General features: G+C 40.6%; 1 protein-coding gene and 1 long non-coding RNA gene across 5 annotated transcripts; one reads left to right on the top strand and one right to left on the bottom strand.

The window, feature by feature from the left end:
- Window positions 1–14,936: 14,936 nt before the first annotated feature.
- On the bottom strand, window positions 14,937–29,636 carry LOC121693396. The gene is made up of 3 exons (XR_006025488.1): window positions 29,576–29,636; window positions 20,970–21,132; window positions 14,937–15,329 (listed from the first exon to the last, which is right to left on the bottom strand). It is a non-coding gene; the product is annotated as an uncharacterized LOC121693396 (long non-coding RNA).
- A 6,597-nt stretch (window positions 29,637–36,233) lies between these two features.
- On the top strand, window positions 36,234–43,952 carry nkx2.2a (NK2 homeobox 2a). 4 transcript variants are annotated; one of them, XM_042072525.1, is made up of 3 exons: window positions 36,234–36,499; window positions 41,934–42,192; window positions 42,789–43,952. In XM_042072525.1, the coding sequence occupies exons 2-3, from the start codon at window positions 41,937–41,939 to the stop codon at window positions 43,391–43,393; spliced, it is 861 nt and encodes a 286-aa protein (XP_041928459.1). In that variant the 5' UTR covers window positions 36,234–36,499; window positions 41,934–41,936; the 3' UTR covers window positions 43,394–43,952. The 4 variants fall into 4 exon arrangements, with proteins under 4 accessions (XP_041928459.1, XP_041928458.1, XP_041928460.1 ...); XM_042072524.1 differs by having other exon boundaries at window positions 41,887–42,192; XM_042072526.1 differs by lacking the exon at window positions 36,234–36,499 and having other exon boundaries at window positions 41,608–42,192; window positions 42,840–43,952.
- Window positions 43,953–72,089: the final 28,137 nt, after the last annotated feature.

Raw genomic sequence — 72,089 nt, 5'->3', positions numbered from 1 at the left:
CTTTTTCACTGATCTACTGAGTTTCCTGACCTGGCTGTGCTCAATGTATGACGTACCTGCACACATTGCAACCATTGCAATGTTGGCTGTCCTTGAAATTTATAAATGTTTTGCCAAATACTGGCGACTTATCTGGTTTTCATTATCTGGGGAAGGATATTTAGGAACATTTTCAGCTCTCTACAAAGAGCAGCCATTTCTCCTTTGAGTGCTATGATCCAAGAATATGTCATCGTAAGATACTGACATCGTTCACTATTAGTCTTTTCAGCTTGGTCTTTGTCTATTAAGACTCAGTATGTTTCCCCACTGAGACCATATGTACTTGATCTACTGTTATCCTCCGCTTCCCATCTATAAAGACTGAAACCATTTGCCCTGCATGGTGATGAATTCAAGTTGGGTGTTGGATGACAGTGGTTATCAAATATAAACAAACACTGCAATAACCAGAAATCAAGGTCATATTTCTGTCCACTACTGCACACAGTGCTCACTGTGTGAACTGGACAATTCTCACACCTTGTACCACCTGCTGGGTAACAGATAGTACCTCTCTATACAATAGATCTAGTTCCTCTTCAGTTGGATCAGGTCATTATTATTAAGGAAGAATGCAACACAGTATATATGTGAATATACAGTACAACACAGGCAGCATTCTCCTACTTTCTGTAACGTGTGGAAGTTGTATCATCCAATCAATCAAAAGCACAACAATCTGTTGGGGAAGCATCAAATTGCAGAATTGGGTTTTGGCAGCCCATATAGGGAGGAGAGAGAAACATGCCTAATTCTGAACTAAGGGCTTTGGGACAGACATGTGCATCAGACTTAAGAGATGCTGTCAACACCAACAAGAACATTACAATGGTGAAAGATCGAGAATCACCGCACACTGATCACTATTAACTTAATATTTATTTTTTGAACGAACAACGCGTTTCGCCTAGCGCTTCATCAGGTTCGCTTTGTACCAATAGTGATCAGTGTGCGGTGATTCTTGATCTTTCACTCTTGGATTATACTTACCTGCCTCACCTGCACCTGTTCAGCTGAAGGTTTGTGCACAGGGACACCTATGGACTAAGAACATTACAATATCAAGATTTTTTACCTGGGTAGATTTAGCCTGGGAGAACCCAGATGAACCTTCGGCAAATTTGAATGCTCTGCAAGTCCTTCTGGCAAAGAGGCCATTCACTCCCATTTCCAATGTTCCTAAAAGCCGGACACCAATCACAACTCTTGAGGCGGGTATACCATGATGACATGGAAGCAGTTTTTGAAAAATGCTCATTTGTTGAGGTGTTTTTTTCCGTTGCTCTGCATATGTCATCTCCTTCATTGCTCTGATTAGTTTTAGGTCTATCCAATTCCGTCCAGAGGCATTTTGATCGGTGTCTGTTGGTGACGCCCCTTGAAAATGGGAGGTGAATGAACCTTGTCCAGACCCAATCTTAATTGAAATTGAGATAAGGTCTGGTGCTAACCAGACTAGTTCAGATTGTTTATATGGAGCTGAAAGTAGGCCTCAAGAATTGTCTGTGTCTGTATGTCTGTGTCTGTATGTGTGTCTGTATGTGTGTGTGTGTGTGTGTGTGTCTGTGTGTGAGTCTGTGCAGTGTTTCCCCAAAATGATTGCGGTCACTGATTCAGAGTTAAGGCAGGCGCACAATATTGTCCTGGTGGCATGGTAAGTGTCCTCCGCTGACTGGCGTTCACATCATCGCAGTTTAACAATAAACAGCAATACTAATCAGATGTTATTAGGACATGTCCAGTTTTAGTCCATAAACATATTGTTTTCTGAGACGTTAGTGGCATGCGCTATCAGAGCTTCCATTTACTGCACCATAGGCTACTGCGGTGCGGTAGGCTACGTCTGTCAACCATATCACAAAAAGCGGTAAGTTTTTCACAAAACTTGGTGGAAAGTTGTAGCACAGACTAAGGGAAACCCATTTATTTTTGGAGCAGATCCAACTCAAAGCGCACCTCAAAGGATTTTCCATATAGTAGCCGATTTGGCTACTTTTGACCCTAATGCTACCCCCCCCCCCCCCCCCCCCCATACACTGTAATTAGTCCTTTTTTGTGTGATCCAAGTGAATGCACCATTATGCCCATGTTGGTCCTCTTGCCTTTGCTGTTGTGGCCACAGTGCCTCTTGAGGTACAAAGCGGTATGAGAGAAGACGCGCTGGGGCTGGCAGGCTAGCTGGCTAGCAAAATCAGGCAACATTATACAGTAGGTGTTTATGTTAAACGTGTTGTTTCTAAATTCTTCATTTTTGAGTTATTTAAACTAAGATTGTTGTTAGAGCAAGATATAGCATCTTTAATTGTCCTTCAACATTAAAGTGTACACATATATGTTGCCACACACTATGTATGAAACATCAAAGAATCAAGACATTTCTCCATCAAATCATCTTCAGAGCAGAGTATATCTATTTCTTAAATGAGGATCCTATACTTCATGATGTTTTAGGTCAGCTGAACTGAAATAGGCTTTTAAATTCCTCCTAGCAGTATGGGACTACTGTTTTGTAAAGTTAGACTCCCCAGCTGCTTTGGATTAATTCAAGGAGCCTTAATTATGTCGGGAATTTGCCCAGTCTTTGAATTGCAACCATGTCTGCTGGCTTCTGGTCACTTTTCATCTCACTCCTAGTAGACTGGACAAACAATCAGATGCCTTTATGATTCACACTACATCTTTAATGCAGTTTAAAAACAGGCAAATGCTAAATACAAAGTTGTGGCTAAATATATAAAAAGGAAAATTTAGATATGTCTAAACTGATACTTGAGTGAAAAATGAGTGATGCATGTGTTCTATAAACAGTCGTCATATAACATCTTCATAAGCTCTGTATAACACAGTTATAAACAGTACATAAGAGCATGCATGAGTACATGAGATGGTGTATATGGAGTTAATCATGGGGAATTTGTGTCCATAGTAAAGTTGTCTAGAATCTTACTACAGTACAGCTGTATTTAAACTGCCATTGTTTTAAATTGTGTATTGAAACAGGACAAAGTATTGGCCAAATATTTCCTATAAAAGTTCTGCTTGTTATTAAGGCCAATATGACAGGTGACAGACCTTGTTCATTTTCATTTGTATCTTCCAAAGTGCATAGAGATGTTGTCCTTGGACTCTCAGAGTGGCGCGGACTAGCTGTGAGAACACTGCTCTGGGAAATCCCAAGGCCTGCTATCGAGAGGCAGTGTGATCTTGTTTTCCGCTAAACCAAAAATCAAGGCCTTGGACATGCCTTTTCTATGTCAGGAATAGGGGCAGTGTATGTTTTTGACAGTTGCTCCTTTCAAGATTAATGGGTTTATGAAAACCTTGTGTCTTCCGCCAAGATCCAGACCCTATATCCGTCAGTGTTACCAGCATAGAAGCACAATGCAGACATTGGAATCCAAAAGACAGAGTGAGTATTGATGTCACAACAGCAGACAGTTTGTGTCTTTCACTCCCTCCCGCTCCCCCCTTTTGTCCTCGCTGTGTGTGTGTGTGTGTGTGTGTGTGTGTGGCAGCCATCTTGGAATCGTTTAGACATTAGTGGTTGTGGAAAATGTGGCCACAGCTTTTTCCAAAATTTGACCCTTCTCTGACAAAGCCTGAACTTACAATATTGATGATTAGAAGAAAAATGCTAGTTCTCTTAAAGGGGTTTCATCTCCAAATGCACACCACGGAGAGATGACATGAGTGAAACTGTGGAGCATCACTTGCTTGGTCAATAGAATTGAAAAAGTACTGTTGTTGCCACAATAACTTGCAAAATAAAAAAATACTCTGATTCTCAGGATGATTTATTGTTGAAACATGGCAAATAATGTGACAAAATGACATAGCCAAAGTTCAATGACAGTATGTTGAATATTTAACATTGCAAAGGTATTTTGCAGAGCATATGATTTGATGGAACATGTGCTGTTTAATTTTCAATTGCCCAAAGTGGCAAAAAAACATAGCTAAAACAATAAGCAAAGTTTGAAGCACAAATGTCCATGTAAAAAAATTAACACCAAACGGCATATAAAAATCTGGAAGAACTCAGGAGTGTTTGAAGGCGAAATGTGGCCTGATCAGGACGTAATGTAGGTACAACCTTCTTCTCCAGCTTTCAACCTTCTGCCAGGCATCCATAAATACGATCCCTTATTTCTGCCCTTGTGTGGATGCCAGTAGTGCTAAGAAGTGGGTTTGTGTTGGGTGTTCTCCGCGTATTTCAGCAAGAGCTTCAGGTTCACCTGGTACATAAGAGGGCCACTGACTTCCTGAAACACACACGAGCTCTTGCTGTTAGTCGTCTGTCATTTCAACGATTTGTTGAAAGCTGCATAAGTTAAGCCGCGTGTTCACATAATGGGAGCTTGTTTGTGGAGTCACACATGGATTCATCAAACTTTGCCCCCATCAACGGCCATATCGACGAAATGCAAAATCATATTTTGGGAAAATATTAAATTGGCCAAAGAAAGTACCCATTTTATAACACAATATTTCTGTTTTCCTTTTGCACAAGCTCTTATTTAATTTCATTTACAATTTACAGAAAGGCTACCGCTAGATGGATGGGTGAAAACTGTGTCTAGTTCACAAATATTTCAAACAACTTACAAATACAAAAACTTAATGTCCAAATACATTTTAATTTACTGAAAAGGCCCTTCAGGCCTGGGGGAGATCATTTTGGTTTATGGAGCTTTATCATATGATTAAAAGATTAACTGAAATGTGTTTTTCTAGGAGGGTAATGTTTGTTTACAGAAGTGCTGCATTCCAAAATAGACTTAATTTTTATTTACGCATGAATGAAACAGATAATTTAATTTGCATCATAGTTCGGATTATTTCATTTGCAGCATTCATTCACATCTGTTGTGAGATGTAACTCATAGGATGCCTGCTAGTTGTTTTTTCTTTCGGCTACCGTTTCATTTTAAACAAATGACCGTGTCTTTACCTCAGAATTAAGTGAAAGAGCTGCTGCCTGCTGGTAGCAGAACTTGAGAATGTCCGACCCGAGTCCAGTCTGACATGGCAACGCGCCAGGCTGGACTCGCTGGCTTGGGTTTAAATTTAACATGTGCCGAATACACAGTATGGGTGGTCAGGAAGAGACGGCACGCAAAGCACACTGCAGGACCAGTGCAATGGGACGAGCGAGTGAGTGAGTGAGCGAGCGAGGCAGCCTGAGTGGGCGAGCGAACCTCCACTACTCTATAGATGTGTCAGTGCATAAACCATGATCATTATGCTCCATTACATGGCCTGGCAGATTTTTAGATTTTTTTTTTTTTTCTGTAGAGACATCAAGCACATTGTGAGAAATCTGAAAATGACCTAAGTGGTAGGCAGTAAAAATTAGAACTTTGCTTCAACCAGCTAAAGGTTATATTAATAACTTTGAAAATGCATGGTTGAATGTTTGAGAAATTAATCAAGCTGCTACCATTTTGGCCAGACATTTTGCTCTCTCAACACTTGATATTAGGTAAAACAATAATGTCTTTCATTGTCTCACTACACACACAAACACACATACACACACACACACACACACACACATCTGACAGACAGACTCTCACCCTCACTTTCCCTGAACGGGACCCCCATCATATTCCCCTTTCAAACAATGAGGTGGCTGATGTCAGGCAGTGTTGACAGTGCTCGTGGTTACTCCGCTAGGAATGAAAGGCAACTATGCATCACTGTGTGGCCCTCCTCTCAGTGGCCGAGGGAATGGAACGTGCAGTGATGGGTGGAGAGGTGGGGGAGGGCTGCAGTGAGGTGAGGTGAGGTCAGGCCTGGTTGTACGTGGCAGCCTGTGTGGGGGTCTCGGGGATCACACACCTGTTTTCCCCTCGGGCTGCGGCTCCAGGACGTTCCTCTCGGACCCCCCTGCACACCTTTGCTCCGCTGCTCCTCTGTGCTCCCGGTCAGAGCGTCGAGCCGCCTGAATTTGTGAGTCTCTTCTGATTTCCGTCCGAGGCAGTTACTAGTGGTGTAACGGCGCAGACATTCAAAATATGACCGATTCTGTGTTCTTAGCATTCAAATGTGTTCCATTCTTGAAGTGTAGCTGCTTCATATGGGTTAGTTAAATTGGTTTAGTTTTTTTTTTTTCAAGTTTTTGGCCAGAATATGTGAGACCTTGAATAAGAGGGGACTTCTTCAGGTGTTTTGATAGTGCCTGTTACGAATGGATTTTGCTATTAGCTAGACAGTTGGGTATGAGGTATCATGGTACTACACTGCGAAATGAGTTGAAGTAAACTGGTCTATTGGAATATCTCTGTCATTGGATTTTACTTGTTGTAGTGGTGCTGACAGCACTGCCAAGAATCCTGTCAAAAACAAAAAGGATCAGGGGTCAACAGCAAGTGCATTTGCTCTCTGGTTGGTTGTGATGGAGCCATAATCTTGAAAAAACTGACAATTTTTAATGAAATGCGCACGTTTCTTGTCAGTTGTGGTGTAATTTTACTTTATTGTGTTTGGGCCATTAGAACATTGCAAACTTGGCCTAGCAGTGCTTCAGACAGCCAGAAGCATTCCAACCACTTCTGTGGAAAAAAGAAAAGAAAACACAAGGTAGCTTCGCTTGCCAAAGACCAAGAAGGAATTGTTTTTTTTCTTATGACATCAGCTTCATAATGAAAGGGTTGATGGGAAGGCTCTTTACAGAAAAGTGTTACTCAAGTCATGATGTTCCGAAAGGATTACCTGAGAGAAATTATCTTAATCCAAAATAATGAGGGAAGGTTTACATCTCTGTCAAGTATTAACATATGAGACATGCACTATATGTCTTATGTTTTGTTATTGGAAGTTTTGGTCACTGTTTCACTGAGAGGACCAGACATACAAGATGAGATGAAACCCCTTTTCTACATTTAATCACATAAAACAGTGGAAGAAATGGTCAATGGAATTCAGCTGCAGCTGTTTATAAAGTCCACTTGCAAAAGTTGTGTGCCCTGTTCTGAGGATGTTAGGCCATGCAACCAGCAATTGCTTTGACCTTTTTTTACTAAGCTAGCAAGTGTTGATTCATCAGACATACACATAATCTAAGATAAATCACAGAGACAGCCTTTAGGAAATCCATTCTGCATTGAAAGGTTTGGGGAGCAAAATGTCTGAAACACATCCTGACAACTTCACAAGATACTAAAACATCTTTTCAAAGATGTATCAGGAAATGGTGAAAAAGAAGGCACTAGTTTGAAGCTGACTTTGGAAAGGGTACAAGGATATGCCATGTCTCTCTAAAAGGTGAAGTAGAATTGCTGTGCCAGACCTGAGTAACCACAGACTCCCTATGGAGACAAGCTTCTCCTCAGAACACAGCCTGCCAGGCCTTTCTCCTCAGTCTCTCTCTTTCTCTCTTCTCTCTCTATTTATCTTTCTTACACACACACACACACACACACACACACACACACACACACACATATATATATATATATATATATATATATATATATATATATATATACACACACACACACACACACACAGAGGGTGGGAGAAAGGAGAGTACCAAATCAGATTTGTTTTATAATCCAAATTCAACTCAGTCTGTGAGGTTTCTGTGTTGACCTAGATCCCAAATCTTCGAATTTTTACATTTCAGATATATTGATATGATCTGTTGAGACAATGTATGGCTGATTTGATTAAAAGGTTGTGATTAACATAATTGTTATACTTTGCAATAACTATTCATGTTCTACTCTGAAATGTTTGTCACTGTACTATTTTTACTTTTTGTGCATGCTTGATAATTTAGCACTTCTCTTCTATGTCTGAGCTGGCTCTGGCTCTGAAATCTCCATTTTAATGCTCGATTGCCATTTGACGGTCATCTGTGTCGATGACAGATAGGAGATGGCACATGAGAATCACAGTGCTACTAGTGCCAAGGCTTCCCGCTACCAACACATGACCCAGAAATGGGCCAGTAAACCAAAGCTGACCTATCTAGCTAACGTACGATTAGCAAGAGAGGTCAGTTCTGTTATCACAGTATCCTGAGAAACACCATGTTCGTGAAATGCAACTGAAAAATAAAACAAATTATGGCTTGACGGTAGTCCTAGGTAGTCTTTAATTCAGGTTATGATTCATGGAGACATTTGATGACAAAGGTGAAGGTCAGTTCATTCATTTAAACTGATATTCTATACAGCGTGTCAACTCAAAGTATCTTCTCATTCTAATTTAAACTGGCTAATAACCTTGTAGTTACTTTTTAACACAATTTAATCTTTGTGGCATATGTTTCATTTATTGTGATTTGTTAAATTTCAGGCATATTGTATCCTCTTAAAAATTAAACATTTTCATTCAAATGTTCATTATTTTGATAACTGCAAGAGTCTTTTCTTGTTTTGGTTTCATGTTGGGTTTGTGGTTCTGAAAATGGTACATGAAAGTTACTTTCCTCTAACTTTAAACTTTGTAGCTGAACAAAAGCAAGCAAATCGATATGTTGATTGGGAAGATTTATGTCATAGTGACACAACAGAACATAAATAGGAATCATAGTTACAACGATTGTATGAAATCAACACACATGTGAATGGAGACACAGCAGAGAGCTGATGTTTTTAAACCTCAGTGCTAAAATGATACAAAGAGTAATACCCAGGGAACATTCATAACAGCTGTAGCACAGAGTTCTATTGTTCCCCACACTGGTGTATTACCATCACATAGTACAGGGTCGCAGCGATAATTGCACCTTTACTAGGAGGACACATCACAAGTGAAGACGAAGACATGCAATCAAATGAGGCCAGGTTTCTTCCACTTCAGCAGGGACTTTCTATTCAACTATTTATATCTCTCTTTGGCATCCACAATGTTACTGCTATAAAAACACAGGCACTGCCAAAGTGCAGAAGCAAAGTTAATGCAAAAGTGCTTCTGTCAGTGGTTCTCAAACAGACGCTCTAAAATTGTGAACAGTGTCAGTGTGTGCAGGTCATCTCCCCTCTCTCAGGCATGTTTACCTTTTGAAAGAGAGTTTGTAATCTTCCATTAGGGGAATGTCATGTGGTGTTGGACCGCTGCTAGCCATCATAATAGCATGGAAATTTGTCTTTCTGCTTGCTTTAGTTCGATGTTCTTATTTGACAACTTGTAACGACTGTGATTTTTGGCTTATGCCCGTAAGCCTGTCGTGTTTTAGAGAACAGAAGCTGGTCTAACCAGTAGTCAGTGGCTGCTATCTGTACGTAGATAAAGGCTGCGTTTCCAGATATACAGTATATTTTTCCTTTTGTCCCATAACAAATTCATTATATTCTTTAATGAATCATTTAAATCATTTACTGTGTGCGTTGGTTCACCAGTGTTTGTCTAGTTTGTCTTTGAGAATCAGAGCAAACGTCTGGATGCTTATACAAACTGGCAGAGCCGGTTGTAAGTGATACATACTGTCTCTGGAGGCCCCTACGACTAAATCAACCGTGACATTATTAGCATTCTAACGCTAAGATGTTTGAGGTGAAGCTAGAAACGGATTTGTCACTGTCTCCTTGGCTGGGGGATGATTCATTCAATCAGTGGGATTTTTTTTTTGCCCCCCCATCTTTTGTGTTGAAACCTAGCCAGAGCAAGCGCTGACAGGCCCTGGAGGTGAGCATCAGATTGGTTCAATTTAATTGTTTTTTCCCCCTCCTATTTATCGGAGTTCTCACTCCGGATAAGCACAAAAAAGTTACACTTTATTGTATGTCCCTGTGTAAATGATTATAAATAATGTACTAGAAAAGGCCTAAATCATCCTGGTAGTTTTTCATAATCCTGTTGACAGGCAGAGAGACAAACAAACAGCAAAACAAACTACCCACTAAAAACGTGGTGGAGATAATGTGAGCATCATATCTCAAGTATTTTGTGGAAACACAATGCTAGAGCTTGGAATTCCAAGTAGTGAGGCTTCATTTGGCTTGTTCTTACACATCAAGGACGGGCTTTTAACAGGCAGTGTGTGCTACAGGTTTAAGGAGTGGAGACACCATTAAAATCCCAGCGGTTCCTTTCTTTTTATGGGGCTGGGCACAGCTAAGGTTAGGTGCTCTGCGTGGACCTGCCGGGGCCTTTGAACTGGGCCTCCCGCTCTCAGGTGGCGCACAACAAAAAACGCACGGCCTCCCTCGGACTCCCCTCTCCCTTTCACGCACCTCCTCCTTCCTCCTCCTCCTCCTCTTCCTCCCTCTCACTCTCTCGTCTCAGCGCCTCCCTCCCTCCCAGCTCTTTAGGTCATATCGAGTTCTCGGGAGGGGAATCTAGATTGCCGAGATGCCGTTGATAAGGGCGTGCGAAGTGATGACACGATTGCAGAATCAGCTCGCAGCAGCGTTCCGCGAGGGCACGGGTGAGTGAGCACACGTCTTTCACCAAAGGTCACCTGGCGTCTCCCTCCCTCCGTGCACCAGGCGCAGAGCTGTGGGCCGGCTTGTTCATACCTGATGGAGGGTTGTGTTGATGATTTTTTTAATATTTCAGCGCCCGTCCTTCTTGACCTGCCAGTGACAGGCTTGTGGCTTCCTGCCATGTTTTCTTTTTTTTTTTTTCTTTGGGGTTGTTTTTTTGGCACTGCCCTCATAATTGATAAAGACCAGCCTGGCAAGATAAATGATATCAGGTACAAGCACGCTATTTATTTAAGCAACCTACAGTGACTGTCCAAGTTGATCTGGCAACACCCACCAAATCATGATGAAGCAGATTATTCTCTTCATTCTGTCAACTGGGAAATGACTAATTGCTGCACAAGATGCATTCTTAGTCAACTGCAAGTGCTTATACCCAGTAGGTTGCTGTTAGCTATCAGTCAATGGTGAAATAGTTTCTTCTGCACTGGCATGCATTACTGACATTTTAAAACAAGCTACAGTGTATAATCTTTGTGTTGAAGGACATGAAGTTAAAACTAAATAGCTAAATAAATTTGACTTTACAGTTTTAAAACTACTATGTGTGTGATTTCTTTCAAAATACTTTTTACTGTAGATTTAAATGGATCTACAGACCAGTTCATTGACTTCAACTTCCCATGCAAAGAACTGTGATATATTGTTCAGCATCAGCTTGGTGCCATCATAAAAACCTTTTGCTGTGAACGATCATTGTGGATTATGATATCAGTTTGACAGAATGTGTTTTCCTGGACCCCACACACTCACATAGAGATAAAGCTGTGCTTTGTGATCAAGTATCTTTTAATCGACTGTTTGCAATGGGCTGGTTGAATTGGCATGTGTGGGAAACGTTTCACCAGATCAGACTTTTAACACAGAACCAAATGTCTATATTAAACCTCCAGTTCACTGAGAATTCAGAGAATTGTGCTTTGAAGTTCTGTTGTCATTTGCCGGAGCATTCCATCTATTGCTTCACTGCACCATGTTCTCTCATCAATCTACCAACACTCACCTTCTCTCCTTACCACTCAACACACACACACACACAAGCACACACACACACGAACATGTACAAACACAGAATATATACATACACAGAGGGAGACAGATACACACCTCAATGTTTACCTGTAAACACTTTAAACATGCAGGTGGAAATACGGGCCCGTAGAGGAAAATAAATAAACCTTTGTCAATTCAATAACAGTGGAATTTTCAGGACACATTTGGACTTGACCAGTGCCTCCAGGCAAGGTGCAAAAAGTTACTGGTAAAAAATAAATGCATATTAAAAGGATCAAGATGAGAAGACAGGCTTGACTGTTGGAATAAACTTTTTTTTCTTTGTTCTGAGTGAACAGAATTATCTCCATCTTCTCATACTTACTAATCGCCTTCATATCAGAGACTTTTTCTTTCTTTGTCAGTGACCCATGTAATTAATTGATACGGGAATGTTCCAAACTGTTCAGATTGAAGTGCAGATGTTCACTCTACAGCAATGGTAGTGCCACATAATCTGTACCCATTGTGCCACCCTCTGGACAAAAGTGGAACTTCTTTGCAAAAAAATAAATAAATCAAGGATCAACACTTAATGGATCCATTACCTGCATGAGTTGCTGTTTGATAATGCTAAGACTGAACAGTATCTCCAAAAGATGAATAAAGGTTAATACAATGCAATTACTGGCTCAGACACAAACGAGGCTACCTGTTTACTCATGCTTTTCTTCACTCATTACTCATATATTGATAATAATTCACAAACATTGATTCATATTTTTATTCTCATGGGTTAAGAGAATAAATATGTTTCATTTGTCTATGGGGCAGTTTCTTAATAGAGTATGTGCACAAAATGCTCTCTGTGCGCTGGTTTGTTTCCGGTAGAGCCAGGTGTGTTTGAACCTTCAGCTATTTTTTATGTAATTAGTGTCCGGTTGGGTTTTTCACCTGGGAATCAGCATGTTATAATAAAGAAGGATTTACCGGTATGTTAAGATATTCAGGGTCGGAGTGAAGATAACAGAAGATGTCTATACAACACAGTTAACGCTCCACCGGAAATACATGAGCGTACAGGAAAAGCCTTTCATGCACGTAGTCTATTAATCTGAAATCTTTGCCTGTTGTTGGTGTGCCCTATGACGGTGAAAGTACAATAGAACAGTGTTCGTCACAACCACACCATACAAGTGTCTTGGGCACCATGTATCCCTGATGTTTTTTATTAGTAACAGAGGATTAGACTGTTAAGTAACAAACTGTCTCAGATATTCTCTGATTCCATTTAGAAGGGAATCATTCTGTGTAAAACAGTGTTTTGAGTTATGTTTTGGTCTAGGAAAAAATAAATAAACTAGTTATATTCTTGAATGATTAATGTTGAGCAGATCCTGATAAATAATAGTGACTCCAGACCCTCTCTGAGAACTTTCTCATTATGGCCATGTAGGTAAATGAGCCAGTAGATGGCAGCATTGGCTAAAGAGACTCATGACATTCTAGAGGTGGTGCATTCAGCCCAACACCCCTTCTCCTTTCAGGGCAAACAATGTAATACATAATATCTTAACAAATTCAGTTTAGCTAAATACAGGACGTTCATTTTCAACAGCGTAAGAATATAATTTATGTATTTATGTGTAATGCCCTAAATAATGTGGCATCTATTGTAGTATGCATGAAAACATTGCACATTACTCTACATTGTAGTGCATTGTCAAAACGTCATTTATTTCACTCAAATATTTCCTCAATCCAATAAATGGTAATTATACTTCCTTTCTCATGAGAAGTCACAGAACTCGGTTCAGCCTCTGGTCTGGGACCTGTCATACACAGGACGAGCTATTCTATGTGCTGTCTCTGTCTGAACTGTGAGCGAACAGTGAGATGGTAGCCTTGCTCGTTCTATAGATCTAGTACTAAAACCTAAACACATTTATTCTGTACCCGAGGCAGAGTGAGGGAACAATACAATATAGATGAGAGGAAGTATTCAGGTTAGCAAGGTCACACTTCAAGGTCATAGAGTCCTTTATCTTTTATCGAATGCTATACAGTGGTAAGAATGCCATAAGCACCTGCACAATGTCAATATAAGCCTGGCAGCTCAAAAGGTCGTCGGCTGCCCTCTCCCCACACTGGAAGAACTACACAGTTCCCGTTATCTCACAAAAGGGGGGCAGTCTTTGCCCAGACTCCTCCGAGGAGCTTGCACTGATGTGAAATGTTGCTCCCCTCCTCACTATGGTCAGTCTATAAGACCATCAACAACTGATCCTCTTTCTATGTTTTCTTAAGGTCTTTTTAAAAAAAAAAAAAAGTAATAGTATTGACAAATGCAGTAGTAATTCCTAGCTAAGGTCTCCTCTGCACTGTAGCTTGAATGTTCTATTCTTATGTAAGTCGCTTTGGATAAAAGTGTCTGCTAAATGAATAAATGTAAATGTTTTTCCAAATTACTCCTTGGATGACAACATTGGATTGCCTTTAAAGCATCACAGCATGTGCAATTCATTGATCATTTAGAATGCAGTGTGTAATTTGTTAAATAACACTGAGTACCTACATTTAAGATCGTATTTACCTTAATAATAAATGACCAATCTAACAAGCTGTCAGTGATGTACCCATCAAATCAACTGGTTGGGCCTATGCTACAATAATGTCCGAGATTCAAAGTAAAAAAAATGTTGAAAAGATGATATGGACATATCTTATAAAGTAGCTTGCTGTGTATATAAATCTAAACCACTTTAACAGTCTGATACATTTCCTAACAGATGCATAAACCTAAAGTTAAAATTCAGCCACAGTACTTTATGTCTCATAAGCTATAGGTCCCTAGAAAAATACAGAGGCCTACCACATCTGAACTCATATTTTCCCTTTCTGGAAGGCGCTAGCAATCTAAACACTGGCTATCTGGCAGATGTCAGCTGTCAAGTGAATGGAGGTCCCTGAATCAGGAAATGCTACAAAAAAACATTTAGTTGAAAATCGAATTGAGTTCGTCGGTGTCAGGTTGTGTGTCTCAGTTGTAAACGTGCGCTTGGAAATCTGTGTCTGAGAGTTGAAAAGGAATCCTCTGATTGATGTGACTCAGAGGATGGAGAGGGAAAGAAAAAAAAAAAAAGCAAACAGGCGCCCAAAGGTGAGCTCATTCATGAGAGGCTTCACAGTACTTTTCACAGCGACGCCATCTCCGCTCAACCCGCTCCCCTTCACTTTGAAAGTCGGAACAAATCTCCTGACATTGATCCCGCCGCCTCCGCTGGACTCGTTTCATTTCATCGGTGCGCAAGCGGGGGAGAGAAAGAAAGCGGGAGATGGAGGTAGAGCGAGAGAAAGTGAGAGAGAGATAGAGAGAGGGATAGAGAGACCTCTATCTCTGCCCATCTTGACAGACAATTGTATTTACTATTTTCTTTTCACAAGCCAATAAAGGGAGAGCCATTATTGCATCAGATTAAATGAAAAACTGTTTAATGATTCCAATTTATAACTCTACAATGAATAATGCTACATTTAAGAGCTGACAGGCGATGATAAATGGGGGCTCATATAAAACGTATTCAGACTGAAGAATGGCTGGAGATGAATTTCACACTGATACAAACCACAGATAAAACACAGTGAGAGCCACTAGAAGGCTTAATAATGTGCTATTCATTCTGAAGTGATTATTTCTGGTTAATATAAGAGCACAAATTAAAATATATATATAAATTCTGGGAGATTGACATCGGGGATATTAAGGATCAGACGGTGAGACATGCAAGCCCTGGCACCTGCTCTGCGGGTGGGGGGTTCTGTGTTGTTGATGCATCCTCTGGAGGGGTGTTCTTGTCCCTGTTGGAAACACATTTGAGCACATATGTGTTTTCTCAAGAGTCTTTGGTGTCTCCTCATGTTTTACTGCTGCTATGTGCAGCACTGGTCATGTTTTAAGCATTAAGTTTGGTGAGCTGTGTGTATGTGGATGTGTTTGCTGTTTTGTAGCTAAGGATCAGTGTAATTGAATATCAGCATCACCTTAATTGAGGGAAGTGAACTCTTTTGGCCATGAAGCATGCAATGTTGTCCTCCCTCCCCTAAAAGGAGACGGTGTTCTGCAACGGTCAATGCGCAGTGGTATCCCTCAGAGGAGCCTTTCTAAATGAATCACATGCTCTCAAGACGCCAAATTCTTCACCTTTTTTTTTTTTTTCTTCGCTGGCGAGCAGACTCTACCACCTCTTATCTTAGGTGACCCCACAATCACAATTGTTCATTTCTCCCCAGCAATCTTCGTTGATTAGGTACAAAACCATTCTGCATTCCTGATCTAGCGAAAGTCGTCGAAGGCATTCAGTGGCTGGAAGGGAAGATGCACAAGGGTTCTGTAGTGGGCTTGGTGAATTGTGGCGATCCACCTCATCATTCCATTCCATGGCCTCGGAGAGATGGGTGCGCGCCCCATCTTCATCATGCCAGCTCCCTCCACTTTGTTGTCGGTGGCAACCTGAGCGCACAAGAGGACGACTGATAGCGCCCTCCCTCCCCCAGATTTGAATGATAAAAGTGCCGTGCTAATGAGAAAATGCTAATAAGACTCTCTTTCATGAAGAAGCAAGGGCCGGGGGGTTGGTTGGGGTGAGGTGGAGGCTAAGGGGACCCATGTCTGAGCGTGACACCTGGGCCTTCAGATGAGCAGGGGCAGGCATTGTGTGCAGATCCCGTGCTGCACATCCCGAGAGGTGGTTGGAGGAAACCCCATGAGGGCAAATGGCCGTGACCTCCACCTCCCCACCCACCCCCTGATTGACATAAACATTTGGTGGCCCTTGCAGAAGACCAGGATCAAATAAATTTGGCCAGAGATTGACTAGCTACAGTTTCTCTGCAATCACAAGGGACTGTTTGGTTTCACCTCTGCAGCCAAATGGCTTAGGAAAAAGCACGGCTAAACAGCCTGGACTGACTATGCTCTTCTCCCTGCGTACCTGGCTGTGATTAGACTGACATCAGGGCTGCGTTCAATCAGTGCCGGAGACAGAGGCTTGAATATGTAAGACTGTGCTGTGCTGCAAAAGGGAAAAAAACACGCAGAACAAGAGCTGACTTTTGATATCCAGAAAGGGGACAGAGAGCAGGTTTTGGGTGAAACAGGAAACGTGTTCGGTACACTCTCCATGACCGTTAAAAGTGTGACAGTAATAGAGCAAATCAGGAAGCAAATTGTTAAAAGAAGGAAAACAAATGTGTGCATGTGTGAAAAGCTAACATTACCTATGCATTCCTGAACATGCCATGATATAACAATAATGTAAAATGTAATAAAACAAACTTAGATGAAAACCTAATTACCACAGGTAATCCTGTCATGTTTTTTGGACCTTAAACTGTATTCAACAAGCACTGATTCAAAACATAAATGTACACATGTGCATGAAGAGTTCGAATGTGAGTGTTAGTGTAATGGTGACCACTGAACTAAAAGAAGATCCTATTTAGATCCTGTGCCTGTATACACATGGATCTGCCGTACCAAGGAGTAAAACAGAGCATGTGTATATGCCTTCAAATGTGTGAATCTGCCTCAAACTGGACCAAGGAGTAAAACAGAGCATGTGTATATGCCTTCAAATGTGTAAATCTGCCTCAAACTGGACCAAGGAGTAAAACAGAGCATGTGTATATGCCTTCAAATGTGTAAATCTGCCACAAACTGGACCAAGGAGTAAAACAGAGCATGTGTATATGCCTTCAAATGTGTGAATCTGCCTCAAACTGGACCAAGGAGTAAAACAGAGCATGTGTATATGCCTTCAAATGTGTGAATCTGCCTCTGATCACCACTACTCAAGCAGTCCTCAAGATGCCATTGCCCGTAATTACCTGACACCTTGATTGTGCCACACAATGACAGTTCAGCTCTCTTGAGCCTCTTAGAAACATCCTAGCAACACCCAGCGGCCTGCCTGTCTTCGTGGTCATCCACTCCCACCCCCGCCGTTGGGGCAGGGTCTTTGGCCCTCTGATAAGGAGCTGGGGGGCCAGTCCTTAAGAGCCACCGTGCTAAATGAGGCCCTGCCCCGGCTTTTGTTCGAGCCCCATGGCAGCAGCTCTTTATGTACACAGCTTTTACTCTGTGTGTTTTCTGGCCCTTAATTGCATCAGCCCTCGACGGCCTTCCAGTCAATCTATAGATCCCGGCGATGACATCACTCCGGGGCCCTTTTCTGAAGGGTCGGGCCCAGGTGATGGGAGGGGTCAGTGTGGGAGAGGACGTGATGGTGGGAAAGACTTTAGTGTGCAAACGACTGATGATCCCCAAGTGAACACTTTGTACCCCCCCTCCTATTATCGCACACCTCTTGAGTGGACGTGCTTATGCTCACATGGACAAACACGCACACAAATGCACAAAGAGACAGACACACACACACACACACACACACATACACAATAGCAGAGAGTGAGAGAGAAGCATGCATACAAACGATATGCCAAACTTAGACACAGAATAAGGAATTAAAAAGCATGCTACCATTCAGTGCAGAGATACTTTTATGTGGATATTGGGAGACCTGTAGAGTTCCCATGGTACACTATACATGAGTTCTAAAACTTGGTCATTACTTTAAGTTGGTCAATAAGTTACTATTTTGCAGACCACAATTAAAAGAGTCCATACCATTAAACTCAAAAATTCAGATGAGGAAAGTGTCAGGTGTATATAGAGCCTGCTATGCTTCATTGTATAATAGTATTTTATGTATGAGTGTAATGTTTGAAAATATGAAGCATTTTAAGAAGAAGAAGTAGCACAAGAATAATATTTCTTCAGGACCCCTTCTGTTTATATTGCAGCAAACCACTGTTTCCTGAGAGAGACAGAGATTCAGAGATGGATAAATAGACAGACAGAGAAATTAGAGGGAGGCATCCTTGTGTGTTTTGTGATTCAATGTGTGCTGTTAAAGGTATAATTATGCTAGCATAGTGGTTATATAGGGATATAACCTATATAAGATTGTCACCCGGGAACTTGGTGGCATGTAGCCCTACTAGACTTTTACGGAAAAATTTCATTTGGTCCCCGGGGGCCACTCCCGCCCCACAAAATTGTTTTGGTATGTTTGTCCCAAGGGCCCACATTAACCTAGCCCATAACCACTCATTTGTGATTTGCACCCCCCACCCCCCCGGTAAAAACATTAGTGTGCAATATCATACTGCTTTAATCTTCAGTTGCAATTTTCTGAACTGCACCAAATTTCATGTGTATGATTAACCTGAGATCCTCTAGGGGTATGCCAAGTTTCGTGGAATTTTAGCTTACAGTTTCAGAGCTTTGTGGCTTGTGTATTCATGGTAGGATGATTTTCACATGATATGAAATTCCCATTTCTTCTTGAAGCCGAAATAAACCTGAGAATGTTTATCGGACATGCTTGGTTTTTACTTCAGGAAAGTTCATCTTACACCAGCTTATTATTATTATTATTATTATTATATATTATTATATAAGTAAAATAACTTTAACCTTAGCATTGGTTGAGTGATGGAGGCTAGTTTGATCGTTGGTGTATTTGTGAAACATAAACACGGTTATACCAAGCAAATTGATAACAGCACTGTAATTGCCTCTTTTGACTGTCATCCCATTCTTTTCTGACCATATTGACAGGAGCTAAGTTAGTTAGCCAGAACGCTAACGTTCGCTATTGCGATGGTTTGCTGATGGAAGATATACAGCACAGGGCTGGGACACTTCTGCTGGGAGCTCTGCAGAGAGACCTGCAAGCAAATTGCTATTGCTAAAACTGCATAGTTTCTCTTTAAAAAAAAATGATTTACTGTATGAGCCTTTCAATAGCAAACTAGATAGTTGGGCTATTCAAATACATAATGCCCCACCACCTTGATTAGAACCATGTTATGGGAGAGCATTTTTGCATTGTGTTTGTTAAAAATGACTCGGCCAATTTATCAGTTTTTGAAAAACTGAAATATCTAAATTGGTATTGGCCTTCAAAATCTCATATCAGTCAGGCTTTATAGGAGATGAGGACAAGTTGACATACACACATGCACAAACACACATCCACACACACAGACACACTCACACGCGTTCACGTACGCACGCACGCACGCACCCACCCACAGGGACACACACACGCACACAGGCACACACACACAAGCATACACAAAAGTTGCAAGAGTAAGGGATGGAGCAGGAGACAAATTGACGAGCACAATTTATTTTCGGCGAAAGGATGTACAGGACTGAGCGTAGGGTCATATTTTGTACTGCTATGCGGTACATCTAGTTGTTGGCATGACCGAACATTTTACATTTACATTTAGTTATTTAGCTGATGCTTTCATCCAAAGCAACGTCAACAATCAAGGTACAGTGGGACAAGGACATGTTAGGGCAGCAATAAGTACTACTACTTCTCGCATAGAATAGAATGACAGTTTGAACATGTGCTCAGCAGCCCCCGTGTTTTCGTTAGAGTGTGTGTGTATAGTGTGCACTGCAGGGTCGGCTGGTGTAAGTCTCTCACATGTTCAGCGGAGCAATCGGCTCCATCCAAACAATTTTGTCGACCTTGACCTGGCCCTCAGCTCACCTCCAGAAGAGAGTGAGTGAGGGCTGAGCGCGGTCAGGGTGCGTGCAGTTGTGATGATGAGGGCCAATCACATTGAAGGGCCTCACATCCAGTTCTACAATGATTCCCCAGGCTGTTCCAACACCAATGTTTGGACTGCGAAACAGTGTAATTATCTTTTTGTTTACTTTAATAAGGACACACCCGAGTGCTGGGCCGACATCACGCATCCACATACACACACGGCAGAACGGTAGGGGGGGGGGACCCTTCCAAAGTACGATATTACCCTCTTCATATGATGCAATTAAAACATTAGTAATTAATTGGTCCCAACTAAGCTAACTGCTATGCAAATTCCGTGTTTTTGGAGCATTAAAGAACACAAAGATCCTCTCACCCGACGCCGAGCGGAGGGGTATTTAGAGTTCACCTTTGGAAATGTTATTTTGAACGTGTTGTGATGGCTCTGTTTAATTTCAAGAGGTACTTATCTCAAAGTCAACATCTTACTCCTGTTTTCCTGCTGCTGCGCTTCGCTACCTTTATTAGTTGGTAACCTGGCAACCACAAGAGCAACGCTTTAGTAAATGGATATATTTGGGATGTAATAAACCCAATGCGCTCCTCCAACTCTGACCCTGACGGTGATTTGGGATTTTTTTTTTGTCCCCCCCTCTTCCTGCCCAGGAAGGTGTCAGTTATAAACGTTACCTTGTCTCGGCAGGTGTGCCAAAATGGAGAGGCCCATCGCTTTGAGGGGGTCACCAACCCGATGCTGTTACCCCCCATTTATTTAAATAATGGCCCCCCATTAGCACTATGGAGGGGATACCCAGTGGGAAATGTCGCTCACTGTTTTTGGTCACAGGATAAAAGAAATAATTACCTGAGAAGAGAGAGCTGGTGGTGCATACTGGAGTTTTGCTGAACTCCTAAGTCAGCTGGAGGAGCAGCCTGGAGCCACTAGGGGGCGACAGAGGGGATGACAGCTGCAAGCTCAGTCCTCTCCTGGCACAGCACAGGCACAGCTCTCATCCTGTCAGGATGGACTCCAAAAAGATAAAAAACAATTAATAAAAAAGACAATGTTTACTATTATTGTGGCTAGAGCAATTAGTAAACTAGGTCCAGGTCAACAACTAGGTCCAAACTAGGTCCAGGTCAACAACTTTTACCAGCCTGTGCTGGTGGACATTTAGATCTCACATACTGATATTGAGACAAGAGGAAGAGCATGTTGTGACATATGGCATGGGAAGGAAATCCAAACTAAGACTATTTTGTTCTTACTTTAAGTTCATCAACAAGTTTTTGTTGTTGTTGTTGTTGTTAGTCTAGGAGGATGCAATTCTGAAAAGTGATTGTCCTTACCAAAGATCACCTGTCTGACCGGATATACCATTCCATTAGTACACTTTCAACATTTTCACTAATATTGACATACATTGAAATAAATCATATATTTGGTAAATGACAATGAAACACAATACAAAAGTACTGGTATTGTCTACATAACTATGTATAACTAAGTTGAAAATTAATCTTTGATTAAGGACATCACCAGCTCTTAAGGTCTATTAAAGATACAGCCTTTTGAGACAAAAAGAACAATGTAGTCACATTGTCACATAAATGTGTTTATCTGGCACCCATAAAGAGAGTGCGTAAGCAAGCACTGCCCAACAGTGCTTGCTTACGCACTCACTCTTGTTGTCACACTCTGATATTTGTACATGTGAATAGGATAAAGGTGCTCTTTATGTAAAGTACTCATCAATGCAGAGACCAAATTTCACTCACGGGATCAAAAGAGTGTGTATATATACTTACATACATTGTCACTTTCTCTGCCTAATGCAACCCAAAGACACCCTAGTAATACAGTGAATGAGGAATATGAGTAGTCTTCTCTGTTTTCACTGTTTGTATGGGTTTATATGATGCCAAACAGATGCTCAATAAGGCTTTCATGAAGTTCCTTGAGTTCCTGGAGCAAAAAGCAGTCTTTCAGTTTCCAAAGAATAGGACGCAAATTTGATTCTCCCTAAATTGGATTTCATTTTTTTTTTCTCCAAATTGTCATCTTGACTGCCTTTGAGAAAAGTTTTCACTTTCCCACGGAACATGCTAATTGCCCTTATGGGCCTGGCTTAAAGAGTTTAATTATCCTCATCTGCAGAAGCCACATTGAATTTTTTAAATTGTGTTCACCAACCCTTTTCTGCTTTTATTTTCAACGTTTTTTTTTATTTTTTTTTAATTAAAAGGCCCCATAGATGCACAGATGGGTAATACTTGTCTTGACAGGGTGCAGTTGAGTTCAAGGTAAGTCCTCTTTCAACTCCCATTGTATGCCCATTCTACCTGAAGCATATCAGGGCCTTCTCCCCACTCCAGAAATAAAAAAAAACAAACACCGTGCCTGCTGCACAGCCGGCACACGTACACATGCACACAAACACACACACAGCTAGAAGGGCACTCAGAGATCTCAGGCCTTCACCAAGGCCAAATGCCTGTTCTCGCAACATTACAGTAAGTGTTAAAGGGAAAAAAGCCTGGAGCCACCCCTCGGTTCAGATCAGTGCCAACGTGTTCATTCTAAGCCCCTGCTACACCCTTCCCACACGTTTCATTTAAAATTAGCCTTGTTGCGTTTCTGTAATTGTGTTGACAGACACACAAACGCAGTCCTGGAAACATTACCTCCTTGGTTGAGGGAATGATACAACGCACCTTAACACAGAAGGGCTAATAGACAGTGGTTGAATGGCAGTGGCATTGCTTGGGCTTCCTCTAAGCTACAGGAACATTCTGGTAGGATTGTGAATGGCCCCAATACATTAAATCACAATTATCTTAAAGGAAAATGTTTAAAATCATGTAGCACTTGCTGCCTGGCAGCTCTAGCTGTTGGCTGCAGCAACTCAAGCTAGGTAGTGCCCTTTTTTTTTGTACCTATAGTACACGGTGACCTCGAGAAACAGAGATCTATGTGAAAACTTGCTTGAGTTCTCCTTTAAGAGCAAAATGCCTTCACCACTATGTTGAGTAAAAAGAGAGCACAGTGCTGATAAAGCCAAACAGCTGAATTATGTCAGAACAACTAAAATGAATGAAGTGCAATGTCAGAGTTCAACTACTAAGCCAAAGACCAATGCTACTGCCAGGACAATCACAAGAGGAGGTCCTCTACTCATTTTAGTGATGTCAACCTCTGAGGATGTGACTACTGCAACTTCACAGATGTAGGTAGGATTTGCACCCACAGTATTAACAAGTAGATGGTAGCACAACAATGGTTAGAGAAGGTGATTACTAAAGAGTCTTAGATTCTCAGCTGATGCACTATTAATGCACTCTGAACGGACGCATTTGTTAAATATCTTAACATTACTTTTGCATGGAATTAGAAAGCCAAATGCCTTTATTGAACTCCAGTAGGGAAATTTCTTTTTAATACTTTGGTACAAGTAGTTAACACCATGCAAGGAATGGAGATATGTGTGTAGGTGTGATATCTGCGTGTGTAAGCTGCAAAAGAAGCTGCAAAAGCAGGTTTTTTTTTAAACCCCAGTTGTGAAGCACAGTAGATATGCATCGTAGCCTACAATATATCACCCTACGACACCCAAGTGTGAGTGGCCATCCATAGTGGAAGGGTCATTACACTTCAATTCAACCATGGCAAACGCACTTAGGTCTCTTTTATGTAAGATCAATACTTTCCAAGATACAGCCAGTTTTACAGGGGGAGGGGGTGTTTGTTTGGCCTTTTTTTTGTCAACGTTCACAAGCCCATAGCACAAGAACTAAACCATGTAGGAGGCTCAATTTTTACTTGCTGGTACATAAATAGGAATAGTATGTAACAAAACCGTCACGTTTGGTCCGGATGATCTTGCATGGTCATAGCTGTCCCTCAAAGATGATCAAAATTTTATTGGAGATTTTAGCTGGGCTCTGTTTAGGCCTTTAGAAGACATATTTGTACTCAACATAGGCTCTTAAGATCCCAGATTTACAAATGTATTGGGATGGCTACCAATGCAAAAACTCAGAAATAACTAAATCCACTCATTATTATTGGCTGCCTAGGTCTGGATATGTGATTCAGTGAGTTGTTAAGAACTTCTTGCACAATGTGAGGTAGAATAGTTTAGCATGTTGAATAAAACCACCACAATTTTACTTATCTGGACCAAGATTCCACTCATAACTGAAGAACAAAAGTGTGAAAGTTTGCTTTCATTCAGTAAGCTCAGGACCTGTTATAAAAACATCTGAGTTAAACCATTATACAATATGTCTGTAAAGGAACAGACACATAAACAGGGTGCTCTGAACAGGGCTGTTCAGACAGGGTTGAATACGGTGCTGTGGTGGTTCTTCTTTCGGGTATTTTAACCAAAGTATGACAAAGATTCTTTATTAAGACCTCAAATAAACTATTTAAAGTTGTGGGAAATGTGGTGAAATGGGGCCTTTCATGTGAGTCCTTGGTGGTCAATGTAATGCCTTCTAGCTGACAGAGACTCAGCTTGGCCTCATGGAAAACACCGTCTCATCTTTGTCCTTGGTGCCACAGATCAAGATTTCTGATGCTGTGTCAAAGATATACAGTATCTGTGTGCCTGGCTGTACATATCACTGCTTGCTAAAAACACCCAGGAACTTGTGTTTGCTTTGCCACGGCGTAGAGGTGCCGAAACGTGTCAATACAAATCGTTCATACTGATCACAAATAGCATCTGCCTAAATTAAAGGTGCAGTCAGGGATTTCACTAGCCTGACGTAGCCATACTGACCAAAAGAAACATACCAGAGTAGTTCACCCTTACAGTACCTTCAGTATTCCCAGAGAAACTCCACACAGGGTTTTGTTTTTGTTTGGGCAAAGCCTGTTCTGCCTACAGAGACCGGGTTTTTTACAGTGTCATCATGGAATGGGCAGCTATTGGTCGTGAGGAGATGATTGCTGAATGTGACAAAAAATGACGTACTTGAAATCGTGTAAATGTGGGACATAGGCTTGCCATGGCAGTGCCATGTTCTCTGACCGGGAACATTTGAAACACAACATCATTGCTGCAAAAATGTTCCATATATTAGAAAATTATGCACATTATGCCAGATATATTTCTGCATTAGCAACAAATCAGCAGCAAACCTGTGTTAGGTTGATGCAATTAATCCGATTCAATCCGATACCCTAAAAGTTAACATATTTTGGCTGTTTTTTTATGTTAAGAGGGTTAAACCCTTGTCTGGGAAGAGTAATTAGTCTGGTGTCTGCTCCCACAAGTCACACTACAGCACAGCCAGTGCCAGAATGTCTGGAATCATCAGCAAAGATGTAGCCTAAGATATACATTTTTTGTCTCGGTAACTAGCTCCAAAGTTGCAAATGTGTATAATTGCAAAAATTATTATACAGAATATGTCATGGTACGCATTTTGGTGCAGTTTAACATGTGAGAGATGGACCAAACACTCAAAATGGCATATCCTGATTAGCAATATAACATTCTGTTCCAAGTGATGTGGCAAGGGCATTTTAAAGGATATCTAACTATAGCTACATGTATCAACAAATGTAACAGATACATTAATTGTTGTCTTGCTCTGCCCACCTTGTGCCTTTGACCACATCTTTATTGGCCACTCTGTTGAACTCTCTGGAATGTTCATTTACATGCAACAGTGTGCATTCCGCCTGTCTTAAGTAAGGGATAATGTATTGTCCACCAGTAATTATCAGAAAATAAGTCCCGACAGGGAGAACAGAACCCCGACGCGCAGCGGAATGGAACTTTCTGCAGCACTCTGAAGAGCCGTGTAATAAGTTAAGATAATCACCTACACTTAAAACAAATGTTTTTAATGCATTTTCTTACTTAAAATGGTTTAAATAATAGAAAGTTTGAAAAAAAAAAAAATGTAAAAACAAAAAAAAATTAAAGGGGGGGGGGGGGGGTAGTTGGTAATTTGTTGCCATATGGTGTGCAATGGTTGAAAATGCTGTAAAATCCATTTAAAAACTTTACTTTAATTACAAGTCTTTTCAAATATGAACTAAATTAAGCTTGACTTAGTTATGCTCTGATATATCTAGTTTTATACCTAATATAATACAAATTCAACTGTATTTTTGGCTCTTAAGTGATGATATTATGGTAAAATTGTCATAGTGTAGGAAGAGAAATAACCTTCCTGTAGGGACATAAAACTAGATGTACCGCATAGTGGTACAAAATATGACCGCCGCTCAGTCCTGTACATCCATTCCGCGAAAATAAATCATATTAATGAATTTGTCTCCATCTTCTACTCCATCCCCCACTCTTGAAACTTTTGTGTATGCTTGTTTGGAATGTGTGTTTGCGGGCCGCACACAAAGTAGCCTACTGGCGCTGCAAAGGTGAATAGATTTTTGTAGCATTGTTATAAAACCTTTAAAATCTCTAAACAATCACAAGTAGGGCAGTTCATCACAGTCCATCCATTGCAATTGGACTGATGAAAGGTCACTTACACCTGTAGGCTACATTGTATTTGGGAAAAGCAGAGGGTAGCAGCATTATTTATTTATGATATATTTATTTATTTAGCATATATTTATTTATTTATTTATTTATTATTAAATAAAACAATCCCTGTCAGTTCCATGCAATTTTCAACAGCTATCAAGAAGAGAGGTCATGTCATGGATTTTTGTGAATGTTTCTTCTTCTACATATGCATAAGTTTAGTCATCTAGTTCATATGATATTCAGCCAGTAGCCTAGAATACCAGTAGTCTAAAACAAAATGCCGTTTTACCCAGTGGTGTAAATAACTGACATGTCCAAAAGGCCCTTCATGAAATGCGTTGCTAAACTGTTCATACATTTTAACGGGCCAAGTTGAAGAGCTACTGTCCGTTATTGTTTGTGCAAATAATATGCTGATTAATGTTCCCTTGCATTTTGCAACTATGAGGTCAATGGTTAGTCTGGCTTTCGCCAGACCAAGCTCAATCTTTTAAGAAATCGAAAAGGAATCGCCGGCAGATCAGCCTAGTCCATGGTAGGCGCCCGATAGAAATATTGTTTAACCCTTTAACTGACTGCTCAACCGTTTGATTTTTTGTTAAGATATGGTGTCTTAAAGTGTGCTCTACCAAACTGTTTTAAATTTAAACATATGGACCCATATCTACCACTTGAGTACTACATATTAAGCACAAAATATTTGCTCAATACCTCTGTAATATCGAAGGCCACACCTTCTCATTATACGCGATTTAAGAAATTAATTTACGCGATTTCGACCATATTTTGTGGAGTCACATCTACCAAGTTTTTAAAGCTAAACTTTTCTTCATTATTATGTAAAACTGAAGTGGAATAACACTTTGTATTAACTTACATTAAGAAAAAAAATATTTTCATAGTTGAATAATTGTTTGAAAACATACTCTACCAAACGGTTGATGTGCCTGTCAATGGTGAAAGTCAGGTCCGTATAGATAATACTTGAAAACATGACAAAGTTCATGAATTAATTATATTAACCATTATATACTGTTTTCAAATGTATACTACTACTGTAAACACAGCATATATATATGTTTAAAAAGCATGCATACGCATGAAATATATCAAATAGGCTTATCAGCTATAGCTAATCTATGCTAATTCAATGCAATTCAATACATTTTGGTCTGTACCATGTACCTAAATAGCACAGATCTAAAGGTATCAGCCATATACCCGATTTACCAATACCCAATGTGTAATGTATGGGCAGCATACTAATGAGGAGGGAGGGACATGTCTCATGTCATGTTAGATCACATCCTTAGGGTCTAAGCTTTCAGAAAATATATGGTTTATATAGTTGAACCAGTTTTTTCTAAATGGCACAGACCCAAAGGTATCAGCCATATACCCGATTTACCAATACCCAATGTGTTATGCATGGGCTGCATACTAATGAGGAGGGTGGGACATGTCTCATATCATGTTCGATCACATCCTGAGGGTCTAAGCTTTCAGAAAATATATGGTTTATATAGTTGAATCAGTTTTCTCTTCTTAAGTGGTCTGCAGGTACAGGAATGAGTATTTCTTGTTAACATGATTTATCTTAAACTCTGGGACCAGGGCTACAAGATAATACCACTTTTGGGGGAAAAACTGTTTTCTTTCAGTAAAACACAATAATCTCATGTCAAAGTCAGATAACTGACTTTTACCATTAACAGGCACTTCAACCGTTTGGTAGAGGTTCATAGAAATTGAATGGGAGGGTCCTTTGAAAAAAAAAATCACAGATTTTTTATACTACAGCCTAATAGAGCAAGATACAAAAAAAAAAAAAATGTCATCACTTTTATCATGGTGTGCCAGTTTTGCGATTGAGATATCCACGCACTGGCGCCCCCCCTGCGACGTGTTCGCCCCCTAGTTTCAGAGCTATTCTAAATGCAAAAATGCATAGAGGGAGTTATGACAAAACCGTGACTGTTAAAACTATAAGCTATATAAGGTAGGCCCTATGCTAGGCCTATTACACAACATAAATTGTCACTAGGCTATGCTGGCGACCCAAATAAAATCTCCTTTGGGAACCAATGGCTTACAGTATCAAGCGGACTTAAGCTGCCACCTCTTGGCGAAATAGTTTTCAGTTTTCAATCAGTAGTAATACATTTCACGCAGCTGTGTGAATCACAGAAAGCGCGAATGAAGTGGACACTTCTAAATGGAACCCAACCCACTGTACAGTAGCTCAAGGTCTGTGGCTAAAGCATGTGTTTTTTAATCGCATAGACTACAACTACCAAGCTGGAATCAACGCACATCGACTCCCCTCTCACACCCTAAACACTCACTTCGAACAAACAAAAAGCGTCTCAGTCTCACGGTATAGCCATAGGCAAAACTGTATCGGACCGGTGTAACGTTGGTACTAAATCATCCATCGCAAAGAATGATTTTTGTAGCACGTGCAACAAATATGTGTAGGTACAGCCCTGCCCTGGATACATCTCTCAACGTGCACTCTAAAACATTTGGTTTAGATGGAGATGTAGATCATCACGTTAATAATATATACTAATAATATATAATAAAATATATTTTCCATTACAAAACCATCACGTAGCGAACGTGTTGTGGCTAACTCACTTAGCTCCTGTTAGTAGCCTAGGTTATGGTCATAAGCAAATGAGATGACAGTAGAAAGATACAATTAGTGCTGTTATCAATTTGCTTGGTAGCCTATAACCGCATTTATGGTTTTCTACAAATACATCAATAATCAAATTGGCCTCCATCACTCAACCAATGCTAATGGTAACATTATTTTACCTACGTCTATTGATATAATTTAAGATTAACATAGCCTACCTGCAGTAAAAACCAAGCATGTCCGATAAACATTCTTAGATTTATTTCGGCTTCAAGAAGAAATGGGAATTACATGTCATGCAGAAATTCATCCTACCCTTATTAGACGTTCTCTGCATAAAGTACAGTCTTGTCCTTGTAGGAAGGTAGTGTCTTTCCCCACTTTAGATTAACTTCCAACAAATTTACGTCTCACTGCAATGATGCGCCATCTGGTGGACAAACGACTACGTGACGCCAATACTGGAAATGCAGCCAAATTATTATGATGAATATTTGGTTCTCCTTTAATCCTACTGCATTTGTAATTATGTATCGGCCATTCTAATTGCCGATACTGATGGTATGTGCGTGCCTGTGTGTGTGTGTGTGTGTGTGTGCGTGTGTATATGTGTGCACCACCATCTACAGGCCAATGAGTGTACAGTCACTAAATGTACACATAACTTAATTTTTTTTAGACCCACCCATGGATGAAATTCTACGAAACTTGGCATACCCCCAGAGAATGTCAGGTTAATCAAATTTGGTACAGTTCTGAACATCTTAACTGAAGAGAGGGGCGATTAAAGCAGAATGATATTGCATTTTCATTTTTTACCGGGGGGGGGGTTGCAAATCACAAATGAGTGATTATGGGCTAAGTTGATGTGGGCCCTTGAGACCAACATACCATAAAAAATTCTTCATCCTCGGTGCCACGGTTCAGGAAGTTATTTAGGAAAAACTGCATTTTTTGGGTTTCGGGGGGCCCAGCGCGGGGGGGGGGAGTTGCCCCCGGGGACCAAACAAAATTTTTCCCGGGTATCGTTGAGCAAAAATTCAGGAAATAGATGACGGGGGAAAAAAAAAAAAAAAACTTTGACAATCCCTATATGACCGCTTTGCTAGATTCGCTAGCGGCGGTCATAATAACTGTTTTGATCAAAACCAAAGTTCATGTTAAATAAAGTCATCATTTAGATGACTATGTTTCATTATGATTTACTTTCATTTCCCATATTCATATCACAGTCAGAGGACATATTCAACTGCACTGAGACCGCACAAGTCACAGAGCCCTCCCCTTCAGAAAGTGTGCAAATCCAAGCCGTACACACAGAGAGACATAGGTATCCTTCCCATATCCCCCTGACACACTTCATGCCTCATCCATATCTGGGGTCCCACACACAAGGATCAACCTAACCTAGGGGTCCCCGGTATGGTTTATACTACAGGCACACCCTGGGCATGCATTGGATGGCTCCATAGCAAGCCAACCCACTTCAAGGAGAGAAAGGTCACCCCTTTTGCCCTTATATTTGGGCCTGTGAAGTACTAAAACTGTAGCCATAGGGCCAGAATGGTGACTGATACGTATTGCGGATAGATGCTGCAATGTTGTTCTCCTCCCTGCTGCATTATAGCTAATCCTGACACTTCATTGGTGGAAGAGCCAACAATGTGCTTTTATCTTTCCCAAAATCCCAAACAGAAATGATGAAAAGAGCATGTCTAGTTGACTGTATAGTGAACAATAACACAAAATACATCTTACCGCTCCAGTCACTATAATATCTGGACCTTATTCCACAGATAAGTTGCAAATTGGTAAACATTTACAATATCCTATAATACTCATGTCTGGAATTTCATTTTTTTTAACTTTAAAATATTATCAAAAGTTGTAAATATCACAGTGCTATGTAATCCTATTGAAATCATATGATGTCATTCAGTTGAATGGGCATAAAACAGTTCCATATTTGCATGATGTGGCCATATGGCAATAATTATATTTTGCCAATTTACAACTCATTATATATAAACTTGTTTTAATGATAAATTGTTCATGTTTACATAGTCCAGACAGTGTTTACATTTTTTTCTCAAAGAAATAATGGCTAAATTCAGAATTTTGGCCATCCAAAGGTAGCGGACAGGTGGTGGTGGTCACAGTGTTACGTCTCTGTGAAATGTGAAGTACTAACAACATATCCTAGTCATGTGACCTAACAATTATTTTTTCATAAAAAAATTAAAGTCCCCTTTTTCACTTTTAAATAATAAAATATAGATTTTGTGTTACTACCAATTAGAAACACTAAGATATAATAAGTGTTGCCATATGGCAACACCATGCAGTAGAAACTAGAAACTAGAACTCAAGTGCCTCAGGTCTGTAAAAAGCTTTAAGGGTGCCATTTCAATATGTCGTACAACACACGGTCAAGTGGGCCTGGGGACTGAAATATGGATGCTATTCACTGAAAGCTTTCCAACTAAGCCAAAATTTTGATTCTTTGTCTGAAAAGCCTCTTACATTTAAAGGAATATGAAGATAAAAGAGGAGAAAGTGGTTTATGAGAAATAAGTTGGAGAGACTAAATAAATGCTTTCATTGGGACAAAAATTCCTTATCCACTTTGGTGCTCAAGAGGGATGAAGATGTTGGTTAATAAATCAATGACCTGACCTTGAAGTAGTATTCAAGCATCTGTCCTCCTTTTCAGTTGGCATGCTTTGCAATTGATTAAAAACCTTTTTCAAAATGATGCTACGTAAAGATATAGGGCCCTATTTTCGCGATGCAAAACCTGGCGCAAAGCAAATTATTATCCAGACGCAAAGTTTATTCCTATCTTAATCTCGGATTTTTCGCCATGTGCTTTACTTTTATTAAGCTTTGCGCCCAGGGGTGTGGCAGAAGGTGTGTTCTGGTTTTTAGTAAAGCATGGCTTAGTGGAATACCTGTTCCATATGGTCTCGCGTGCAGGCAGATTCCTTCAAATGCGCCAGTGACCATCAAAATACCAATGCGTTGTTTGAAGTCACGCTGTTTGCTGTTAAAGGGAATGACAGATGTCACTCTCATTGGTTTTAAAGGATGTTACACCCAAAACACACCCATGACTGATTAAGAAACATAAGACCTACCTTTTCGCGCCAGGCACCAACGTTTTATAACAAACCACACCCAATGTGGACTGGACAAACCCTTAAATTTAATTTAGCTATTCATTAGTGACCATGCGTTTTAGAACGCTAAAATAGGGCCCGAAGTCAAACAAAACTGCTGAGGAAGGCCTTAGTAAAATGCATCTCGATGACAATACAGCGGGGAAAATAAGTATTGAACACGTCAACATTTTTTTTCAGTAAGTATACTTCCAGTGAGGCTATTTGTATGACATTTTCACCAGACATTAGTATTAACTTAGGTAATCCACACATATTAAAAAATCCAAACATTAAAGTCCATAAATTGAGTTATATTGAGTTATAATAAAGTGGAATGACACAGGAAAAAAGTATGGGTGGATTATCTGAGTTAATACTAATGTCTGATGAAAATTTCATGCAAATAGCCTCATTGGATTCATCCTTACTGAAAAAAATGTTGACGTGTTCAATACTTATTTTCCCCGCTGTATATTTAGCCTATTACTTCACACCAGTACCGTGTTGACCACCATAATGCTTCCAACCAAGCTAAGGTGAATATGCTCTGATCTGGGCACATTTCTCAAAACCATAGTTGCTAAATAAGTTAACAACTTTGTTGGTGGCAATACAATTTCCCATTGCCAACCAACACAATTTCCCATTGCCAACCAACTAAGTTGCTAACAGGTTAGCCACTATGGTTTTGGGGAAATGCACCCCCTCTTTTGCACTTACAATCACATGAATGAATGTTAACTATATAAAAGGTTTTGCAGTCAATGGCCACACATCTCAACCGACATCGGACTTCGGCTCTTAGCCAGCAGTCTGTTGCTTTTGGGTTCTTACAAATATTGGAAGCAGAACAAATATTTTGATTTCTCAGAAGCTCTAGCCTTCATTTTCTCTCTTTTTTTTATAGAACGCATCATAATTGAATAGGTTTGCTATGTCCAGCAGTGGAGGAGCCTTGTTCTGGGGAGTTGCAGACAGCAACATAGTTTTTTTCTTTCTTTGTTGCTAACTTGAAAGGTGCTTGTGAAAGCATTCTCAGCGTTCTCAACTAAACACATCTCACTTGGCCTTCAAATGCTCTCGCCTTACAATACCTGTGGGTCAGGTGCTAGGAGTGGAGCTTTAAAGAGTCTATAAGTAAGCCTGTTTAGTTGTTGACTACTATGGGAGCAGCCCAAGGTGACTAAGGGACAGTATATTACGTTCTCACACTAACTACCTACTCTTTGCAGAAGTAAACAAAAATGTTTGCCCATGTTAGGGGCAAATTTAAGCAGTATGTAGCGATACTTTTAACCAGGATGTACTTCTGAAAATTTCTGATGTGGGAGAGCCAAATGTCAGATGTGTATTTCCTGACAACTCCACAGAAGATCCTCTGGTAGGCAACAATGACAACTAAATCCACCTCAAGTGAAAAGCTTATCTTCCATTGATGTTAGTCCGCCTGTAATGGCTCACTGAAGAGAGACATGTCAGAGTTTTGCTGGCCTTTCCCACCAAGGCCATCTACCATCCCCTTGCGAGACCTTGGAGTGCTGTATAATCCTTTCGACCAGCCACTTTTGTCTGGCACAATAGGCCTCGCTGTTTATGTGATGCCTCTCATCATACAGTGCATTGAGTAGGTCACATTCATCTGACCTGGCGGTTTGAAGGGCACGCCATTATTGTGAGATTGCTTAAGGCATGTATCGCAGGGGGATATCGATATGCCTTTTCTCTCATGAGAGGGCTTGTGGATGCACCGCAGGGTAATAGCCAGCTCACAGGATCAGGAGTTCTTCCCTGACAAAAATACATGAGTGCACCTCCATGCTAATTGAGTATTTTGTTCTGTCCAAGGAGCAACTTAGGTAAAAATGTGTGAGGCTCTCACCCACATTTGTGTGTGGAGAAGCGCTCTCTCATTCGCACTTACTCTCTTTCTCTCTCTCTCGCGCTCACTCTAGCTTTCTACAGGCGGCTCTCTTCAAGTGGCTGATATATTAAAACTTGAACTGATTGATTTGAGAATGCTGTGCATTGGTGTCTTTTATCCCTGAGCTGACTACATTTGAAGGGTCTTAGTCATCAAGCTGCGGGCCAGTAGATTGATAATAGGTTGACCAGCAGGCCCCATCTTCCCTGTCCTTGTTCAACAGGTCTTTTTAGTGGACCCTCAGAGACCTCCTCGTGAAACTCCAATTCCCCAAGGGGATTCACACAACAGGATGAGTGGAACTAGGAGCTTTGACAGAGGACAGCTCCATGAATACACTGAAACTTAAGCGGACTACTTTAAGTCAATGTGGAATTCTAATGCACTGATGAGGCCAATTTATTTATTTGTATTCACTGCGTATCAGCAATACACTTGAAGACTCCGATAGCATGAGGGTAATCTCTGTCTTTCATCTGCAAGTGGTAGGCCACAAAACCCCAACAGTAATGTATTCCTCATTGTTAGCTGCTCCTGAAGTACTTGGCAACACCATTATTATCATGCAAGGATTCCAGACCATCCAGAATAAAATCACTGTGCCTTGATTCAGTGATTCAGGCTGTCCTCCCTTTTTCATAATAGTAGGGTAGATATTTGTTTCATATTACTTTGATGTCTGCAATCATTGTCAGATCTGTCTCCACCTAACATTACCAATTGCTTATACAAAAAGGACACATTGGCCTCACTAAGGGCAAAGTTTCCTCAGAGGGAATAAACATTCCTGTGTTGCTGTCATGCTAAATCCAATCAGAGTTTTTCCAATCTGAACATTTACAATTATAAATGGCAAAATAATAAATAAAACAAATGACTTGCCCATGATTTAAGTAGCATAATGTCTATCCCACATCTTTAGGTTTGTTTCCACACATGAATTGTTATTGCCTTCTCAAAAGAGCAGTCATGTTGAAAATATGCCAATAAAACGTAAGAGGCTTCACTTATAAAGTATATCCTTCCTAGGTTAGATTTACAATGAAAACCCTAATTTCTGTATCTGATGAAAACTAGAATCTTGTGTAGAACTGTAGAAACGCCCATGTATCCAAGAGAACGGAAAGGTTTTGAGTATGTGTCAGACAATTATTGAAAAACATCTCAGGAATCAGGATTTACAAACCTGGGAAATATTCACCTGGGGGGGGGGGCGCTTTCTTCAACATTTATTTGGCAGGCACGGAGGTGAGAGAGGCAGGTTGGTTTGAAGCATAATAAAGTCCACAATTCTATCAGAAATGGATTTAAAATATAAGCAGAAATCTTGAGACATTTCACGCAAAAAGCCATTCTTTGCAAGCGCCTAAACGTTTTATTACCAGACAGCGCTAGGCAGTCAATCCCTGAGGCCACTCTGATTTTCAAAAGAAACCTACCGCATGTAAATATATAGACTGGAAGATCACTTGCGCTCGAGAGGGATTTCATTGACCTTGGATATCAACCATTGCACCGGGGTATCTAGAATAAACGGTGATGTTGCCTCAAATAACATGCCACATCTGGTCCCTAAGCTGTGTAGCCTCCTGGTTACCAAGCGATTTATTAGATAAGTACTTCTGCGGGACAGTACCTCAACGATTAGTTCAATAAAGTTAAAAGTTAAAAGCCTCACACACTCTTTTTGACCGACTGTCACTGTATTATATGCTATGCCATTGACTAAGAGTAATTGGGGAAAATATTTATAAAGATTGATTTGGAAGAACGTGATTGAAATAGCACTTTTTGCAGGTAGTGCTTGCATGAAAACTAAGCTCGAATCAGCTAAAAGCGTTGCCTGTAGGCGGTCATGTTTGCTCTCATACCAATTTATTGCCGATGAACATATGGTCAGTATTTTGTCACACGTCATAGCAGGGGGAAAACAAACACGGCGTAATGTTAGCGAGACAGCTAGAGCAGAGCCACTTGGCCAGCTATGCAAACGCACTTGGACAATATCAGAAGAGGAGCACTTGCTCTCTGGGTATATAAAGCGCATAAGGCTTATCGGTGCATGCACTCCTGACTTCCATTTGGAGATATTTCATTAACCGAGCGGTTTCTTAACGCGAGCTGCAGCACCACTTAGCTCCTTCTGTCAGTCGCCAGGTGAGTAGAATGCCATATTATCTAACCTCTTGTCACACTGCGTTCTGTAAGGACGCTATGTTTTGTGTGTGTGTACTGTGTACCCGTGCGCGCACGTGCGCGCGCATATTTGGCTACAACGTATATCTGGTAAAGTGTAAGATGTCAAGGTTGTGCTCACTGCTCACTATGTTAGACAATAGCCTATACCTTAAACATAAACAATATAACTAAAAAATGGGTACTGTTGTTATACTGCCTTGCCTGGTTTGGGTAAATTGGCCTTTCAAAACAATTCCTAACGGTAGAGGCTAACACGTACAGCACTTTCGCAAGTAGCTTAAACATGTCATTCCTCACTTGTAGGCTACTAAAGTTTTCAAGAAATTTAGTTATCTTGAAGATATTTAAGTTATCATAAAATATCGCGTGTCATGGTAACAAAAAACGATAATTTCACAAAACAGATAGCCTACCCAAGAGTTGATCATTGCGAGCCCCAAACTAAATTAGCCATTTGTGTTTTTAAATTTAGCCAGAAAGGGCTATAGTTAATATATTGAACATTACACCATAATGCTAAACGTTATATGAGTCACACTACCGGTATCCCATTCCGGTAGGCCATTTATTTTAAAGCAAATAGGCCAACACAACTTTGTTAGTAGCCTATAGAATATCTTATTATTTGCATAACGTAATATCACAGCGTATCCACAAGATTCGGTCATTGTTGGGGCTCATATTTCTGATCTAAAAAAAAAAACATCACTCCTGTCACGAACCACGTAGCAGTGAAGATGCATAGTCCTTTGTCCACAATGTGCTTTTACCAAGACGATTCGCAGCTGTGTCAGCAGAGTTCGCTAGAGTATTACGGATGCCTCTATCAAACTCTACTGGTCCTCCTGTGTAGCCTTCTCGGAGTCTAGGCTACTCATTAAAAGCGAAGCGGCATCCCTGGATGAGGACATGGTTAGTTTATGTCATGTATAACAACAAGGAACGTCGAAATTTACCCCGTCTTTATGTCTTTTTGCCGCGCGTGAGTGCTTTGATAAATAACTTGCCATTTAAATATTTATTTTGATTGATCAGAAACTAAACGATGATGTATAGTTAATTAAATAGAAGGGGGCGCAAAAGAAGTGTGCATCCCGTTTGGTTGGATGCCGAGGTACTGAAAACAGGAGTGATTTAAAATAATAATCCTTTTCAGCAATTTGTTTCGGAACTGATGATAAAACGGGAGGGGAGAGGCGCCGGATTTCACAGTGCAAGCCGTGAAATTTACCGTTGCAAATAAAATGGTAGTTTAACAAATGAAGGCATTTCTTCTGGGCACGAGCGCTGCGCTAATCTCGTGGTGACATGTTTAATCATTAGACTCGGGGAGATGAATAAAGGCTCGACGTTTGCCTTGGAGCGAAAGGTGCTTGGATTTCGTTCCTGGCATCAAACTGCAACAAATGGTGTGCGCTCCAGGGCACTGTCCTCGGGCTAAGGCTTAGCTCCACAAAAATCAGGTTTACCATTGAAACCAATGGATTGCACGCATTGGCTTTTAATCATAGAATTAACTGGGGAGGCTGAGTTGTCAGTTTATACATTTGTTATGAGCATCTGAGGGGAAAAGAAGGTTTATTTTTATCAAACATAACCGACACCCCCGGGCAATGGGACACTGTAATTCAGCGATTACAGAAAGGAAATGATCACTGCTTGAAGACATCTTCCCCTAGCGGTCTTATTCAATTCAATTGGATACTTAATTTAATCGACCATACAAAAGAAATTATTTTATTCATTTTTGGCAAATAGTTTCCTCCTAAATTTGGTAGGGTACACACAATGTGGATAATCTGAAATTCCATGGATTCTGACGTTATCGTACGAAATTAATTAGGCCTAACATGTTGTGGCATTAAACCCCTTTATTATTTCCATTTCTTATAGCTTACTCTGGCCTTTGAATAGATAAGCCTAGAGAGTTACGCACCCATTTGGGCTACTCCGTGCCAGCAGTCGGCTGTTTAGCTCTCATAATGATCACAGAATATCTCCCCAATACATTATTGAAGTTTATATTTTATAACACTTTGAAAGTCAACATGTTAAGCGACAAGTTTCTTTCAAGAAGCCATAGGCCTGCAAAAATAATGAATATTGAATTTTGAACATTTATTTCTATATAGTTATGTTTAGGCTAGTTATGTCCATTAAATTTAGTCATTTTGTCAATATAATATTGGTTAGGCTACCACAAGTGCAATATATCGACAATATTGTATGCTTACATGATCAGTCATTACCAAGTTTGTCATAATTTTTGTGCTCCACACTTGGGTCATACAGAGGTAGTCGCTCTTCAGCATACTTAAAACGGTAAAATTACGCACACAAAGACAATTCCACTTTATCGAACTCCAACCACAAAGTTGCTTTGAAATAATATTATTTTTAATTACTACTATTACAATAATAATAATAATAATAATAATAATAATAATGGTAATTATAGTGACATCAGCACAATTCGTTATAATTTAGGATACAGAATAGGCTGCGGTATTCCAATCTAAGGAACAGTTGTGCAGGGAAGTGAGTTTACCTCAAGTGACAGGCAGTTTGCCCTGCGTGCACGATACCTTCGATTCCACTCATGTTTTGTGATTTACCCCTCGAAAACACGATTGAACCTATATAGCAAACTACGTCCTGGTCTATTCTCCGAGTGAATAGGCGCACTGCCTCTCAGAGCTACCTGGGAAAGTAAACAGGTAAACATAAGGAGATGGCACTTCAAGTGAAGTGCGCCCACTTAGTCAGTACACATTTAGCTCTCCTTTCGTAAACCCTCAGTTTCACTTGTTCAAATACATGTATGCAAACCACGAATCTTGCTCCATGTTTCGCATAACCAAAAACTGCGATAACCTTTTCCATCATGATTGGACAAAGAAACACCAAGTTGCCTAACAAGCAGCTTAATATATTATAACACTAATCGTGGATTCATAATTCCAATGATAAGATTGCAAACGAAAATGATCTAATGCCAAGTCATCATAAGATACCATAAACTGCTTAGAAATAGTCTTTTGACTTCTTAGTTTAACAGTATGCCTACCAGAAATACAGTTGTCGTATTTTGGTCTTGCGTTAAAATATCTGGTTGTGTGTCATCACGGGACTGAGGGTCAGCCAGTAACCTTGTGGAGCTCTGTCAGCGTGCGTTTTCACGCCAGCTCAATGGACCCATTGTCGTTGCAGCTAAGACTGCTGCATGATTAATTTCTAGCAGATACTATGCTGGTGAAGTATTTAACTTACAGGTAATTCATTGCCAACATTAAGTCGTGGGGAAAAGCAGCTGCTTTTAATTATGGATGCGCATTATGAAGTTTAATATTAGGTCAATATTATCCTATACATGTGGTGAAATTAAATGGTAGTGGTTTAAATGGGCCGATTTCTGCCTCTTATCATACTGCCGCCATGCATCTAGAAGCCGTATGTACAGGTAGCCTATGCGTATAACACACAATGAGAAAACACTATGCAACTATGTGGCAATTTCGTCATATAATCTGTTCGTCTATTTTTTTCCAAGATGGGTAGGCTTAATGACACTTCACTACGGTCACATACGAAAGACTAGTTGAACAAAGTGTGCTGGACATTATTTGTTTAGCAACAAGGGTAAATAGGACGTTAAGGGACTGGGTAAGATGTTTGACACAGTCCTCGCCTGCACCCAAGAGAGGCAGAGAGCAAATTAATGTGTCTGTGTGTTTGTGTGTGTGTGAGTGGGTGGGTGGGTGAGAGTGAGAGACAGAGGTAGAGAGAGGGGGAGAAAGAGAGAGAGATACAGAGAGGGATGAAGGACTTTCCTTAATATTGTGGAAGGTTTCAGAAATGAATAAAGAGATAGTCCATTGAAAGCGGTTGAATGCCATGACAACTAGGAACAACCTCAGATTTATTCCAAACAGTTAGAACGCATTGTAGTTAGGCGTCAATCATCTATTATTTCGCCCCTGAAATAAATGCAAAAACTGCACCCGGACAAAGGCTTCCAACAGGAGCCGGACATTTGTCTACATTTCCCCCATTGTCTGCAGCTTAGCAATCGGTTTGTATTTGTGTTTGCCCGGGTCCGACCACCCAGGATGAGCAGAAGACTGGCCAAAAACGTGCAACATTGTCACCCACATCACATACGACATAGAAGGCAGAGGGGAGGGAAAGCAGGAAGAAAAAAATGTAGCTAAGCTGAGAAAAAAAAACTAGGATCAAGAATAATGCTGCTATAGTGCCCAGACGCACTGCCAAATGTGTGAAGAAAAGCAAACATTTAGGTTGAATAATGCACCACTTTTATATAGCCTAGCATAATAACTTACTTCAGAGTAGAAAGCAAACTTTGTCGAAATGTAGCCAATAGAGAAATAATAGAAAAAGTCGACAAAATGCCATGACGGTTTCAATTATTAACACAATAATAATAGACTATCATTGTTACTGTCGATAATTCCACCTATATGTTCGCCAATTGAATATTTCACCTGTCGAAATATTACGAGCTATGTCTTAATTTTCAACGACATTCCGTGTTCCTTAGACTCAAACCAAAATATTGACCCAAAATGTTTACATAAATGAATCCCTTGTAAAGCTTTGGCATTCCGTTCGAACGATAGGAAATTATTGATCTGAAATGTACGGAAGCACATGTTCAGACTAAGATTTTAGAGTTAATAAAGTAGCAACATGCATTTTTTGACATTACTGTATTAATATTTTTTAGTAGTAGACAGTAGCGCAAACGTAATCTCTGGAGCAATTTGTTAAAACGTGCTTTCAAGTATCCTGAGTATAAAGCTACTTGGAGGTCCTTTGTATGTAAATAGGGTGTAAAAAAGGCCCTCCCCATCTTTGTAATTAATTGACACGTTATACCACTCATCATGTTCTGAAGCACCAATGGTAGAGGCTCGGATCTCCCCAAAACCCACAATTTCACATCTGCAAACACTGTCTTCATCCACTTGACTCCTAAGACCCGCCCACACGTGGCCAACCTTTTGCGTTTTTAATGCTTTTTCACTGCAGGTTCATGTGTTGAGACCAACCTTATATGGACTGAACATCCCGGTAATGGCTTATTTCGCCCTAGCACCCAGCGGTAGCACAATATCCATGAACCAGATATAGCACTTCAGCCACTTTGGCATTCTTCCTGGACTTACTGAACTGATTCCTTCGCTACCATCACTTTGTCAGGCAATGGTTATCGACTGAGCCTCATGATTTGCCGTATCTGTTGTAGCTCAGCGTTTCTGCGACACTGACATTTTTTATCAAATTTGGACTGTGTGCGTTTCTGTTTCTCTGTTTTAAAACAGCGGATTTCCAAACTGGTGCACAAAGTTTCCTGAATAATTTCTTCCAGACTATGTCGTTGACCAACACAAAGACGGGCTTTTCTGTAAAGGACATTTTGGACCTCCCTGACACGAACGATGAAGAAGGATCTATCACTGGAGCGGAGGACGACACAGAGGGATCGGAACCTACAAAAACGCCTCGAGTTTTGGTGCAAAGTCCACTTGAAGGTGTTCAAAATCTGCCTTTAAAGAACCCCTTTTATGATAATAGTGACAATCCTTACACAAGATGGCTTGCCACCACAGACAGCATCCAGTATTCATGTAAGTACCGTTCAAGAATGGAAACTTAATTCAGACATCTTTGGAACTGTTTACTTTTAATTTTGTGCTAAACAATACAAGTAGGCTACTGTCTGTCTCTGTGCCAAAGAAATAATCTTGTATTACTGAATATGTCGGTAAGACTGTCCGAGTGATCTTTCAGGCTACTGATGTGCAGTTGATTATCATGCCGTAAGCTGGGAAGAATATGAACTCATACGAATTAAGGCGATGTTTTCCCGTGACCCAGCTTCAACCCTATAGTCTATACCTTATGCCATTTTGCATTTATTTCTGTGGTCACCGTTTAACATTCTCTGAAATCAATTTCATGACTCATAGTAATATTGTTTGTCATTGTCAAATATTGGCCAATTCATTAACATTAATTGTCTACGTATCCTACTTATCTTTAAATTCGTGCATTAGAAACATGCATCGACAAGTTTATTCACTTTTACTAGACCTCAAACAACAGGTTTCTCTAAATAGCTCGACTGAAAGAAATGCATGTTTATGTGATGTGATTGGCCTCTTGTTAGGTTGTTTGGACTACAGATTTGCAAATATGAAACATAAAAGATATACTGTCTTAGATTCCGATGTTGGCGCCAGAAGAAGGATGCTCATTGTGTTTTCCCACGCAGTGCATGGTCTATCCGCTAACTCACAAGACTCATCAGCCAAATCGCCAGAGCCTTCCGCCGATGAATCACCAGACAACGACAAGGAAACTTCAAGCAACGGCAGCGACTCCGGTAAGAAACGCAAGAGGAGAGTGCTGTTCTCCAAGGCGCAGACTTACGAACTCGAACGCCGCTTTAGGCAACAGAGGTACCTTTCGGCACCCGAGAGAGAACATCTCGCTAGCTTGATTCGCCTGACACCGACGCAAGTGAAAATTTGGTTCCAGAACCACCGATACAAAATGAAGAGGGCTCGCGCTGAGAAAGGTATGGAAGTGACCCATCTCCCCTCACCACGACGGGTGGCCGTCCCTGTATTAGTCAGGGATGGTAAACCCTGCCACACGCTAAAAGCTCAGGACTTGGCGGCCACTTTTCCGGCTGGAATACCCTTCTCCGCATATAGCGCCCAGTCCCTCCAGCACATGCAATATAACGCCCATTATAGCGCCGCCACTACACCACAGTTCCCTTCGGCACATCACTTGGTACAAACGCAACAGTGGACTTGGTGAATCAGACTGAATGGATGGGCTTGATTTTGGGACTGGGGTTTGAGTTTCACAAACAAAACAAAAGGAAAAGACTTTTTTTGGCGGCTTGACCCATTTCAACCGTTTCATTTAGAGGCTGACGTATGCGTCATGTTTACATTTTTCCGTTCAGCAAACCGGGTCCAGCCTCTCCTTAGATCTAAGAATGTCAATGCTCTTGTGAAATTTTGTAAAGTATGTTTGTGTGTTGTAGAAATGTTTTGTCCTTCGTGTCCCCAGCACGTATAAAACCACTTTATAATTACAGAAAATTTTATTTCGTGCTTTTACAATGGACCGAAAATATTTATGGCCAAGAATAAATACTGGCAACTTTTAGCCAATTACTTTGGTTTCTGTTCCTTGTAAATATTTTTGTGGCAATTGTTTGCAATACAGTTATGTTTCAGGGCGTGTAGCTGGAGACATGGAATATTGAAAGTACTATTGAAAGTTAAAATTAATGACAAATGTCAAAGCTGTCAATACTGACCCATCGAATTATGTGAATAGTAATTAAAACGCGCGTTGATTGCGAGAAACCGAACATTTTTATAAGGATTTTAATAAAAATGGTGTTCTAGAAAGTATGCTTTGTTTTGCGTGTGTTACATATGGAATTACGAATAGCTCATATATTCACATGCCTACTCCTTACAGTTAAGATGCTTTTAAACAACAACAAAACATAATATCAGGTCTTACGCATAGCTTTCCCAAAAAGAAACCGACCACGTCGTCTTTATTTTCTAGGCTATGTCTTTTTAGTCAGTCTGGATTTTCTAAATTTATATATGCTAACACTTCAGAAATAAGAAGGCTAAAGTCACTTTTGTGAATTGGGGATAAAATCCACTCAATGTAAGAGGGCTCCTTCAGCCAGGAAGCTTTTCATTCATTGCCTCTCCTTTTCATGGACCTCGGGTGCTCGAGAAAAAACGGTGTTCAAATGGCACATTTAAAAAGCAAACCAAAAATAACAATAATCAGTGGGTGCCATGCAATGTAGGCTATATGCTGATTTAGTAGTTATAAAATAGTTATTTAAAGAATAATTTAATACATCACAACTAGTTTTGTTGTCATATAACAGACTCTCCGTTTGCCTTTTGACGAAAAGAAAATAACTTCTAGGTTAGCCTACAAGGCTACTCTGAAACATTATCGGATTCGATTTAATGTAGTAGGTAAATATGAGTGTTCCTTGCAAAATCTCCACCGCACTCTGAGCAAATAAAGCTGTGCTAAACAGATGTAGTGGCACCATTGCTATCACTGAATAAACTGCTAAATTGGCATACGTGGCTAATTATTCACAGAACTCTTCGGCAGACAAGATTTTGGTCATTTAAAAAGTCAAATTCCCGAACCTTCAAAACATCATATTGCGTAGGCCTGGTATTTTTATTTCAACCTTTTGTTATATTATATGGCAGCTACAAGTGATACTAAAGATCATCAATTTGCTTTTGGGAAGCCTACATAAATAGGCCTACGCAGTATATGTTTTGTAGATTTGTTTTTGTAACTATATGATGTGGACTTTCAGGAATTCGATGAGGGAAATATATTGGACAGTCAAGAGACATTTGTTTACCAATTCATATCTTGAGGGCAATGGCACGAGGATGCCGTCAAAGTAAACCAGGCAGGCATCAGTGTTCCCCCTATTGGCCTGATATTCGACACCGTGACGGAGCACTTTTGGGCAGTCCATAGTTGCACAATATACAGTATACAACACAGAAAGCACACAAAGCATTAGGGCTGGTTGTTGTGGATGTTAGAGGCGTGCATATTAACAAGGGGCAGAGAAGTGTGTTGGCCGGAGAGCCAGAGAGACGGGGGTGAGTGGGGGGGTTCCTTGTTGCTATTCACTTCCTTTATCTCGACCAGAGCATCCCCGAGTCACGGAGATGTATCCTTGGGTTTTTGTTGAGCCTGTCAGTTGGGGCCATTGTGGTCCTTGTTGTACATGTTGTATTCCATATGGACAGCTGGGCCCGGGAGAGGAGAAAGGGGTCCCGCACAAAACCCAAATTGTGTCCAGCTTTCAAACACCGCATTGTTGTCTCTCAAAGAAAAACGAATTAAAAATTCGCGCTATATCTATTCTGGAAAGAAGCAACCCCATTCACCGATAACAGCGAGTCCTTCTTCCTTGATATAGCAATGCTAACAACGGCGCTCTCATTTCTTTTCCTCCCTTGTTCCCCTCTTTCCACACAACTGAAAGAGAACGATTATTGTCTGCTCTCAAAAGTCTGTGGCCATAGTAGCCAACCACAAAACTATTTCGAAACGCTTCATTCTGCATGGGTACTTTAAGTTTCTGATTGCGTTTCTGGTGTCGCGCTGATTGGTATTTTATCATAATGAAAATCACCACTGTTTATGAATTAGCGTTATTTGCTACTATGACAGCCCATGTTAAAAATCCACATCTTCTGAGAGAAATAACCCGCAGTGGTAACATGCATTCCTTCATAACACAAAGATCAAATTAGCATGGACAGCAAACTGGCAAATAACACCTGGATTTTCATCTGCCCCATTAATGCACATACAATTTATTTTTATTTCTCAAATTAGAACATGAATATGGCCAATTATTTTTGCTCAATGTGTAGGCCTATTTTTGTTTTGCTGTAGGACTACAGTAGGCTACTATCGCCTTAGTATCAGAAAGGTAATTATAGGCCCCAGATAAAAGTGCAAAGCTGTTGTCTTAGCCTATGCGTAAGTGACGTTGTGAGAGAATGAAGGGGACATGCATGTGTTAAAAGACGGCATTCAGGATTAGGCCTATTCGCTGTAGCACACACGGGCTATTGTGATCTCTTCCAACTGATTCAATCGGCTTTTTTTGCTCTCACAACAAATATGTTGCTCCTTCATGCCAATGCAGGGGTAAAAGCGTTCCAGGAACCAATTTTAGATAAAACGCGGTACAGCTGAAGAGGGAAACAACTTTATTCAAACAAATAGGTTTGGCTGTATACAGCTCGCCCCGTGGATAATGATATTACTCGCCTTAAAATGTAATATTTCAGGAAATATGCACTCGGGACTCCAGAGATCGCAGTAATCGTGACCATTTGAACCTCGACATAAATCACTTCTTATCATGTACATCTCCAAGTAAACGACGGATCTCCAAGCCATAATAACCGAGGCTTTCATTTAAAGGAAGTAATATAGTTTTTTTATTGCCTCATGTAAGATTCAGATTAGATTCGCCGTCGTCCCTGGACCCCAGATATTAAACAGAGAGATTTACTGACTGTGCACACGTAGCTAAAGTGTCCTTCCACAAGGTGGCGGCAGAGCCTTACAAACGAAAAATCTGTCGGCCTCGCACATGTCAGAGGGGACAGAATTTGCTTGCTTTTGGTCAGCGGTGTTGTGTCACATGAGTTAGTGCTCATATTCCCTTGAGTAGGCTAGACTACATCAATTAAGTCAATCGATAGGATACGTTAAATGACAACCTGTAGGCCTGCTCATTTTACAACACAACAATTAAAACAATCCACATTTTTGAGGCATGGTTTACCAAAGTAAGTAATTATAATTCTTAAAGGAAATTAAGGTCTTGATTACTTTATTAAGGTCTTGAAAGACTTTGTCTTGAGGACATAATACCAAACTATACATTAAACATTCGCCAGTACTGTAGCCTAAATATGGTTCTTATAGGCTGAGTAGTTACATTGTAAAATACTTCAATGCTGTGTAGCCAACTGAAAGGGCAATCATTTACGTTAGAGCCATTTAGTCGGAGCATTACAAAAAAAGAGGAAATGTTGGAAGCAAGGTGGCGCTCTTGGCACAGGAATGGTTTAGTGATGCACACCCTAGAAATCATGATGACGTCCTAGATTCTTCAAGATGAACACTACAATGGAAGCCATGTGCTTTGTTTTACCTCCATTACTGTCCATTAGCCTACTGTCTAGGTAGTCTTAAAAGAATTGCACATATTTTTCCACAAAGATGTAGTTTAGATGACAGAAGTGTAATGGTGTATGTTGTAGTTGGCAGTTATAAAAAAAGATAAAGAAAAAAAAGAGGCTCTCAAGGTCTGGCATTTGCAGTTTGAAGAGTGTTTGCATAGTTGTACCGGTAATTGTTTGATTATTCAATTGAGGATACTAAAACTTTTTTATACAACTGTGATATTAAAGATGAGAGAATATGACTTAAATTAAATCTATAACAATTCCTACCTTGTCACCGCCTGGGTTTGGAATTATTTGTCCCCTCATAACCGATGTATTAGCACATGACTGATGAAATGCAGTGGTGAATGTAATGATGGAATACAATGGTGCACTGATGATAATTCAAAAGCTGTGCTACTAATATAAACTGTAATGAGTGTACATGAGAAATGTCTGGTGACACATTGATGCATTTTGAGGCCATTATCAAATATTAGAATTTGTCACTAAGCGAACTGGTCTAAATAAACAATTTGATAGTAACACAATCATTTACTAAGTTTAATTGTCATTCTATAAAGATGACTGGGCCCATATATATTTAAATGCACTGTTAATACTCAAGTAAAACAATAAAAATAAATAACATAACATATATATGAGCAAAACGTTCATGCAGGTCTTGGTATAGTATAGGTCAGTGGTTCGCAAAGTGGAGTCCTGGGACCCCTGCGGGTCCGCAAAATGATTTGCTTTAAATTATGAAGTTGTGTTTATCATTTTAAAAAATAAATGATAACCCTTTTCACCAATAAAACAAGTAAATTGTGTCTATTTGCTCCCACCCACATTAACATTTCTCTTGAATCAGTTAACAAAGCACCATTCCTACTGCTGGTCCACCATGGTTTATTTGCCAACTAGCTAGCTGATGAACATGGAGAAATGTTTGAGTCAGACCATGTTGTCAAGTGAGGCAAAATATAGAGTTGACAAAAGACAGATCAAGTTACACTCTTGATCTGAGGGTGGTCCTCTGAATATTTTCTCCTCCACACGGGGTCCTTGGAACCAAAACAATTGAGAACTCCTGGTATAGGTGATAAGTTCAGCTTCTGAATTAGAAATTTCTTGTGCCCTTTCATACTCTGTACACTGACTTTTATGCCTTAGTTTGAGCAAATGTCTTTCCTGAACAAGGTAAAGGTCTGGTGCTTCTTCAAGTGCACTTGAATCTTGCATCTGTGCGCATTCCTGTGAGATACAGAGCTTCTTTGTCATTCCGGCACTCTACAGCGAAGACTCTCCAACTAACAAAGATGTCTTGTGTATTGTTTAGTGTTAGTCATTATGCCTGTCCATGTCCATCTAATATCATATTGGACTGTACATGAAAGTTTCCTCATTAGAAAGTAAAGAGTCATGCTTATAACTATGGGGGGAGAAAATGGCATGGGTGAGACAAAAATTTAACCATGAGATCTGTCTATAACCTGCAAGTAAGGCCTATACTTTAAGGGGAAAAACAACTCTTCAGAAAATTGGCAACTTGGCAGACAGAAATCAGCTCATTATGTTTCTGTATAACTGGATACAACTAAAGGTGTTCTTTTTTGTGAGTCTGAGGCTGTCATAAGTAGGACAGTCCACAGAGTGAAGACAAGACCATAGTCACCACAACCATGGATGATGTGCATTGTATGTGTTAATTATAAAAGGGTCATTTGTCATTACTTTTATCTCCTCACAGGTACAAAAAGACCAGCATACAAACGTCAATATTCCACTCGTATGCATTAGAATATTTGTGAGACTGCCTGTCCTTTGCTATATTGCATTTATTTATATATTGGGAGAAACAACATGCATCAAATCACAATATAAGATGCCTAAAGCTAATGATATAAAATTGATTACACCCTTCTCATGTACAGCAAACTTAACCATCAACAAAGTTATATTTTCATGTTTACCAAATCACTCACCCAGGCTTTATTTATCTCCCTCATACATGCATACATCTTGCATTTACCAAATTGTTTAAAACGTAGCTATAGTGAGAAGCAATGTACCTCAATACATTTGGTCCACTAGCAGCCCAAGACTAGAACGATGACCCCATAGCACCATGGCTTACAGCAGTGAGCAGAGGAAACAAGGAGGACCCTAAATCCCAAGGTAAGAGCCAACAACACACAGTTACAGTAATACATAGGTATATAGTAGAGAGGCTACAAGGCCAATTTGGCAAGAATCGTGCAAATTATGATACAAGCATGAAACTTGGTAGGTATGTGCATATGACCAATACAATCAAATCGACCTGATTGGCCACTTGAAATGGTGGCCATTTTCCAAGATGGCCGCCAAAAAAGACTCCAGAAATTGATTTATTGCATAGAATTGACCTAGCAAATTATGATACAAGCATGAAATTCGACATGTATGTGCTTAAGACCAATACAGTCAAATCTACCTGACTGACCACTTGAAATGGCGGCCATTTTCCAAGATGGCCACCAAAAAAGACCCCAGAAATTGATTTATTGCATAGAATTGACCTAGCAAATTATGATACAAGCACAAAACTCAACATGTATGTGCTCAAGAGCAATACAATGAAATCTACCTGATTGGCCACTTGAAATGCTGGCCATTTTCCAAGATGGCGTCCAAAAAGACCCGAGAAATTTGCAAATTTCAAATGTGCAAATTTGGTGTAAATAATTGTTCACTCTCCTTAAATATGTTTCCATAAATGATGAAGTGATACAGATATTAAAAAATGTTCCACAATGACAAATAAGACACTTATGACACACAAATAGCATGGTGATAACATGCTAATAATGCCAGTTCTTAATGTCAATGGAGGGCGTTGCGTGATGCCACCCCCCACCCCCCCAAACAAATAAAATGGTTATGACATGCTAATAATACAATGACACTAATATGCTAATAACGGCAATTCATGGTTTTCTCGATGTTGCTGTTAAACAAAAGATGCGTGTACACCAGAAACAACCTCAGCTACCAAGTAGCCAAGGTCGTTAAAGAAGCTTTGTCATGAATTCTCTTTTTTCGCTCTGGACGTGACATTGACATGTTTGATTTAGCTAATCACATAACGGCTCTGGCTTGTCAGCCTGGGACATTCTAAGATAAGAGCATTCCAATTGTTTTTTGCCGAACCGCTCATTACCATCATATTAGCTGACTTTTAATTGCTAAATCGCTTAATCACTCTGGTCGTCCAGATTGGTTCGCTCCCGGCGAATTCACTTTGGTCACTTTATTCGCCGACCCTCCATAGACAAATAATGACTTCCGTCTTTCCGGTCGCATAGGTTGCTTTTGGTTTTACATGCAAATAACAGCGGTAACAGTTATTAACGACAAATAAGCCCCTTATAACACACTGATAACATGGTGATAACATGCTAATAATGACAATTCTTGATGTCAATGGAGGGTGGTGCGTGATGCGATACCATTGTAGTAATAATATGCTAATAACGGTAATTTATGATTTTCTCGATATGGGCGTTTAAAAACACTAATAACGTGCTAATGGTATTAACGGTAATAATATGGTAATAATGTGCCGCTCACTATAATTTGTGCTCTCTGCGACTGTCCCCACAATTACCCCAGAGTTAGAAAACAAGGCGACCAGAGTGAATCATTCAGCAGTGGTCCAATGTCTCTGTAAGTGGCTAAAATTAATTCCAAATAACCTCAGTGGCTGGTTTAATTCAGATAGTTTTGGTCTAAATATTGTAAGGATATCGAGAGTGATATACAGTACATATACTCAAATGTAAAACGGCATATACAGTGTAATTTGTAGTAGGAGAGTAGGCTACAAAGTAGGGCAGTAAGAACAGACAGGAATATTATATATGAGGCATACTAGCATATAAGTGTTCTGTGTAACCATTTACTGGCAGTGATGTGTCGTCGTTCCGAGGCAAAGGCAAAAGAACTGCATGGGAGACATGGAACATTTTTACAGAGATTGCAGAAACCTTTGCTCTACTAAGTATGTTCCAGCATCTGTGACTGATGCTGACATGGCAAATCTGGAAAAAAAATGTCATCCTGATGTATGACCGATCAAGTTCAGCCTGCACGGTGGACGAGGCGAGATTGGACCTGTTCGCTCGCAAGGACAGGTCATACAACTCGATTCCACCAACATGAGCAGCCTTGAGAGAGCATGCGAAACGTGCTGCCTATCAGGCTGGAATCATCTGGGGCCAGACTACAATCGCCAGGCCAGACATTGCATTGGGAATCCTGCTGAATGGGGTTGGATGAAAGGAGATGATACATGCTGTGAAATGCTCACATTTGCTGTGAAATGGACTGTTATTCTTCCATGCTGAGATACTTACTGCCATATTGTTCTTCTTGGCATCCGAGTTCTTTGCCTTGTTACAGTTACCAAAAAAAAAAAAAAAACATGCTCTGTTACCGCCTGCTCTGGTTGTACAGTCGTATTTTAGATAGGCAAGTTGGTGCACAGCTCTGTCAGTCCTGATGCTGTTGCATACGCTCTCTATTGTCCCTCAGTGAGATTTCTAAGATTAATTTAGCCCTTCCAGGGTTTGTAGTCTTTGTACATAGTTCATTTGTGAAACACTGAATCTCAGTTATGTGCCTTTTGCTTGATTTTTGCTTGATTGAATTTCCAATGACTTCATCATAGAAGGAAACAGAAATGTAGTGAATGTTAACATTGATTTGGGCCACATCTGCTAAATTAATTGCAATTAATGAAGTTCTAGTGTCTTATTTGGTGGCCATCTTTAAAAATGGCTGCCATATTACATTGTCAGGTTGCAAATGAGGTGGATTTGATTATATTGCTCTTTAGCACAAACACACAAAATTACATACTTGTATCATCATTTTCTTGCTCACTTCTGGACTAAATTCAGTCTTTTGGCGGTCATATTGTAAAATGGCTTCCATTTCAAGTGGCGAGTCAGGTAGATTTGATTGTATTGTTTTTTTAGCACATTCATGCCAAAATTCATGCTTGTATAATAACTTGCTTGATCAATTCTGTGCAACAAATCCATTTCTATGGTATTTTTTGACGGCCATCTTGGAAAATGGCCGTCATTTAAACTGGAAAATCAGTTAGAATGTATTGTGTTGGTCTTAAGCACATACCTGCCAAATTTCATGGCTGTATCATAATTTCCTTTGTCAATTCTGTACAACAAATCAATTTTTAGAGTTTTTCATGGTGGCCATTTTGGAAAATGTCCACCATTTAAAAATGGCAAATCAGGCAGATTTTATTGTATTGGTCTTGAGCACATACATGCCTAATTTCATGCTTGTATCATAATTTGCACGATTTTTCCTGTAGCCGCTCTACTAATAGTATCCATGAGAATTCATGACTGACTGATGTACTAAGAAGGAGAAAATCCTGCTATGAACTGTATTGAGCTTCATTTGACAGTATGACCTTGGCTGTCCTCTGAAGGTGCTAGTGACCAAATATTAGATCATAGCCCTATCAATTGAACAGTTGTGCAGTAACTCCTGTAGGACGCAATTACAATCGCAATTGACTTATTATTACCTATGATTGTCCTTATCCAGAATGAATACCACAATACAATGCATTCCAATATCACAAAAACCTCATGATTAATGTATTTGCTAGTATTGGCCTCTTGTATGGTAAATGTATGCAGACATCCAGTACAGCATTAATGGTTTGAGGTGAGCCTGTACAGTCATCAGCCATAGACAGACCTTGCACCGCATCATCCGGTCATAGATTCGTTATGAATCACTACTGCACTTAAAGAGTTTGAATTGGGTTTGAGTTCTATCTTTTACCATTGAAATACCCCTTTTAACCGGATGCTGGTGTATAGGCTTACCTGCAACAAGTGGTATCACACACATTGTTGGTCGGACAAGGTCAGATGTTGCACAGCCCTTTTATTTGACTTCAGTTGTTAGACCATGCCACACTACACACACACATACAATTATTTTTTTAAATCCGTTTCGAACTGTTACGCCAAATGGGTGGGCAAAGTCTGTCAAACATCGTTGTCTCAAAAACATCCATGCTAGGTGTAAGTCATGAGGTGCTATGTGGCGGTGTTGTACAAAGCACAGTTAGACTCGTTATGTAGAATCCTGAACCCAGTTCTGTTTAGTTCCTGTCCAAATTCTCAATGTAGCAATCACATTCAATTTTGATTTATTCTCTTCCTCTACTTTCAAAAGTGAATACTGGAAAAAAAAAATGAAAACTCTAATTGGCATTTGAAACATTTTGGTCAAAACAGTCTTGTGTTGCAAACACTGGTAAAATCACAGCATGGAAGTGAGTATGATGGAAAACATAACAAAACAAAAGCTTACTTTTGTATTGTGCTTCTAGTTGCACACCAAAGCTTGAGGCTTAATTACTAATTTATGTATATTGTAACTACAGTGGCCCAAGCTTGGATTGTATCGATAGGTTGTATTCTGTATATTCCCCCCTTTCATTACATCATCTCTCCTAACACTCTCTCTCATACACATACACACACAGACATATATACATCCTCAAACACTGATTGGCCTAGACTTACCACAGCTTACATCTTCAAAAGGACCACAATGAAAATACGCCTAAGGGCCGCAAACGTGGCATGTGTATTGCGTGTTTGTTCCATGGCTGCTGTGTCAAGTTTTATATGTGCATTCATAACAGAAACGTGTCTGATGCGGCCAGTCTGCCTATTATAACATCTCTTCACTGTCTCTTTTGAATGGAAACCCTTCCAACACACTTGCGTGTCGCATGAAAAATAGGCGCCGGTCCAATTTCTAGCATGCACGAGTTTTCAGCACGGCTCGATCTGCGCATGAGACGTAGGTAGTGTGTATGCTCTAACCTGTTAACATGGGTGCCGAAATGAAAACGGACAGGTAACGCAGCTGACATGCAGTCGCCACGCTTATGGTCTGAATAGGCCCTAAGGGCTGTATTGTGTTCTGTCCGGTTGACAATAGCGTACATTGGATATGTCATTTGTACATTGTCAATAAAGAATTTCAATCAACCAATTAATTATTCAGAAGCTTAATGGTGTAGTCCTGCAGTCTGATGAAACTATATATAGTTAAATATAACTATATATTTATAAATATTTCAACTATATAGCAAATCAAGTTTTCCCTCCCTTCAGTGCCCCTGAAGCAAAGCTTTGTTCTGGTCCACTTTGTCTCCCAGGGTCAGGATTGTGCGCAGCATATTTTTTGTTATGTATGGCATATTTCTAGCCTGGCATGGCCAGACTAAATTCTCATCAGAATTTGAGTCTGGTAACACACAATTTGGATTTGATTATGGGGCTAGTTTCAACATAGCCTGAAAGCTAGCCCGAATTTACCCCGCCCACATAATTTGAGGATGTCAAATGCCTTAAATGACCTGTCGCTAAGCGCCACCCTTACAACGCTGATGAGCCAATGACAGTCCAGCCTCAATGGGACTCGGACATCAGCTCGGACAACTCCATAGGAAACAACAGGGAGCAGGCATAAAATGACAAATTAATGGTTATTTATGGAGTTTATTAACTCAACCTGGTTTTTACAGGTTGCACGGCTACTCGCCACAACTGCTTGTCACCTTGTATGTATTCTAAAGTTTTGAATACACCCGTCCATAGCATAATTAAGTCTCTTTGGATAGCTTCTGGAGGAAAGTAAATCCTCTTATCAATCAAAACGTCCTCAAAGCCTGCTTTCATATACTGTCAGCTGTCATTATCCACAATGTATTTCTAATCAAGTCTGGTTTGTTTGTCCGAGTTTTCACACGGTAACAATGGGGGGCGGGGCTTAGCGACAGGTCAATTGTTGTTTTCTTTTTGTCTTTTAAAGTTATTTTGCTGTCAATATCTTGTATAATGGCCGCGATAGAGGAATCTAATCATCTCTCTTCACCAGTGGCTGCCATTTGTGGATGGATGGATGACTGCTACAGTACTCTGTTGGTCATCTTACCATCATTGTATAAAGCCGCCCAAACAAACTGGCATTTCTGGCAACTTGAGATTTCTCAATGGAGTGACTCCAGACCAAATTTCCTGCTCTAAAATTTTGTGGGCGGGATACATTTCGGGCTGACTTCCAGGCTAGCGTATTACTCCAAAGTGAGCACTGCCATTTCTGGGTGTCTGCCTCTCTGTGTGAATATGTGGTGTGTGTTCATGACATCATTATTTTTTGCTCGGTCACCCCTCTCCAATCAGACAGTTTGTGACTGGTACCACACCACGTTATGGACTTGGCATTTGTCTTCACGGCTGGTATACTTACACCTTCCTGGGACAACATGGCAAGGAATGCTATTTTCAAGGGTGCACTCTCCCAATCCCAGATGCCTTTGTGCTTGAACTTCAAGTAATATTGCTCTGTAGCCTCTCTAGCTTCTCCCGCGGCTCTGGTGCTCCTTATTAATCCTGTGCAGGGGCGCGTTTCCCAAAACCACAACTTTGTTGGGTGCAATGCAATTTCCCATTGCCAACCAACTAATTTGCTAATAGGTTAGCAACTTTGGTTTTGGAAAACGCACTCATGGTGTGTTAACGTTTTCTGTATACTTGTAAATCACACTGTCTTTTTGTTGCTAATGAAGCTGTAGGAAAACTCTGGAACCATTTGTTTAGGATTAGGGAGAAAAAGAGGTCTTCTGATGTTGTGTTGCCTTTTTGTTTTAGCACAGGTTAACTTTACTGATTTTTTTTTTTCCCCTCTCTTCTGTGCATTTATTTTGGCCTTGCTTGCCACCTTCTGTAAGTTGCAATTTAGCAGATCTTTCGGCTTTTAAATCTTTAATCTATTGCAAATCTATGTATAGATAGGGCCAAATGTCCCTATTTTGCACCAAAACATGCAGTATATAAAAATTTCATGGGAAAGTATAGAAAAGGGAATTCTCAACACTTTGAGCACTTCCTGTGGACAATGCATTCGGTCATTTAGTCGCTTCATTTTTCTATGAGCCAGCTGGTAGTTTGTAGAGTCACACTCAGTCCAGCTGTTGTCAACTTCAGTGTTTAATGCTTTTGCCATTCTATCTAGCTCATCAGAATAGTTCTTGGACATTTTCAGTGACCAAATACAACCATGTGGTTTTGCTTTCACCAAGTGCAGCCCACATTGACTGCACTTTTTGTAAAGAGGAAATGACATGGCCGGTGATAGGAAATGGTCATTGATGTACATTGATCTCCACAATGATTGGCACCCCTGGTAAAGAGGTATAAAAAAACATCTTTTGGTGATTTATCATAATCTCACATTAAAAACAATGAAGAAAAATCCAACCTTGAAGGGAAGTTTATTCTGAGAAACAAAATATCTCATAAAGAAATACATATTTTTAACAAATACAAAGACAAGCTTTGAGTCCCCCACTGTTTTTCTATGGAGATTAGATTAGCGGACTGAGATGACAAGCTTGATTTTGTGTTTAGTAAGCTATTTTTGTTTTGATCTGGACATGTGTTTTGGTTCACTGACCTGTCTTGGCAGAGATGACAGATTTTCATTGAATATTTTCTTGGAGTTCATGATATGCATGCACCGTAATGAGGTTCTCAGAGCCTTTGGAATAAAAACAGCCCCCCAACATCAGACTTTCTAGTGTTTCTTGCTCATTTTCATTTTATCTGACAACAGACCAAGATTGTAGACCAAATCACTGTAGCATTCAGTAACTCCTGCCATTTACATTTGTAATTAAATGACAGGAAAGGCTAATACCTGCCATGCACTCTAAATAAGTGATTAGCACTGAGGTCAGTTTTTAATAATATTTTGGAGGCCTGGTGACCCCAAGATGATACTGTTTTCTATAACATTCCAACAGTGATTCTATAACTCCAACAGTGATTCTTACTGAGTTTTTTGCCTCTACCATCTTCCTCACTGTGTGTGAGGGCAAGATATTATCTGTGAGGGACACTTGGGTTTTATAATAGAAAGGATTGCAATGAAGGTAATAATAAGGAAATAAGGAATAAGGAAATAATTCCCATTTATTTGTATAACTTTCCTATAGCCTACTAGCCTATACTAATCTTTATAAGCTTCATGCAATTCGTACACCAGACATTTTTTTACATTTTTATATGCAATTATGCCAAAGGAGCATCCCCATTTATAATGAATAGGCATGTGTTCTTTACTGTGATCTTATTTTCATTTAGAAGGTGCAGCAGCATGAAAATCCAGTGGCACAAACTCTGAGTCGGTCCTTCCTGAATTGCGTCTCCAGTGGCTCCTCCTGTGCTGAGGACTGTTCCGACTGGCTGTCTTGACGCGTGCTATACCATGGTTTGTCCAGAGAACAAATTGTTATCAGCCACCTTAAAAATATCACTGACGCACCCACAGACATAAGCCAATCATTAAATAATCATCTTGATGTCAAAATAATTGTCTCGGTTTACCATTTAGATTGCTGCTATTACATGCTATTACGGGGCTTAATGGAACCTGGATTGTACTGCACATTCATTGGTCATTGGTCTGGGTCATCCGGTGGACTGACCACCTCATGCAGTTGTATGACGTACCTGTGCAGGACACCACATGCACAATGTGGCACACCTTGTCAGAGCAGTATAACAGCATTCCCCTGGTCCTATCAAGTGGCAGCTGTTAGAATAACTACACTCTTAAAACAAATGTGTTGAAAACAACACAACTTGCATTGTTTTTAACACATCTCTATGTCCAGATAGGGACAACACATTTGCTTTAAGAGTGTATAGACCTCTGAAGTTCAAAACTGCCATCTTTGCCCATATAAGGAGATCAGATAATTGAAGCTAACTACTTTTGGAAAGTTGCACTGCAAGTTAGCTCTGGGGTAGCAAAAATCAAAGACCGCTGTCTTAATGTACCGGAGATCACAGTATCCACTCGAAGGCAGAGGACAAAAGTGTATAGAGCAAAACATTTGCATTTCTGATTTCTTTGTCCCCACAAGAGTTTAACAGGTGCAATAATTAAAAATCCCCATGTTATTTTACCATAGGAGAAATCTCAAAATACTGGATCTCCTTATAGGGGCAAGATGGTCTATTTCCGTTCCACCAGAGGGGGCATCCATTATCTGTCTATCAACAACTTTACATACAACTTTTAAACTATCTACTTTTAAACTATCAACACTCATTAAACTAGGCCAGAGGTTCTTAACCTTTTGCTAAGGCACACCAAAGATCAAACCAAAATGCCAAGACTCACTAGCACATGGTTTCTGATTATAAAATATGTCACACATTATTATGTAGCCAATAATAATAATAATAATACATTTTATTTGTTACATAGTGCCTTTCAAAGCACCCAAGGTTGCTTTACAGAGTAAACACAATAATAAAAAAAAAATAATCAGCACACACTAGACATTTACACATAAGACAAAAGATGCCGAACAGAGTGGCGTAGTCGCCAGCGTTCCCGCGACACCAAGACAAACAAACAAATTTACAAAATAACAAAAGATGCCGGACGGAGTGGTGTAATCGCCAGCATACCCGAGACTCCTAACGGTAGACATACAAGACAGACAGCAAACAAAAATTAACAAGTAATAAAATAAATAAATAAGAAATTAAAATAAAGAAAAGTCTGTGTTAACTTAGTCCAACTCAGTCCAATGGCAATAATAATGGCGTACAGCTGTGTCTTCAGACCAACCCGGAGGATATAACGTTAACGTAGAAGCCTTCAGTAACTTAGTAGACAGTAGTACTTGTAGACTGCAGTCTAGAGATCACTGGAAGCATAACCGTCTGAAGTCATGGGCGATCTTGCAGATCAGCAACTCAGTGGACTTTTGACAGCGACAGTTTGATGCTCCGAGAGATTGCAGAGTTCTTCAATGGTAACGGTAGCTTCTAACATTAGACTGCTCAGTCCAGACTCCAAGCAGTTGGCATGGCAGATGACAGCTCGCAGGTCAGCAGCAGCTCGGCCGCAGTAGATCTTTTGCAGAGGCTAACCTAGGTCCAGCTGTCCCGAGAAATCCCCTCGACCAGACAGTGAAGTGCAGCACCGCTCACGGATGGATGGATGGAAGGATGTCAGTCCAGGGCAAAAGCTAGCCATAGCAAGCTCCCAATGGACCAACGTTATCATCAGCCGACTTGGTAGCAGTAAAAGGGACTAAGAATAACACGACAACTATCAAAAATAACATAAATAAAGAGAGAATACATTTAACTAAACAAATCAATACAAAAAATGAACATGACATTACATAAAATTACGAACATTACGTGTCTCTCCAGCATCCCCAAAACCTAGCAATAACAGGAGTGTTCATTCTCATGCCCATGTTTCTCTATACAGTGTGTCCATGAGCTGAGACCACAGCAATGCATATTCTCACATGATGTTGATTGAGCTTTTTATTCAAGAAGCTGTCATTTATGTATTTAAAATAGTCCTCTAGCCTATTTCATGAGTCTGCATAAATGTATTGGGTTCCTCAAAATTCCACGGCACACCTCACTTTGCCTCACGGCACACCAGTGGAGAACCACTGAACTATGCAACCACCATGTCTATAGCAACATCTTAGTAACCATCTCTGCATTATCTGCTTTGACTATACATGATCTTTTATATCACTGTCTTTGCATTTTAATGCATTGGTGATTTCTTGGAATTGCATTTCTAGTTTGCACGTTAAGACAACACCTTGATAGCAATGTGCGTGTAATCGATCACTCCTATTATATTAGGAAAACTGGCCATCACGGCAAAACTGGGCTTTAATGCTTGCCTGATCAACTGCATCGTATAGGAATATTATGTACACGGCTGACATGTGGATGATCCCATTCCATACAGCTGGCATGGCGTGGCTCAAAGACGACTGGCACATCAGTCTGCCAGTTCCTTCTGGAAAGATCCTGTTGCCAGCACATGCACGGAAACTAGTAATGGCTCCTTGCCACCTCTCTTACCAAAGCAAGACCCAAAGCAGCACAGAATTCTAAGAGGATAGCTCTTGAAGTGATCTCATGAAAGACCTCCTAATGCTTGCAACTTCACTGTGTCACTATTTACACTGTTTCTCTGTAAAGGCCAATAAGGTAAATTGTATTGTACCTAGGGTTGCAAAGTGGCGGAACATTTCCGGTAAATTTCCGGAAACTTACCATGGGAAGTTATGCTGGGGAATTTTGGAAATATTCCAATTTGGAAACTTTCATGGAATTAAAGGAAATTATGGGAATTAATGGGAATTCACAGGAATTAACTGGGAATTTTAATAATAATCCATACAAACTGTTTCATATACAAACATTAAGGGGCTCCTCTGCTGTCTGGTGGTTTTTCATACAGGGAAAACCATCTATTGAACTGGGATGCAGCCAAGGTCATCGGAAAGCAACAAATTCCATCGGTGGATCAAAGAGACAGTTGAAATCAGGAAGCGGGCCCCAAAGACTGTAAACCGGGATGAAGGAGCCTACCAACTATCCCACACATGGGACACAGTCCTGCAGGGCCGCCCCCAGCTGTATGACTTGGTGAACAGTTTTTTTTCCTAAGTGTTTTCTCGATGTATTCTAGCTACTGTCAGTGACTGACGCAAGAGAGCTAGTCAGAAGTAATTAGGGAAGTGCATGTTGTGGAAAATCTGGTCCACTTCCCGAATCCAATTAGCAATTAATCACTTAACTATTGACTAATTAGCACTCTGGAACAAGGCGTCCAAAGGAGACAATGCAGACAGGAGATCTCTGAAGACTGTTGATCTTTATTCACCGTATTGCAGTGATAGTCCAGACTAAACAATGTCCAGACCAGGTGTCAAGCAATAGGGTGAGGTGAGACGTCATCAGCTGGCGCCCCCCCGATGATATATTTTATACTCCTTAACCTTGGGCCCTCTCCTCTCGCCATTCTCGAAAGACACCTGTTGGCCAATCAGCATCTACCAGGTTTACGAATATTGGTGGAAACCGTTATCCCATCATGCATAAAAATATATGCAAAACTGTCTGGTTCTGGGTCTTTCTGGTTCTATCCAGTTGGGTGTAAGTAAGCAGGGCATCATCCTCTGATACTGGCCATCATATGAAAGGCCTAGTGTCTACTGTATCCTCCTGCACCCCACTCCTTGACTGCTGGTCTGGTCTGTTCAAGATGTGTACAGTCCTTGAAGTCTCATAATAACTGCAGTAATATTAAAGTTTATAAAAACCATACATGCATCTTTTAAGTCATAGAAAACCACCACATGCGGTGTAAGTTTAAATGAATTTGTGCGTAGTGCCGGTGTCATTCATTTCTTTCACATGTCTTACAACATAAATAAATGCATTCATAGTCCATGGGCCAGATGAGATGTCGGTACCACTCAAGATGACAAAGGTTGCTTATACTTTTTGAAAAGATACATGTCTGTAGTTGTATGTACCCTTGTAATACCCTTCTGGAGTCACAGCTAAATTAGTGTTATCAGCTGTTAAAGTTACTCTCCCCCATTGAAAAAACACATTTTTGATGCAGGTGCCTATCTTGCCTTTGTTAAAGACATATTTGCATATTTGATTTTATTATGTTTGGTATTAATCTGACAATCCCAGATAGCAAACATACACTGGGACGGAACTGGGCCACACCTACCACAACGTCCGGCTCGGATCCGCATAATGGACCTGATCCGGCGACCAAACGCACATCGGTCCAAAATTGGTCTGGATCCTTTTGACGGATCTGGTACCAATAAGGGCTAAGACTGGCCCAGTTCCATATGGTAGTCTGTGTTACTGACGTGTTCCAGATCTGCTTATCATATGCAATACGGGTCCGCTTATTGTGTGTGGTACGGACCCGTTTATCAGACATCAGCTGGCTTTATTTGACGTGTGAAATGTGATTGGTAATTAATTAACCTGAAAAATCTGTTTGCTACACATTTGCTAACAGGTTCGTTATTCACCCAGGCTAAAGTTCGTAACGTTTTCCCAACAGCTCAACTGATAAACATAGGCTAGGCTACAAACACAAGAGGGGGGTAAAAAAACTTTACACATAAGTGTCTTATTATCTTTTATTCAACAAACTGGCTGTAGAAGTGCAATCCCAGACAAAGTTTAAGTCGTGTTAATTCCACTGTTCCCATCGATATTCAGGCTGTCTTCCTCCGTCATCTCCACACAAAATAAACATAGCCATTTATTCCTTTTTGAAAATAGTCACAATTGCACTTGTTTTTCCTGTTAGCGTTATCACTGTTTTTTCCAAAATAGTTATTGTGATGGCTGTTTTGCTTAAGCTAAGCTAGTAGCCCATATTGCTGGAAAATAATAGTATAACCTTACAGTAAAGTTATCAATCGCTCGGTTGCTTGTTGTTGTCTCTGAATAAACCAACAGAGATAAAAAGCAGATAGCCTACCTTGAAAAGTTGGGCTGTCCTAGTCCAACCCCAGGCTGGCAAATCATGTCAAAAGATTGAGCAAACCAAAGATCCTTGATTAACGTTACTGCTTGGACTTCTGCATGCGTGGCAAAAATATGGGGTTGTCTCATAGCACTGTTAGATCTGACACAAACAACAATTGACTACTTTTACCACTGCTAGGTAATAATAAAAAAAATGAAACAAGCATTTGATCAATACTGAGCCAACTATATCTTCTTTTCCACCCTTACTGTAAAAATGAAGTGGCCATGGGAACATAGTGCACCCCCATGGTTTCTAAATGTGTGCTATTCCAAAATACCTTTTTTTTCTTTAGCAGCCAGTTGACAATGAAGTAGGGAAAGGACAGTCAATTTAGCAGAATCAGCACCTTAATTAATATCATTACCACCTGGGTCTGCTGTGAAAAAATGGTCCTTCGGCTCATATCCGTATCACAGGTTTGGGCCAAATCAGTGTTTTGTATTTTAAACGCATCTCCTGACTTCCAGTTGAGTTGCGGAAATTGGACCTGGGACAAATCTGTAAACCGGTGATAAAACATCATTGCTAGCAGAGCTGAAACCTGTATCAGGAGCAGACCTGGCCCACAGTCAGATACCGTATGTCTGCTACAGGCGGATCTAAAGGCTTTTATGCGGATCCGGCCCAAAGGAAATTGCTATCTCGGATCTGAGCTTTCATTCAAGTCCTTTTGTGAACACTTTGGACAAAAACAGCCGACCCTGGAGCTCTTCAAACTTTTAATCACACACATTTTCCTACCATTTCCGCCTAAATCATCTTTTTTCTTTTAATCCTGTGGCATCAGGCAGAATCAGAGATACAAAATACAAACACTACAATACTGGCATGACTCTAAGGATTCAGAAAATGTATAATTTACCTATATTATCTCATTCTGAGGTGGTGATTTTCAGCTTTATATCAGGCATGGCGTTTTTTCGAAGAAAGATAGTTTTGCCAACCTCTGAGGTTTCCTTTGCTATTGGACTCTGACTTTAATTTATACTCAACCATCTTCTGGGCTTTGTGATTTTGAAGTTTATTTTGCTATTGCTGGTCCTGTCAGCACTGTCTGACCACTTCTATTTGATCTGCATCTGTTGCCTGGGTTTGACAGTGACAAATGTATGCTTGTTTGTGTGAGGCCAAAACTGGTGCATGAACAAAACTTCTTGTCCATGAAGGGTTGAGACCAGACCAGGGTCAAACCTGAAACTTAAAAAGCCTCAGGGCAGGGCCACAAACACTGACCCTGGTGCTTCACATGAAAATTAATGGTTCTCTATCAGTCAAACTACTGAGCTTTAATCAGTGGGAATACACTCCTCGATCACCACTGAAGTCCTCTAATAGGTTCTATTGGCGCGAAACGGCTCTGCTATAAATTAGCCGGCACGGCCAATGGCAAACACTCTTTAAGGGCTTTCAGACATGCGTATAAGACTGGAGGTTCTGCAGATGTTAAACGGTTGGGCACCACCTCACACCATGTGAGGACGTGTCAATGACATTTCTTTTGTGCGTCCATGTGGCGGGAGCACTTAAATGCCAGGGTCATGACCATGATGGAGTGGCATAATGCTGTCCAGAAAAAAACTGACCTGGAAAGACGAAGACATCACGGAGCTACATGAGGGCAGACAGCGTCGTGATGGAATACATGAAGGGAACGGCAAGAGACACGTTGATGTAGGCCTACAACTGCATCGCAAGGCCAAAGGAATTCAACAGACCAAATCATCATAAGCAGAAGGAGCTGAAACGGCAGTACAACGATGTCATTGATGACAATAAGAGGATTTAATAAATTGTTAGCCAACACGGTCGGTTTTCTGTTCATTGATAGCCTTCTCATGACCACTGCTGAGCCCGATATTTGTTGAGAATGAAAAATGCCTAGCTAGAGAAAAGAGAAAACCCAACTTTATTCCAAGCTCCTTACGTAAATGCAATAGACACATACAGTATTTGACTAGTTTGCAGGAGCACACAAAAGGCATGTGAATGGCAGATTATCATTTAGGCTGCCACTCAACGAAATGCAGGCACACGTTTGATGGACTGTAGTTCAGTAGGATGACAAAGCCCTGACTCCACTCCCTGAATGGAGGAGAGCACTGGACCTGGCCTTGCGGGGCTCGAAGTGCGCAGCCCTGGCACAGGGCAGAGCAATGGGCCATTTGGTGGGGCTGGTACGCCATCTGTGGCTCACGCTGTCCTAGCTACCCGACAGGGAGAAGACTCCATTGCTGGATGCATCTATCTCCCCCTCCGGATTGTTCGGGCCGACGATGGAGAGTATGAGGGAGCTTTTTGAGGTGCCACAGAATAGCGCCATGGCGCACAAGACATTCCTGCCCTGGCGGGAGGTGATCTCCCATCCCGCCCCCCCCCCCCCCCCACTAGCTCCGATGGCGGTACATCAGCAGAGACAGAGGCGCAGGCATCGCCCGCAGCAGCAGCAGCAGCCAAGATGGGTTGGGAAGCGGTGTGTGAGGGGCGAGCAGTCCGAGGGACATGGAGCTGCAGCGGCCTCACATAAATGTGCTGGAACTTTTAACATAGCATAGCATTTTCGGCAGCTAATCGCAGGACGTGATGTATTGGTGAGGTCAGACAATACAGCAAATATGTACGAGAGTTTGGTAGGACCAGGCTACCCTATCACATTGGGAGTGGCATCTTCACCCACAGGTGGTGGACGGGGTGTGGTAGCGCTTCGGGAAAGCTCGATCGCTTTGCCTAGCGCGACACGATACACTGTGTGAAGTGGTTTTCCCTGACCGAGAGCAATGCTCTGCTGGGAGTGGATGCTCTGGCACATGAATGGCCAAAGGCCTTGCTGTATGCTTTCCCCCCAAAGGCATTGATCCCAGCGATGTTGGAGAGAGTGAGGAGAGGCAGGCACGAAGTGATTCTGATAGCCCCTCATTGGCCCGATCAGATTTCAGACTCCTTCATGGACAAGAAATTATGTTCAAGAACTTGTTTTGGCCTCGCACAAACAAGCATACCTTTGTCACTGTCTGAAGCTCAGATAAAATAGAAGTGGTCAGACTGTACGGACAGGACCAGCAATAGCAAAATAAGAGTCCAATAGCAAAGGATGCCTCAGAGGTTGGCAAAACTACCTTTCTTCGAAAAAACGCCATGCCTGATATAAAGCTGAAAATCACCACCTCAGAATGAGATAATATGGGTAAATTATACATTTTCAAGAGTCATGCCAGTATTGCAGTGTTTGTATTTTGTATCTCTGATGCAAATATGTCTTTAACAAAGGCCAATAGCAAGATAGGCACCTGCATCAAAAATGTGTTTTTTCAATGGGGGAGGGTAAATTTAACAGCTGATGACACTAATTTAGCTGTGACTCCAGAAGGGTTATCATACAAAAATGTTAACTACAGACATGTATCTTTTCAAAAAGTATAAGCTACCTTTGCCACCTTGAGTGGTACCGACATCTCATCTGGCCCATGGACTAATAGTCTAGTGAAGTCAGATATGAGCCACTTAGAAATTGAAGTCAGATATGAGCCACTTAAGTCACTAAGAAATCATGTTAAGCCTACAGTAGATGCGCTAGGGTTGCCACCCATACACAAAACAAATATATTTGAAATATATTTTTGGAATATATGCAAATATTCGAAATTGGCCCAATAAATATATTTTAGTTAAATATGTAAATATATTTTTTATTTTTTTGAAAATATATTTTAGTTAAAATATATTTTTTATTTTTTGAAAATATATTTTAGTTTATATGTCAATATATTTACTAACAACATATATTTTTTAACTTTTGCTAATTGTTTCATTTGAAATATATTTTGAAATTAAAAAAGTTAAAAATAACATATTTTCACAAACAAAAAACACATTTTCAATTTATTTTTTACATTTTTATTTATTTCATTTTATATCAGAGTTCCGCTATTTTAGAATTGACAGCTGTCCCCAGTTGTCCCTTGGTTGCTGCTGGAAATTTCTTCAACACTGCGTCTGGGGGTATAGGATAGACACTTTGTTTAGGTTTAGCTATTAGATGTGATCAGCATTTCACAAAAGCATAGCAACTGCATTTGTTTCCTAGATACAGTATATCTAATAAACTGGCAACTGAGTGTGTAAATGTGTTTACATCACATTTCACATTGTAACATTATCACCACCTGACTGAATGTTAAGTAAATCAATTGCCATCTCACCAAAAATAACACTGATGGTGTTGGCGTCCAGTGCTTCCCGCTGCTGGTCAGTGACATCCCTTCTGGATTTCCCAGTGGACAAAGTATTAACACATTTCTGGGATTTAATTAGGGTTGTTTTTGGTGTAGTTTGTTTGTTTGTGTCTGTGTGCAGGATTACGTAACAACTACAGGCTAATTTTCAAGGACCTCTGTGGAAATGTGTTGCATGAATTTAGATTCCCTCTGACTAATACTGCACTAAACAGCATTATGGCCTTGGTGAAGGTCTAAGTCCCCCCCCCCCTTTTTCTTTTGAGATAAATACATTTAATTTTATTGATGCAGCCTAGATGAAGCCTATATAAACAAAGGAAATAATACCTTTGAGGTTACTTTGGAGGAGGACTTCCACAGGAAACACCCCTAGCAGAAGGCTCCGGGGCCATAGCTGTTGCGCTTGTGGCATGTACTGCTGCCTTCCAGGCATTTTAATTGCACAAAACATGCTTCCCAATTTCAACCTACGTAGAAATAAACACTATCAACTCAGTCAAAATTAATAAATCGACCATGTCTGTTGAATAGAGGACAGTAATAAAGTTACATTTAAATGTTCCGATCGTCATTTCCACACTATTATGTTGAAATTCACACACCTTACAAGCAAGCACACAGTGCACTGCATGAAAGTACAGTATACTGACAGAAGTACGCCATCTGAGACAGTGATTTTTTGCTGCATTATTATTATGTGCATATTGTTTTGTGTATGTACACTCACCAGCCACTTTATAAGGTACACCTAGCAAAAATGAATGCAGTATAATACACCAGTCCTGCGATATATCCCTTTCATTGACTGAAATGGGGTGGTCAAAGTAATATAAACGTATCAGTGGGCAATTCCACACAAAACTGTCACATTCATAACGGCAAATAAATACCATGGCATTGTGTTGGTATTATGGATGTGACAGCTTTGCGTGGAATTGCCCCAGTACAATCCAACAGCACCACAAACTGGAGCATCCAAAAATACCGCACAGTTGAATCAACATCTTTTTAAACTAGTTTTTAACAAATACTGAATATTCTAAACATTCCTGAAGCTAAGGTCTATGCAAGAGTGGTGTATTACAATTAGTTTTCGCTGGGTGTACATAAAGTGCCCAATGAGTGAAGTTGTGGAAAACTTACTTGTGTTGGCTCAGAAGGCTGGCTCTGTTCAGGTATCTGAAAAGTGATTATACATTAGGTATTAATTTCCTCTCTGTGGGCATAGAAGAAATGCAGGACCATTAAATAACATTAATCTAAAAACACGTTTGTGCCTACAAAAATCTGCATAAATGTTGGTCTTTTGGGGATTGAAAAGTAGTCCAGATTAGTTTCAAAAGAATAATCCATTGGAAAAATTGACCACATACCATAGCTGCCACTGTGACGCCTGCTCCTGTGTTTCCCTGTTGCCCAGATGTCTAAATTGATAAGATGCAATTACTGACTTTATTGGCCTAAAATGACAATTTTATGTAGGAAATAATCATGTCATTTGAATAATCAATCAAATAACGTTGGGATAAAAAGTAGTCCACTGTTTATGACATCAGTGAAAGATTAGTTTCAAAAGAATACTCAAAGAATACTCAAAATCAAGTTTGACCACCTACCATAGCTGCCACTGTGATGCCTGCTGCTGTGTTTCCTTGTTGCCCAGGTGTCTAAATTGAAAATGTAACTATTAGACTACACACTAACACACAAAGAAGAGATAAGATGCAATTACTGACTTTATTGGCCTAAAATGACATTTTTATGTAGGAAATAACACACAGAATGCATTTTTTGTTAATCCAAAACACTTTGCTGACTTGTCTGACTCATGTATGTATCTGTGCCTGCAAAAATCTGCATAAATGCTAATCTATTGGGATAGAAAAGTAGTCCACTGATTATGAAATCAGTGGAAAGATTAGTTTCAAAAGAATAATCTATCAAAATCAAGTTTGACCACCTACCATAGCTGCCACTGTGATGCCGGCTGCTGTGTTTCCATGTTGCCCAGGTGTCTAAATTGAAAATGTAACTATTAAACTAAACCCTAACACACAAAGAAGAGATAAGATGCAATTACGTACAAGTATAAGTAGTGTAAGTGTATATATACTCTTTTGATCCCGTGAGGGAAATTTGGTCTCTGCATTTATCCCAATCCGTGAATTAGTGAAACACACTCAGCACACAGTGAGGTGAAGCACACACTAATCCCGACGCAGTGAGGCAGCGGTGCTCGGTGAGCAGTAAGGGGTTAGGTGCCTTGCTCAAGGGCACTTCAGTGGTGGATATGGGCATGGGAGAGCAGTGCTCTACCACTTTCCCCGCCCACATTTTTCCTACTGGTCGGGGATCAAACCGCCAACCCTTCGGTTACAAGCCCGAAGCCCTAACCAGTAGGCCACGGCTGCCCCTTTACTGACTTTATTGGCCTAAAATGACAATTTTATGTAGGAAATAACACACAGAATGCATTTTTTGTTAATCCAAAACACTTTGCTGACTTGGCTGCCTTGTTTGACTGAGGCAATTGTTGACTTATTGACTTAAATGACCTAAGAACCCAGAGTTTAAAAACTGAACATAATTTTACATGTTGAGCTAAATTACAAACAAATGAATTTACTCACTTCATTTGGGGTCCTCTGGGTCCAGGAGGTCAGCATTTCAGACATGCGAGGGATGGCTGGGAGGGAAAAACAAACACTTTCAGAACTGTTTCTAAAATCTAGATCCACACATATTTTAAAGACCATCCATTATTAGTGTTTTTGTAAAAACATTTTTCATAATTGTGACAATCAATAACCATGTCTTTTAATTTAATTCTCAAAGTGTGGGGCGGAAGTGTGAGACATAACAGGTGGAGTGCCACGAACAGGAGGACATATCTTTTTTTCTATCTTTATTCATGCCTTTATTTTTTGACAAGGAAGATCATACATTGAGTGTGGCAAAGGCCACAACAAACCACCATGCAGCAGGAACTACACTACTGGACCTCGGGCTGAGCCACTTGGGGAAGGCAGAAGGTGTGCAGAGTCCAGCACAGGTCGGCCGCCCTAGCACGGACAAACAAACAGAACTAACACAAAGCAAACAAGATGAAAACACACACAAAATAACCTATAGAAGGAGGCCAGGGCTTAAGGCCTTTCTGGCTCAATGCTGGCACTCAATTAACCACTACAAATAGCTCTTCTTAAAGCAAATGTAAAGCAAACCACTCTATATCTACAACAAAATCAAATAAGGCAATACCAAACACAAAAGCCCATAAATAACTCAAAACGAACAAAAGAATCAAAACGAAACGACGGTCTCGCTGGCTCAGGTTCGCCATGTTCTTCCTGCACTGGGGCCTGCAATGACAGAGGACAAGGACAAAGCAACCGCCTATGCAAGACTTTCTCCTTCCCTTTCCCCCTTTCAGGCTTGACCACATACACAGGAACATCAGGATTAGGTTGTTTTACCACTACATAAGGTACATTATGCCAATAATTTGCCAGTTTACTCTGCCCTTTAGGACCCACATTACGCAACAGCACCCTTTCCCCCATCATTAATGGACCCAGCCCCCCTTGGCCGTCATGTTGCCTCTTTTGCTTCTGTGCTGCCCCTGCATTCAACTCACCCGCTCTTTTGTAGGCAAAATACAGGCGCTCATGGTGTTTCTGGACCCACGCTCCAACTGTGCTTGGTTCTTCCAACGGACCCCCCAGGAGAACGTCTACCGGTGCACGTGCATGTCTTCCAAACATGAGGTACGAGGGGGTGTAGCCTGTAGAGGTATGCACAGTGTTGTTATAAGCATGGATCATTTCTGGTAGATAATCTGCCCACCTGCTCTTCTTTTCCTCCACCAGACTACGCAACATTCCCAGCAGGGTGCGGTTGAATCTTTCTGTGAGCCCATTACCCTCTTGGTGATACGGGGTAGTGTGACTCTTTTTGCAGCCGTACAAGTCAGAGTTGCTTCACCACAGCCGCTTCAAAGTTTGGCCCCTGATCAGCATGGAATCGGGTGGGGCATAACCTGTTGCCACATCACCCTCACTGTTGTTTTTGCGGTCTGGTCCCGAGTTGCAGCAGCCCAGGCAAACTTTGTGAAATGATCAGTGAGGACCATGATGTTTTCAAATCCACCTACTGAGGCTTCTAAAGACAGGAAGTCCATTGTAATCAGCTCTAAGGGGTAAGAGGCTGTAATGGGTGTCAAACTAACTGTTGAGTTAGTGGGCTTTTTTCTTAGCACGCACTGAGGACACTCTGAACACCACCTCTGGATGTCTGCAAACATATTGGGCCAGTAGTACCTGGTTTGGAGTGTCTTAAGGGTCTTGTCTGCAGCAAAATGTCCCATATGCTCATGAAAGCTAGTGAAGACTTCTCGCCATTGACTCTGGGGTAAAACGAGCTGGAAGTGGAGGGCATTAGTTTTTGAGTCCTGGACTCGCCTATAGAGTACCCCCTCTCGCAGCTGTAAGCGGGGCCTTTCCTTCAGCAGGCGCAGCACTTGGGGACTCTCGCTCTCGTTCATCTGGCCTCAATGGCTGTTTGGTCTGCAAAAGGAACAGAACTCGTGAGATTGCTGGGTCCTTTTGCTGTCCCTCGGCCCACCTGTCAGCAGACCAGCCTTCTCCAATCCATGAAGCTGCTGGCTTGGGTGCTGGCTCTGCCTCACACACCCCCAACAGGCATGCCTGGACCAAGCAAGTATTCATGGAATTTTTCTGTGATGGCTCATTTCAGTGCGAGCAGTTCTAATTTAAAATAACTGTAATTAGCATCATTACGTTCCGCACCTTGCAGGCCTCTGCTTGCATAGGCAATAACTTTTTCTTGGCCCTCTTGGACCTGGGAGAGTACGGCGCCCAGGCCTTGGTGGCTGGCGTCTGTGTAGAGGAGAAAAGGCAAACTGAAATCAGCAAAGGACAGAATTGGGGCCTGGGTCAAGGCTTGCTTTAGACGAGAGAA

This window comes from Alosa sapidissima, chromosome 19, assembly GCF_018492685.1.
Source record: "Alosa sapidissima isolate fAloSap1 chromosome 19, fAloSap1.pri, whole genome shotgun sequence".
Classification (NCBI taxonomy): Eukaryota; Metazoa; Chordata; class Actinopteri; order Clupeiformes; family Clupeidae; genus Alosa; species Alosa sapidissima.
The sequence above is the reverse complement of the archived record's forward strand: the minus strand, read 5'-3'. Positions and strand labels throughout refer to the sequence as shown.

What these genes read in the sequence shown, in the direction of transcription:
- nkx2.2a (XM_042072525.1), top strand. Translation starts at nt 41,937, where the DNA reads ATGTCGTTGACCAACACAAAGACGGGCTTTTCTGTAAAGGACATTTTG. An exon ending in AGACAGCATCCAGTATTCAT is followed by an intron (nt 42,193 to 42,788) that starts GTAAGTACCGTT and finishes ATACTGTCTTAG; the next exon opens with ATTCCGATGTTGGCGCCAGA.